The 72,089-nt window shown below is 42.4% G+C and overlaps 1 protein-coding gene and 1 long non-coding RNA gene across 2 annotated transcripts; both read left to right on the top strand.

Moving 5' to 3' along the window:
* The first annotated feature begins 13,627 nt into the window (after positions 1–13,627).
* Positions 13,628–63,436, top strand: coro2bb (coronin, actin binding protein, 2Bb). The gene is given in 13 exon segments (XM_023984895.2): positions 13,628–14,209; positions 35,784–35,984; positions 49,941–50,057; positions 51,408–51,557; positions 52,924–53,088; positions 59,107–59,223; positions 59,369–59,473; positions 59,798–59,894; positions 60,448–60,560; positions 61,283–61,380; positions 61,555–61,599; positions 61,601–61,679; positions 61,899–63,436. Coding segments are annotated over 13 exon segments (1,434 nt in total). The 5' UTR covers positions 13,628–14,194; the 3' UTR covers positions 62,031–63,436.
* Positions 27,691–29,472, top strand: LOC139027553 (uncharacterized). The gene is made up of 2 exons (XR_011479665.1): positions 27,691–27,786; positions 28,470–29,472. It is a non-coding gene; the product is annotated as an uncharacterized lncRNA (long non-coding RNA).
* Positions 63,437–72,089: the final 8,653 nt, after the last annotated feature.

Below are 72,089 nucleotides of genomic sequence, written 5' to 3'. Positions count from 1 at the left end.
AGAAACTTAAAAGGCAAGTATAGACTATATATTGTCTTCCCTAGAAGTTATATAAAACCACATAAGAACTGAATTTATCTACTCAGTCCCCAGTCCTACCTACTTACAGGTTATGGAAAAATATTGCTTTCAGTATTCGTTCAGTAGTTTTCCTCAATACAATGTACAAATTACCTCTGTGATTTTCAAATCTGTACTTGAAAAGAACATCTTTGAATATAAAATTGATACTTACAATGCGGATCCCTTCACCTCCAGTGTCCATTTTCAGACTCACAACTTGACAGTTACCCTATGGATAATGCAGAGACGGAGTCAGTATAAACATTCCACACAGCATGAAGATGTGACCCTTCGCTAAGCCCTGCCCTCCTTGGTTACTGTTGCAACCTTGGACAGCATTTTCAAGGGAAGCCCAAAGCCCACACTTCTATGTTTTTGCACAAAAACACTACATTTTAGTCATTTAGCTCTTATCCAAAGCAACTTACAGGAGCAATTAGGATAAAGTGCATAGCTCAAAGGCATCGACAGACTTTCCACCTAGTTGCCTCAGGGATTCGAACCAACAACCTTTCAGTTACTGGCCCAAAACTTTTAACCAGTAGGCTATGTGCCACACAGTAAAGTCTGCAGAAACACTACAGTGAACCCATACAGAGAAATAGTATATTGCCATATATTGTAACATGTATGTACATGTATTTACATACTGTATGTAAATAACAGATATCTAAATATAGAGTATGTTTAAGCCTTATATGAACATATGGTGAGCTTTGGATTTGAAATAACACTATGAGGTTAAAGTGCGGACTGTCAGCTTTAATTTTAGAGTATTTCCAGTTTTTGTACATAGTCCCCACATGTTAAGGGACCAAAGGTATTGGGACAAATTCACTTATATGTGTATTAAAGTAGTAAAAAGTTAAGTATTTGGTCCCATATTCCTAGCACACAATGACTACATCAAACGTGTGGCTCTACAAATGTGTTGGATGCATTTGCTGTTTCTTTTGGTTCTGTTTCAGATGATTTTGTGCCAAATACAAATGAATGGTGAATAACGTATTGTCATTTTGGAGTCACTTTTACTGTAAATAAGAATAGAATGTTTCTAAACACTTCTACATTATTGTGGATGCTACCATGATTACGTATAATCCTGAATTAATTGTGATAATGATAAGTGAGAAAGTTACAGAGACATAAATATCATACCCTCCAGAAAATGCTATAACCTCCCCTGTTATTGTAATGGTGAGAGGTTAGCATTTTGGGGGGTATGATATTTGTGCGTCTGTAACTTTCTCACAACAGTATTTATACCGTAGTAAACTATAGTATTTTTCCATGTATAACAAATTATTATATGAAATATCCCTGACCCATGATGGAGTAGGTCAAGCCTAACTATGAATGGAATTTCATAAGGATCATCAAGTGATAAATGTTCAACTTCTTATTTTTTGGGGGATGCCAATTGGTCATGCGTAATGCCTTGCCAAAAGCCCGGGGAGGAAGTGAGAGTTAGTATTGGAAGAATGGAGGAATGAGCTCAGTCTGAACACACACAGAGTTATGTCTTCCTTCACAGACACCTGGCTCTGGTGCCAGAGAGAGTGAGATAAAGCAATATCCATGTGGATGAGGCTGAATCCTGACTAACTGCCACTAAATGACTAAACACCTGCATTTCATATGGTAAATCAAACATGTGCATACAAACTTCTGAAAAGCAGTGCCCTTAAAAAGGGACAGTTGACAAGATGGTGAAATACTAGAAATAGGATGCCTTGTCATGGAAAAATGGGGTCCTTTACTCCAAGCATTGGATTTCGTAACACACACACCCACACTGATGCATTTGCCTGTCACTGTTTTTGGACCTACTGTACATCAAGCTGTAACTTAAAAGTCAGAGAAGACACTTACTAGCTTTTGCACCTTGTAGTTTGAGGAAAACATAACAGCCAAGACAAAAAACAACCAAAGCATTGGACAGTAACATCTAACTAATTGGGCTGAGCTCATAATAATACCCACCTCAACATTACAAATATTCCAAGTATAAACTATAAATACATTTAATGACCATCACAGCCGTCCAAATAAGGCATTATCCATTATCCCCTCTGAAAAACAAAGTCCCAGGATAGAGAAAAGCCAGGGTAACCTGAACCAAATGCTCTGAAATAGGACACATTTAGTAATGCTGGCTAGCTCGGTTTCCTGCCCTGCCAAACAGCTGGTGTCCTGGCCTGGGTACGTTTAGCCAGGAAAGCCTGATCACTCCTGAAGCTCCATGATTTAAGAGTGGGGAGATATGCTGGCCTAGTGATGGGCTAGGTTGGTAGGCGAGTCCCTAGCCTTAGAGTGGATTGGAATCTGACTGCAAAAGTGCCACCTCAACCTGTAGAAGAACCCAAAGACTTGGGGAAAGATCTAAGTCCAGAAAAAAATCTGTGTATTGGTTTATAGGCTATTGATGGTCTGATTGTAGCAAGGCTGGATTTGATCACACCCCATTTAACTGCATCGCTAAGGAACCAGATTGCAGCTGTTCTTGGCTAAGGGTGGGTGGAGATTGAACAGAGCAGCAGAGTCAGCAGGTTTCCTCCTCATCTCAACCCATTACACGCCTGAAAGAGCTAATTTTCTCACAACAGAACCTCATATACATAACACTTCCAGAGACGCACAACAAGAGCATTTGAGAGTTTAAGAAACTAACTCCCAGAGCATGGGACATTTCATTTCAACTCAGTCCATTCAGCAAGTAAATTTTTTTCTTCCTCTCATAAATCGAAACATCCTCAGAAATGAATGGGAAATGTTCTATTAATGAGTTGAATTTTAAGAATTTTCATAAAATTGCTGAATTAAAATTAAACTGACTCCAACCCTATGTCCTACTCATTTACATCGACACATAACGCAGATGTATAACGCTAAAAGTAATATAGGAATCCAGACACACCGGATAGTCATTAATCCTGGCATAAGGACTTGGAATCGGTCTGCAGTGTGAGTAACCTAAATACAAAAATCCTTCCATCACAGCTGCTTCTGATAAGAACTTCCTCTAGAAGTGTGCCAGACCTGATGTGTATAAGTAACATTCTCCATTCTGGTGTGGACCAAAGTCTTCCTTTACATTACATAATATAAAGGACTTGGTCTGAACTGAACTGGGCTGGGCTAAGCTCAAGTAGAATGTTATAATGGAGGATGGTGTTCCTGGTTCACACATGCATACGGAAGATCACTATCAAATCAAATCAAACTGTATTTGTCACATGCGCCGAATACAACAAGTGGAGACCTTACTGTGAAATGCTTACTTACAAGCCCTTAACCAACAGTGCAGTTCAAGAAGAGTTAAGAAAATATTTACCAAATAAACTCAAGAAAAAATATATAAAAAGTAACACTATAAAATATCAATAATGAGGCTATATACAGGGGGTACTGGTACCGAGTCAATGTGTGGGGGTACAGGTTAGTCAAGGTCTTTTGCAAATGTAGGTAGGGGTGAAGTGACTATGCATCGATAATAAACAGCGAGTAGCAGCAGTGTACAAAACAAATGGAGGGGGGGTGTCAATGTAAATAATCCGATGGCCATTTGATTAATTATTGAGGATCCCCTGGGGGTCAGGGTTGGCAAGTCCAGGATCCAGTTGCAGAGGGAGGTTTTTAGTCGTCTTTGCTTAGTGATGAGTTTTGTGGACGCTGTGGTGTTGAACGCTGAGCTGTAGTCAATTAACAGCCTTCTCACACAGGTGTTCCTTTTGTCCAGGTGAGAAAGGGCAGTGTGGAGTGCGATTGAGATTACGTAATCTGTGGAACTGTTGGGGCGGTATGCGAATTGGAGTGGGTCTAGGGTGTCTGGGAGGATGCTGTTGATGTGAGCCATGACCAGCCTTTCAAAGCACTTCATGGCTACCAACGTGAGTGCTACGGGTCAGTAATCATTTAGGCAGGTTACCTTCGCTTCCTTGGGCACAGGGACTATGGTGGTCTGCTTGAAACATGTAGGTATTACAGACTCAGTCAGGGAGAGGTTGAAAATGTCAGTGAAGACACTTGCCAGTTGGTCTGCGCATGCTTTGAGTACATGTCTTGGTAATCCATCTGGCCCCGCGGCTTTGTGAATGTTAACCTGTTTACCGAGAGCGTTATCACACAGTCATCCAGAACAGCTGGTGCTCTCGAGGCATTTAGCTCGTCTGGTAGGCTTTGCGTCACTGGGCAGCTCGCTTCTGGGTTTCCCTTTATAGTCCGTAATAGTTTTCAAGCCCTGCCACATCCGACGAGCGTCAGAGACGGTGTAGTAGGATTCAATCTTAACCCTGTATTGACGCTTTGCTTGTTTGATGGTTCGTCTGAGGGCATAGCGGGATTTCTTATAAGCGTCCGGATTAGTGTCCCGCTCCTTGAAAGTGGCAGGTCTAGCCTTTAGCTCGATGCGGATGTTACCTGCAATCTATGGCTTCTGGTTGGGATATGTATGTACGGTCACTGTGAGGACGACGTCATCGATGCTCTTATTGATGAAGACGATGACTGAGGTGGTGCACTCCTCAATGCCATTGGATGAATCCCGGAACATATTCCAGTCTGTGCTAGCAAAACAGTCCTTTAGCATAGCATCCGCTTCATCTGACCACTTCCGTATTGAGCGAGTCACTGGTACTTCCTGCTTTAGTTTTTGCTTGTAAGCAGGAATCAGGAGGATATAATTATGGTCAGATTTGCCAAATGGAGGGCGGGCGAGAACTTTGTATGCATCACTGTGTGTGGAGTAAATGTGGTCTAGAGTTTATTTTCCTCTGGTTGCACATGTGACATGCTGGTAGAAATTAGGTAAAACCGATTTAAATTTGCCTGCATTAAAGTCCCCGGCCACTAGGAGTGCCGCTTCTGGATGAGCATTTTCTTGTTTGCTTATGGCCTTATAGAGTTGGTTGATTATGGTCTTAGTGCCAGCATCGGTCTGTGGTGGTAAATAGACAGCTACGAATAATATAGATGAGAACTTTCTTGGTAGATAGTGTGGTCTACAGCTTATCATAAGGTACTCTACCTCAGGCAAGCGATACCTCGAGACTTCATTAATATTAGTCATTGTGCACCAGCTGTTATTGACAAATAGACACACACCCCCACCCCTCGTCTTACCAGACGTAGCTTCTCTGTTCTGCCGGTGCATGGAAAATCCTGCCAGCTCTATATTATCCGAGGTTTACATGTGTATGTGTGGGAGGGGAACAACTGATAGGAATATAAAATACACTAATCATGTTTAAATCCTCACTATGATAGATCTGAATATTGCTACATTAAGAATGATCATAATTCCGTTTTTATAGCAAGAGCTTAAAATGTATGCCTATTTCTAGTTGTTGTATGGAAAGCCAGTTTGGACCACACCTATTGTGGCTCTATTTCCTGGATCAATTTTCAGTGGGCTCAGTGAATCTCCAGGGCTTCTTCACAATAAGCCTTTGCATGCCACCAAGGAGGCCTAGTGTCTGAGCCTGAGGATGTTGCGTGAGGTATGCAGATATATCAGGCCCAAGGCAGGAGAGACGTTGATATGTAGATGTTGGCTTAACTGATGTTGTGCTCAACAGTCAATCGGCAATGGCACATGCTGGAAATACTTTCCTTTCGAGAGTCAATCCGCGAAAATCAATAGAATATGAGTATTTTAATCTGTATCAATAATATAGATGTGTTCTGAGTTTAATTAATACCTGCAGAACAATGGCTGGTAAAAAATGATCTATGGTTTTGGCTTTTTATAAATGCCGATATATTTATGCCTAGAGGAAAAGGAATAGCTCTTGAAAAAATGTTACTGATATGTTTTTGTGGGAGAAGCCAGAACCAAAGGCAATATCCAGATACATTGGAGTTTTTTTCTTTGATTTCACATTAACAAGAGATGATTCCTAACTGCTAACACATGTGCAAGACTGTGCTGCACTTTATCCCAGAGACTGGGGCTTTTTCCAGGTTAGCAGAGTAAAAGTGACAGTGAGGAGGAAATAAAGAGTGAGAGAGGGAGAAAGAGAGAGAGAGAGAGAGAGAGAGAAAGAGAGAGAGAGAGAGAGAGAGGCCCACATAAAAAATGACTACAGTTTACTATAGAATACTATACTACTTCCTATAGAATTCTCGATCATGTATAGTACTTACTATATCATTTTGTAGTATACGGTAAAATACTACAACACACTGTTGTATCCGTCAATTGTGTACTACTTACTATAGAATTGTGTAGTATACTGTAGAATACTATACTACACACTATATTGATATGCAAATATTTAATTTGCATATGCCCATTTCCCTCCCCATATCCCAATTTGTCTCACCAATGAGTTGAGTGAGAAACCTACCTGCCAAGTATCTATGTAGACCAAGGTTTCACAATCTCGGATCTGGGGCCCCTGCTGGGTGTATGTTATATCTGAAAAAACAATACAGTAAATACTACAGTGTATTACAGTAATGTCAGCAAAACACTACAGTAAATACTACATAAATATAGTAATACTACTGTTGTATTTTTTAATGTGGGGCAAACAGAGAGAGAGAGTGAGGCAGATCGCTCAAGAGACTTCGAAATTAGACGTATAGATGTTGCATCTAGCTATACAATTCAGTACAGTAACATCACACAAACATGCATTTCTCTGGGACACTGGTGGAGAACCTGAAGCTGTACAAGTTGTGGTTGTGTAAACCCCAACACTGAAAAAGAGGTAAGAAATGCTGTATGCATTTTCTGTTATGCTTTGTGATTCAATAATGATTTTGTTGGTAATTGACCAAAATAGTTAGCTTAGCTATGTTTGCCTGTTCAGCATATTGCCTGCCTATATACAGCATTGATTCCTATCTGGTGTGAACTACCAACCAGAACGACTGAATGAATACCCAGCATGGTCAGCAAAGTAAACAATGGGTCATCTGCATGACATATTGGCGGACTATGGGCCATCAAGTCACAGGATGGTACATTAGTATGACATGTTCCACTGGTTACAGCACTACATCCTATGTATGTAAAAGACACTGTTGTGACACTGACTTATTTGGTGGAAATATTTTAGCCCCAATTTAGCTGTAGTCAACAGAGAATTGATGGTGATTCACAACCCTGAAGAGCATTGAAGAATATGAGGTGGTTGAATTCAGATACGGTGCGTACGTTCTCACAATAATGTATTCATTTCCCATCAATATGATGTTATCGAATGAAAATCAACATTTATTTGGCATATGCATAGGATACAGGCTGATGTATACGGGAATATGACATTGCATTGTACCATGTACAATTGAAGTAACAATTTGTTTCATGTTTTCCCAATGTCAACCTTAAAATGTCCAGGATAGCTTGGCCCTGTTGGATGGAGGAAACAGTCAGCCATAGACGATGATGAACATCCTAACCCTTCAGCTGCACTATATGCGTCACCATCAGCAGTGTCCATGTGACGTTGTACCTGCTACACCAGAAACCAACCAAATCAACTCTATTTCTCATTAATTCAATTCACAAGATGAGAATGAAGTCACGCGTCAGCAATTGATAATTTAAGCTCTGTAGCAGGGCTGTAAGGATGCACATTGGTCATACCGGCTCTGATGACCTCCTAGTAGGGAGTGAAAGGTGGGAATCAGGAGCAGCACATAACAGTTTGTGACCTGGAGGTGTGGGACCTGGCAACATGGTTGTCATTCCAAGCTGCTGTGTGTGGCGAGTACTGGCCTCCCGTGATCCACTGCGGCACCATGTAGGCTTTTTTTCCTGGGAGCTGTTGGTTAGCTATATATGTCCTGCCTTGTTTGTGTGTTTTATTTCAGCTACATGTGTTCAGTTGTCATTGTAATTTACTCTTTTTTTGTTGAAAACAGTCACTTATATCTTGTAAAGTTTTTATTAGTGAATTATGTGGATTTTTCACAACAGAGATTTGTGGTCAGTCTTTTCATGCAGCAAGAAGTCCAAGTCTTCCATTGTTCTGTTACTCCAGCAGTGTTGATGCTGATCTCACTGAAATGTATTGAAAACACTTATTAGCACAAGTGTCAATGGCCTTTACAAACCAAGTTTTTATAGTATTGATACTAAACTCAATGTAATTGTATATGCATTTCTCAAGTTTCATCAGGAAAAGGTATAATACTTGTAACAAGCGTGATGTCTGACATTCTGTATGAACAAAAGTTTCCTTCCAAGCCCTTTGCACTGATTTTCCTGGAAAAACTCTTGCTTGGTTGCTTGTGTCGGGAGGAACAATTCTGAGTCTTTGGGGATTGTTGGCACTGTGTGGGAAAACATCAAATGAATTGTTACTTCAATAGTACAATGCAATTTCATATTCCTGTATATACCCCACTGTATCCTGTGCATATGACAAATAAACATGAATTCTGATAGCATAATATGGATGGAATATGTATTGTGTTGCTTTAACCAGTGTAACATGCTAAGGTAACCATCCAATTATTTTATGGTCCATACTCAACCAATACAGTGCATTCTGAAAATATTCAGACCCCTTCCCTTTCTCCACATTTTGTTACGTTGCAGCCTTATTCTAAAATGGATTTAAAAAAACGAATCCTCATCAATCTACACCCAATACCCCATAATGACAAAGCGAAAACAGGTTTTTAGAAATGTCTGCAAATGTATAAAAAAATACAAAAAATAAATCCCTTATTTACATCCCTTTGCTATGAGACTCGAAATTGAGCTCAGGTGCATCCTGTTTCCATTGATCCTCCTTGAGATGTTTCTACAACTTGATTGGAGTCCACCTGTGGTAAATTCAATAGATTGGACATGATTCTGAAAAGCACTCACCCGTCTATGTAAGGTCCCACAGTGGACAGTGCACGTCACAGCAAAAAACAAGCCATTAGGTCAAAGACATTGTCCGTAGAGCTCTGAGACAGGATTGTGTCAAGGCACAGATCTGGGGAAGGGTACCAAAAAATGTCTGCAGCATTGAAGGTCCCCAAGAACACAGTGGCCTCCATCATTCTTAAAGGGAAGAAGTTTGGAACCAACAAGACTCTTCCTAGGGCTGGCCGCCCGGTCAAACTGAGCAATCGGGGGAAAAGGGCCTTGGTCAGGGAGGTGACCATGAACCAGATGGTCTCTCTGACAGAGCTCCAGAGTTCCTGTGTGAAGATGGGAGAACCTTCCAGAGGGACAACCATCTCTTCAGCACTCCACCAATCAGGCCTTTATGGTAGTGGCCAGACGAAAGCCACTCCTCAGTAAAAGGCACATGACAGCCCAATTGGAGTTTGCCAAAAGGCAACTAAAGGACTCTCAGACCATGAGAAACAAGATTCTCTGGTCTGATGAAACCAAGGTTGAACTCTTTGGCCTGAATGCGAAGCGTCACGTCTGGAGGAAACCTGGCACGATCCCTACGGTGAAGCATGGTGGTGGCAGCATCATGCTGTGGGGATGTTTTTCAGCTGCAAGGACTGGGAGACTTGTCAGGATTGAGAGAAAGATGAACGGAGCAAAGTACAGAGAGATCCTTGATGAAAACCTGCTACAGAGCGCTCAGGACCTCAGACTGGGGTGAAGATTCACCTTCCAACAGGACAACGACCCTAAGCAGACAGCCAATGCAACACAGAAGTGGCTCCGGAACAAGTCTCCGAATGTCCTTTAGTGGCCCAGCCAGAGCCCGGACATGAACCAGATCAGACATTTCTGGAGACCTGAAAATAGCTGAGCAGCGACGCTCCCCATCCAACCTGACAGAACTTGAGAGGATCTGCAGTGAAAAATGGGAGAAACTACCCAAATACAGGTGTGCCAAGCTTGTAGTGTAATACCCAAGAAGACTCGAGGCTGTAATTGCTGCCAAAGGTCCTTCAACAAAGTACTAAGTAAATGGTCTGAATACTTATGTTAATATGATATTTCAGTTTTTATTATTAATACATTTGCAAAAATGTCTAAAAATCTGTTTTTGCTTTGTCATTATGGGGTATTGTGTGTAGATTGATGAGGAAAAAACAAGTTAATCAATTTTAGAATAAGGCTGTAATGTAACAAAATATGGAAAAAGTCAAGGGGTCTGAATACTTCCATGTCATGCAGATGAGCCATTGTTTACTTGACTGACCACAATGGATATTAATTCCTTCTTTCTGGTGGGTAGTTCACACTAGATAGGAATCAATGCTGTACTGTATATAGGCAGGCAATGTGCTGAACAGGCAAACATAGCTAACAATTTTATCGATTGCCAACAAAATAATTACTGAATCACAAACCATTACAGAAATTTCATACAGCATTTCTTACCTCTTTCAGTGTTGGGGTTTACACAACCACAACTTGTACAGCTTCAGGTTCCCTCGAAATCCACCAGTATCTCAAATCAAATTGTATTAGTCACATGCGCCGAATACAGCAGTTGTAGACCTTACCGTGAAATGCTTAGTTACAAGCCCTTAACCAATAATGCAGTTTTCAGAAAAATACCAACCAAAAAAAGGAAATGAAAGTAACAAATATTCTTAGAGCAGCAGTAAAATAACAATAGCAAGGCTATATACAGGGGGTACCGGTACAGAGTCAATGTGCGGGGGCACCAGTGTCAAGGTAATTGAGGTACTATGTACATGTAGGTAGAGTTATTAAAGTGAGTATGCATAGATATTAAAAGAGAGAATCAGGAGGGGAGGGGGGGGGGGGGCAATGCAAATAGTCTGGTTAGCCATTTGATTAGATGTTCAGGAGTCTTATGCCTTGGGGGTAGAAGCTGTTTAGAAGCCTCTTGGACATAGACTTGGCGTTCCAGTACCGCTTGCCATGCGGTAGCAGAGAGGACAGTCTATGACTAAGGTGACTGGAGTCTTTGACAATTTTGAAGGCCTTCCTCTGACACCACCCGGGCCGTACGCACTACCCTCTGTAGTGCCTTGCGGTCAGAGGCCGAGCAGTTGCCAAACCAGGCAGTGATGCAACCCATCAGGATGCTCTCGATGGTGCAGCTGTAGATCCTTTTGAGGATCTGAGGACCCATGCCAAATCTTTTCAGTCTCCTGAGGTGGAGTAGGTTTGTGCCCTCTTCACGACTGTCTTGGTGTGCTTGGAACATGTTCATTTGTTGGTGTCCCTGAGAAATACATGTTTGTGTGATCTTACTGTATTGAATTTTATAGCTAGATGCATTTTTTGGGGTGGTCCTGGGCCGAAAATGCTGTTGACTGCCTAGATAGATAGTATTATCATCTACAAACTAAAAGACAGCCATGTCAACAATCTGCATATCTTGCTTTAGATAGCTAACATAAGTTAGTTGAAATTAAGGCATTGGGCATCTTGTGGGGTTTATGCAGTGTAGCGACATGATTCTACTGTCAAATTAATTTGAGTACAAAACAGTAAGTATACAGAATATGTTAGCTAGCTAGTTCGCTAAGTAGCCTTATTAACTAGCTTGAACATTGAACACACTAAGATCAGAAGCTGACGTAGCTAGCAGGCTAAAAACACAAACCAGCACTTCCGTAAAGTTACCAGTCCATGAGAGCAGTGGCAATWTCGCAGTTACTCTTTCACCTTTCAAAATGAATTCCAATATGAATCTTGTTTCTGGATTGGTCATGAGCAGTCTTTTTCTCGCTTCTTTTGCTCTTTTGCGGTCGATTTGATTCCGATCTGAGAACCGAGAATGATGTTTATTGGCTTCGTCTGCTCTGTTCTGTTTTTGGCAGCTGGAACGTTAGGTTGCAAGTGACATTCACTTTCTCTCCAGCTCCMGGGCCGCAGGGTCAGTCGATTAGGCGGGATTAGTGCGAAGACACACTTAGCCTTGAAGGACAGTCAAAGATGGCTCAGTGCTCAACCGCCTTCTTTTCGTTCAAAGTGGAAACATTTCTGCTTTAACTTCGAAATTTGACTATTGGAGAAACGTAACGATGCGAAGCAGGAGGAGTCAACCCAGGGTGTCAAAAACACTTCGAAATTTGTCACACTCCTTCAGCAAGTAAGGAATCATACAGAAAAGGACTTGCACTATTGAATTTTCTTACACCATTGCCCTCAACCTCAACAGCTTCGTTATGCGTTTAAGAAGAGCTACAGACTGTGGTTGATGATGTGCTATACAAAGTAAATACATGAAAGACTGCGCAGTATTGTGACAGCTCACTGATAGGTGTAGATTTTGGTTTGTTGTCATTCGTTCATTTAGAATTTGTTATTCTGGTGTTTAATCAACCGAATGGGGGGCTGATCAGCTGAATACATACTATGTACACAGTGCACAAAACATTAACCCCCCCAATGGACGCTACAAGGTGTCGAAAGACTTCCACAGGGATATACTGGCCCATGTTGACTCCAATGCTTCCCACAGTTGTGTTAAGTTCGTTAGATGTCCTTTGGTAGGTGGACCATTCTTGATACCCACAGGAAACTGTTGAGCGTGAAAAACCCAGCAGAGTTGCAGTTCTTGACACAAACCGGTGCTCCTGGCACCTACTTTACTGCCATACCCCGTTTCAAAGGCACTTAAATATTTTGTCTTGCCCATTTAATCATTGTCTCAATTGTCTCAAGGCTTAAAAATCCTTCTTTAACCTCTCTCCTCCCCTTCATCTACACTGATTGAAGTGGATTTACATAGCAAGTGGCATCAATAAGGGATCATGGCTTTCACCTGGATTCACCTGTCAGTCTACGTTATGAAAAAAGCAGGTGTTCTTAAAGGAACATTTTTAAAAAAAAATGTCAAGTTCATATTCATAATCTTRAGCACCACCCCACCATCAACATATATGTGAATTTGTGCATTTTGATGTTTTGTTGTAAAAAGATAGAGAAAGAGCTCTCAGTTTTTCCAATGACATCATCAACCAATTTGGAGAGAATTAGTAGGCAATGCCTACTCACAATTGGTCAAAATCACACAATGCATACCAATGTTGTCATTGGAAACACTTATCGTCCTCAATTTTCTTTTACTACAAAAAATAGAAATGCACCATTTTCACATATGTTGATGTTGGGGTGGTGCTAGAGATGATGAATATGTTGAAACATTTTGAAGTTCCCCTTTTATGTTTTGTACACTCAGTATGCTATGAATACATCCCTAGTAGGGAAAGACAGGCTGAGGTTGTTCATGGATGGATGTATTGTATGTAACAGGACTTGGATTGTTGTTTGCAAAAGAGAAAGGTCATTGCTGTTGTTCCTAAACCAACCACACGGTGGCAGCATAACATCAGCTAATGCTTGAAGAACACAAGTTCTCTAAATAAATTCAAGTTCACGCAAATAACTTACGAGCAACTCCTACTACAACATACTGAGATATTGTACTTTCTGACAAATGGATTAAAAAAAACGTAATGCATGCCAGGTAGAACTCTTTACAGACTATTTCAAGATGAACAAAGATTATTTAAGGAGTTGAAAAGTGATGCTCAAGGTGAGCGAAAACATTTGTAGTTTGTGTGAGAGAGAGTGGGTTGTTTGTCTGTTGCCAGTAGACATCCATCTCTTGTTTCAGGAACACGAGCACTGGGGGAATTAATGTGCTTTATGCCAGTGGAAACCTGAACGGGAGCCCACCACCACTGGACCTGAACTTCACTTGCAAGTTACTCACAAATAGTTACCATTTCACTGAACAACATTCTCTTCTCTACTCTCCAATCCTCTCCTACTCTCCAGTTCCCTGTCTCTCATCCTCTCCCACGTTGACATCGATCCTCTTTCTCTCTTCTCCCCTGCCCTCTCCTCCATCTCACTGGTATTGCTTCTTTCCCTAAGCCAGTAAATCACTGAGCCTTAGTGAGGCTGTGAGAGAGGAGATTACAATGGAGGGATGAGGGAGGGGAGGAGAGGAGGAGCTCTTCCTGTTGTAGTGACCACGTGCGCCTCCTGCCTCACTGCAGCACTTACAGACCGACAGCAGCATCATCACAACAGCAGCAGCTATTGGCTCCTTCCACATAGTGAGTGAGAGTGCAACTTCACTCCCTCTTTCTCTCCTCTCTCTCTCTCTCTCTCTCTCTCTCTCTCTCTCTCTCTCTCTCTCTCTCTCTCGTTGTGTCTGTCAGATTTAAAGGAGTTCCTGTGCGATAAGAGAACGTTGGTGGAACACCCACACGCCTCCACTGCATGGCTCTCACAAAGGTAAGCAGCAGACTGAGGAGAGAGATGCTGGGCTGGGTCAGGAGGATGCTGCTTTGGGGAGGTGGTGGTGATAAAGTTCAAAATGGGTGGTTCGGGAAGTGATGCTCTTCCGTCACTGCTTCAGCTTTGACAGGTGGAGGGCAACTAGATAAAGTGGCAGGGCTGTCATTGATGCCAGGCTGACAGCTGCCCTTGTGGTTACAAGAGGCTGGGGGCTTTTAGGTGAAGTATCACTTTTTGTATGTTTCAGACAGGTGTCTTCATTTTGGAGTAAAAGCAATTTGCGAATTGCTTTTTTCATATCATGATTGTCATATTAGAGTGAATAGGTTGGTAAGAAAGCATCTCCCTCTTTTGCAGTCGATTTGGCATTATTTAGTTCAGCAGTGGAGTTGTCGAGCTGAGGGGAGCGCATGTGTTTTGTTTTGTGTTCAAATCATGAACAGTATACTGCCAGTTTGAGTTTGCAGCCAGCAGCAGGCTCAATCCCCTTGATGAAATACCAACAGGACAGAGGCTTTCCACTGGGAAATTAGCATTATGCCCATCTGCTGTGTACTATGACAAATAAATACGACAATCATATTCGCATACCACACACGCATACCATAGGCAGCACTAGAGCAGATATGTAGAAAATCATTCACTACTGCTAGAGATACACTAAGCCCCTACGAGCAGCAGCATCCCACAACAACAAAAAACAGTAGAATAGGGAGGGGTGCAGAGAGGAGAGACAGAAATAGACACAGAGAGAGGAGATAGACGGGGTGAGAAAGAGGGAAGAGAGATGGGGGGGAGAGAAAGGAAATTGGAGATGGGGAAGCAGTGTGGCGTGGTGTGGAGTAGGAGGCGGAGAACAGGTGTTAGCCGTACAGCCGTCTGTAATGCTAACCAGTGGCCTGGCCTCACCCACATCACTCAGACACACAGAGAGATCTGTCTCAGTGAAATGGGAGGCCTGGCCTCTGGAGAGAGAGAGAGCAAGAGATGCTGACTGGGTTGCTGTGATAAACACAGTGGAGAACAGACCGTCCTCACTCAGCACACTGTGACCTTGCTGTAGCGTTCTAGCAGACCTTGGGGCTGGGTGGATGTCAGGGATATGGTATCACAGGAAAGGGACACAGGCTGATAATGATACAAAGAGAGCTCACAGTCAAAATCTCAACAATCTTAAAAAGACCATGACAAAAATAATACACACGAGTAAAGCACTAATGTTGCTTTAAATCACAGCCAACTATGTTAACCTAATTATACATTACTAACCCTAATCTCTTGAGGAAATTGGAATACTGCATATGAGCTAACCATAGGCCTAAAATGCTGATAGTGTAATACAAATGCAGTCGAAAGACCAAACTCAGATTGTATCCTTACCTTTGCCCAGTCACATCCATTAGGCTGTGGAGTTTGTGGAGATTGTGTCTGAGCCTCTTAAGGCCTTTGCAGACTGTACGATTTTATGCCACAATTTTAACGTTCCAAATAAATGTCCATGTCATGGGCATACTCTTAGGTTGTGAACGATTGTTGGACGTCTTGGCTTGTTCAGTGTGACAGGGTCTAGGTCTGCCGATGAAGTACCACTACGTGCGGTCGTAGGCTCCGACAAAGTTCAGTTATTTGTTTTCCTTTATCGTGAAGTGCGGCTGGTGTTGCAAGCCGATCCCGGCGACTGACCAATAGGAACATGGCCAGCACTTAGTATGCACACAATAATACGGTTATTGTGAATAGTCAGATTAATATAATAGTTTGATTTGAACGATCTCCCTAATAATCTTGCTTACACAACTTTACAATCGCCAGACAAAACAAACGTTCTACAACAGGGACCATGTTATTTTGGGAAGTTTGGACATAAAAAGTTTGAATGTGAAAACAATTTCTGAGATGGATACTTTCACTCGCGCATAAGCATTGAGAGAGGCTTGCGCTGCTGTTGCTGGCACATGCACAGATCGAACGCACCGCTGCAGCTGACGTAGCCTATATCGGATAACGTGGCCTCGCAAGGCAGTCGCAGAATGTGACGACAGAACTGAAGCAAATCGTATAATCTGGCTAGGTTGATATTAAGATTTGAATTTGGTAACACCGCACAGTGCGACGTGATAATCGCAAAGGACTGAATCCGACGTACAGTCTGCAAAGGCCTTTAGCAGTGAGTAGGAGGGTGAAGTATTGTATAGAGCAGCTGGTGGAGGAAGAGGAAACGTGGCTGGGGGGAAAAAAGCCTATTGTCCCCCTGAAAATATCCACAACAATGGCATGACATCAACCAGGAAATGTACGTAACCTATCTCGAAGTACAAACCGCAGCCATGACATTCAGGAGCTAAACAGTAGAGTTAACCTCAGGTCGTTGCTGCACTGACTGACTGACTAAATGGTCTGTTATATTTGAACTGCAGGTCTGGTGTGTATGTGGTTCACAGTGTGAATGTGACCATTTCAAACCACGAGTGCATAGACGAAGACATGATACATTCCCATTCACTGCCATCTAGTACAGCTATTAATTGTTCTAATGATGCTTAATGATTACTGTCACCTCCCAAACACATACAATCATGATAATAATTTCATGATGAGGCCCATACACAAGCATGACGCACCCACAGTACTTTAGGTCTGGTATTCTATGTGAAACTAAAGGATTTCTAGACCTAGACAAAAGAGACAGGGATTTGAGTCTGAGGTCAGATGGTCCCTATAAGGATAGTTACTTACCCCTCTATCTGCACTGGAGACTACCCTGGTTTGTACGCAATAGAAAACGTTTTAAGATGTGTGTTTCTTATTGGACAGGTCCAGGTAGTCCCTTCTTGTTTCAGGCCATTTTCTTCYATTTGGTGCCTAATAAATAAAACCCTGGTCTGCGGTTCAGATCTGCTCAAACCATCTCAGAGCTGTCAAAACAAATCCAAACCAATGACCAAAAAACAGCAAGACCTTTACAAAGGGTGAAGGTGCGGATCACTGGGAACATGTGCCATCTCACTTTACCCCAGATGCATGCCGATTGAAATGTCAAAGGGTTCACAGGTAGAGGAAGAGCAGGAAGTCATCCATTAATAAAGGAACCAAGAGGGAGAAAGGTAGGATGGAAATGGAGCGTGGGCAGTGAGAGGTCTGTTGTTCTGGGGTTATGGAAATGACTTAAATGTAAATGTAAATGGAAGGAAAGAGACTTTCTTCCTCCTTCTACATGACTCAAAGGAAATAGCTGCTTTTGATGATAAGGGCTCATAAGGTTGACGAGTCCATGCGTCAACTACCACAATAGACCTGTTTGAACTGTATTGACCTACCGTACTAATCTGGTTAAAGGTCTAATGGCGACACTGATTTTCCTCTTTGTTCAATGCTAAGGAGTTGGGTTCTCCCATGGGAAAACAGGGTTCAGATCCCGCATGTGACAATGACGTCCAACGTGGGGTGGTCTCTCATGGGGGAGGAGGTCAAAGGGGGTGAATATAAATCAAATAAACTGTTTTTGGTCACATACACATGTTTAGCAAATGTTATTGCGGATGTAGAGAAATGCTTGTGTTTCTAGCTCCAACAGTGCAGTAATATTTAACAAGTAATATCTAACAATTTCACAACAATACGCACAATACACACAAATCTAAGTAAAGGAATGGAATTAAAGAATATGTAAATATATGGACGAGCATTGTCAGAGTGCCATAGACTAAGATACAGTAGAATAGAATATAATACAATACAGTATATACATATGAGATGAGTAATGCAAAATATGTAAACATTATTAAAGTGGCCAGTGATTTCAAGTCTATGTATGTCAATCAATCAATCAAATGTATTTATAAAGCCCTTTTTACATCAGCTGATGTCACAAAGTGCTGTACAGAAACCCAGCCTAAATTCCCAAACAGCAAGCAATGCAAATGTAGAAGCACGGTATCTAGGAAAAACTCCTTAGAAAGGCCAGAACCTAAGAAGAAACCTAGAGAGGAACCAGGCTCTGAGGGGTGGCCAGTCCTCTTCAGGCTGTGATGGGTGGAGATTATAACAGAACATGGCCAAGATGTTCAAACGTTCATAGATGACCAGCAGGGTCAGATCACAGTGGTTGTAGAGGGTGCAACAGGACAGCACCTCGGGAATAAATGTCACTCAGAGTTAGAGACAGCAGGTGCGGTAGAGAGAGAGTTCAAAACATCAGGTCCGGGACAAGGTAGCACGTCCAGTGAACAGGTCAGGGTTCCATAGCCGCCGACAGAACAGTTGAAACTGGAGCAGCAGCATGACCAGGTGGACTGGGGACAGCAAGGAGTCATCAGGCCAGGTAGTCCTGAGGCATGATCCTAGGGCTCAGGTCCCCCGAGAGAGAAAGAGAGAGAGAGAAAAGAGAGAGAATTAGAGGGAGCATACTTAAATTCACACAGGACACCGGATGAGAAATATTCCAGATAACAGACTGACCCTAGCCCCCTGACACATAAACTATTGCAGCATAAATACTGGAGGCTGAGACAGAAGCGGTCGGGAGACACTATGGCCCCCGGACAGGGCCAAACAGGCAGAATATAACCACCCCCTCTTTGCCAAAGCACAGCCCCCACACCACTAGAGGGATTTCTTCAACCACCAAACTACTACCCTGAGACAAGGCCGAGTATAGCCCCGGACAAGGCCGAGTATAGGCAGCAGTCTCTAATGTGCTAGTGATGGCTATTTAACAGTCTGATGGCCTTGAGAAAGATGCTGTTTTACATTCTCTCGGTCCCAYCTTTGATGCACCTGTACTGACCTCGCCTTCTGGATGATAGTGGGGTGAACAGGCAGTGGCTTGGGTGGTTGTTGTCCTGGCTTTCCTGTGATATCTGGTGCTGTAGGTGTCCTGGAGGGCAGTTTGCCCCCGGTGATGCGTTGGGCAGACTGCACCATCCCCTGGAGAGCCCTGCGGCTGTGGGTGGTGCAGTTGCCATACCAGGCGGTGATACATCCTGACAGGATGCTCTCAATTGTGCATCTGTAAAAGTTTGTATGGGTTTTAGGTGCCTAGCCAAATTTCTTCAGCCTCCTGAGGTTGAAGAGGCGCTGTTGCGCCTTCTTCACCACACTGTCACTGTGGGTGGACCATTTCAGTTTGTCAGTCATTTGTACTCCGAGGAACTTGAAGCTTTCCATCTTCTCCACTGTGGTCTCGTCGATGTGGATAGGGGGGTGCTCCCTCTGCTGTTTCCTGAAGTCCACGATCAGCTCCTTTGTTTTGTTGACGTTAAGTGTGAGGTTGTTTTCCTGACACCACACTCCCAGAGCCCTCACCTCCTCCCTGTCGGCTGTCTCGTCATTGTTGGTAATCAAGCCTACTACTGTTGTGTCATCTGCAAACTTGATGATTGAGTTGGAGGCGAGCGGGGTCATGCAGTCATATGTGAACAGTAAGTACAGGAGGGGCTCAGCACACACCCTTGTGGGGCCCCCGTGTTGAGGATCAGTGAAGTGGAGGTGTTGTTTCCTACCTTCACCACCCGGGGGCGGCCCGTCAGGAAGTCCAGGATAGACCCAGTTGCACAGGACGGGGTTCAGACCCAGGGCCTCGAGCTTAATGATGAGCGTGGAGGGTACTATGGTGTTGAATGCTGAGCTATAGTCAATGAACAGCATTCTTACATACTGTAGGTATTCCCCTTGTCCAGATGGGATAGGGCAGTATGCAGTGTGATGGCGATTGCATCGTCTGTGGATCAGTTGGGGCGGTAAGCAAATTGAAGTGGGTCTAGAGTGTCAGGTAAGGTAGAGGTGATATGATCCTTGACTAGTCTCTTAAAGCATTTCATGATGACAGAAGTGAGTGCTACGGGGCGATAGTCATTTATTTCAGTACCTTTGCTTTCTTGGGTACAGGAGCAATGGTGGCCATCTTGAAGCATGTGGGGACAGCAGACTGGGATCGGGAGATATTGAATATGTCCGTAAACACTCTAGCCAGCTGGTGGATTCCAATTGGTTAGCACAGGTACTTCCTGTTTGAGTTTCTGCCTATAGGAAGGAAGGAGCAAAATGGATTTGCGGGAGGGCCTTGTAGGCATCCCGGAAGTTGGAGTAGCAGTGGTCGAGTGTTTTAGTAGCACAAGTACTACAGTAAATGTGTTGATAGAACTTAGGTAGCATTTTCATCAAATTTGCTTTGTTAAAATCCCCAGCTACAACATATGCGGCCTCAGGATATATGGTTTCCAGTTTGCATAAAGTCCAGTGAAGTTCTTTGAGGGCTGTCGTGGTATCGGCTTGAGGGGGAATATACACGGCTGTGACTATAACCGAAGGGAATTCTCTCGGGAGGTAATACGGTCGGCATTTGATTGTGAGGTATTCTAGGTTGTGTGATCAAAAGGAATTGAGTTCCTGTATGTTATCACAATTACACCATGAGTAGTTAATCATGAAACATACACCCCCACCCTTCTTTTTCCCGGAGAGATATTTATTCCTGTCTGCGCAATGACCCAACTGGCTGTACAGACTCAGACAGTATATCCAGAGAGAGCCATGTTTCTGTGAAACAGAGTATGTTACAATCCCTGATGTTTCTCTGGATGGAAATCCTCACAATCTTCGATAATAAAGTAAACTTTATTATCCAGAGACTGAACATTAGCGAGTAATATACTTGGAAGCTGTGGGTGGTGTGCGTGCCTCCTGAATCGGAATAGAAGTCCACTCCGAGTACCTCTTCTTCGCCGCCGATTAATTGTATCAGCCTCTGGAACGGACAAAGGATCCGATTCTGGAAAGTCGCATTCCTGGTCGTAATGCTGGTAAGTAACTGCCGCTCTGATATCGAAAAGTTCTTTCCGGCTGCATATAATAACACCAAAAAATGTCTGGCCTAATAATGTAAGAAATAAAACCAAAAAACGAAATACTGCAAAGTTGCCTAGGGGCTAGAAGCACAGCTGCCCTCTCTATCGGCGCCATGAGACAACACTACATATACAGTATATCCCTTACTAGCTCAAGATAGCAATCTGCCTTTGTCACAGGCAAGATCTGAACCCTGGTGTCCCACGTGAGTCGGGCTTACGGTCTCACTGGGAACATGTGGCATGACTGCAACTTCAAAATTAGTGTTACCCTCAGCTTAAGTGTGAATTTCCTCTTCTCCTAATGGTAAAACGTTGGCTTCTCCTGTGGACCAGGGTTCAGATCTTAGCCTGCCTGTGACAAAAGCAGAATGCTATCTTAATCTAGTAAGGGGTATATGTAGTGCTGTCTCTATTAGCCTGATATTCTATATTATAGTTTAAATACAATATCTAAAACATGCTGTGGCTTAAGTAGTTGATAGACTTGGTATGCAGCAGGCACTGAGTGTGCTGAAAAATACAACAGTTTGATACTGTTTAATCCATCCGTGATTACCACAGAGCTAATGCTGGCATGTCTGTTTTAGCTGATGTTCAAACAAATGGGTCTTTCACCGCATAGACCAACTATATTTTTTTCCCTCCACTGATAAGCAGTGTTAGCCAAAATATATATCTACACACATTATTCATCTGCCTGGCATTCAGATAGCATCCTGCTTAGGTCTCCCCGACCAATTTATTTATCAATTGGGGTCCCAACTTACTGTTGAGAGTTAGTATAGTAGAATACACAAAGTGCAATAAAGAAATGTGGTTTTGCATCATCAGTTTTTCTCTTGTTATGTCAGTCATTGACAGTCACTCAATTAGCCTATGTCAGCTAAAAAAGAAATATTGGTAAATTAGTCTAGCCAGCTATCTAAAATTTAGTAGATTAGTGACATGATTAGTAGTAATCATGGCCAAATTATCGACTAGGCACGGAGGGAACATGCACAGGGCCTCCAGGGGCCCCCATTCGTTTTGTTAGTCACTCTCACTCAAATATCCTATTAACATGGCATAAATCATGTCAAAATGTGTAGAATTACAGCAAATTAGCTTTTAAACTGCAAATGTTGCTCTCCATCCCATAGCAAAATCTGTAGGATTGCAGGAAATTAACTTTTCAACTTTTTTCTCTCTCTCCGCCGTCAAGAGGGGGACCAGTAAAATGTTTTGCCTGTGGGGGGCAACCAAATCTCGCTTAGGGCCAGCCCTGCATCCTGTCACTGTCTCCAGTGACAATCAGTCAGATTGTCTCCCTCACATAGTAATCCGTCATGGCTCTACAAACACAATGCGTCGCTTTCTCTGCTTGTCACGTTCCTGACCTGTTTTCTGTTAGTTTTGTATGTGTTAGTTGGTCAGGACGTGAGTTTGGGTGGGCAGTCTATGTTTTCTGTTTCTATGTTGGTGAATGGGTACCTAATATGGTTCTCAATTAGAGGCAGGTGGTTTTCATCTCCTCTGATTGAGAATCATATTAAGGTAGGTAGTTTCACAGTGTTTGTTTGTGGGTGGTTGTCTCCTGTGTCTGTGTCTATATTTGCACTATACAGGACTGTTTCGTTCGTTCGTCGTTTTGTTTGTAGTAAGTACTTGTCCGTTCGTTCGTCGTGTTTCATGTAAGTTCGTGGTCCAAGTCTGTCTACATTCGGTTTGTTATTTTGTTTAGTTGTCAAGTATAGTTCGTTTTGTATTGTTCAATAAATTCATTATGTCTTATTCCAACGCTGCATTTTGGTTCAATCCATGCTCCTCCTCTTCGGATGAAGAGGAGGAGGAACCCGTTACAGAACCACCCACCAATCCAGAACCAAGCAGCGGAAATTCGAGCAGCGGCCAAGAGATCAGGACTCATGACTTGGGAGAAGTATTAGAGGGAAAAGGACACTGGGCGCACATTGGGGAATATCGCCGCGCTCGTGAGGAGATGGAGGCAGCGAGAGCCCAACAGCGGTGGTATGAGGAGGCAGCAAGGAGACGTGGCTGGAAGCCAGAAGAAGACCCCAAAATTTCTTGGGGGGGGAGGCTAAGAGGTAGTGGGCCAAGGGCAGGTAGGAGACCTGCGCCCACTTCCCAGGCTTACCGTGGAGGACGGGAGTACGGGCAGACACCGTGTTACGCAGTAGAGCGCACGGTGTCTCCTGTACGTGTGCATAGCCGGTGCGGGTTATTCCACCTCCCGCACTGGTAGGGCTAGATTGGGCATTGAGCCAGGTGTCATGAGGCCGGCTCAACGCGTCTGGTCTCCAGTGCGTCTCCTCGGGCCGGCTTACATGGCACCAGCCTTACGCATGGTGTCCCCGGTTCGCCTACACAGCCCGGTGCCGGTTATTCCACCTCCCCGCACTGTCGGGCGACGGGGAGTATTCAACCAGGTAAGGTTGGGCAGGCTCGGTGCTCAAGGAGCCAGTACGCCTGCACGTCCGGTATTTCCGGCGCTACCTCCCCGCCCCAGCCCAGTACCACCAGTGCCTACACCCGCACCAGGCTTCCAGTGCGTCTTCAGATCCTGTTCCTCCTCCACGTACTCTTCCTATGGTGCGTGTCTCCAGCCCAGTGCCTCCAGTTCCGGCACCACGCACTAAAGCCACCTGTGCGTCTCCAGAGTCCTGTACACACTGTTCCTTCTCCCCGCACTCGCCCTGAGGTGCGTGCCCTTAGCCCGGTACCACCAGTGCGGTACCACGCACCAGGCCTATAGTGCGCTTGAGAGGTCAGTGTGCCCTGTCCCTGCTCCCCGCACTAGCCTGAAAGTGCGTGTCCTTAGCCCGGTGCCTCCAGTTCCGGCACCACGCACCAGGTCTACAGTGCGCCTTATCCGGCCAGAGCCATCCGTCTCCCCAGCGCCATCTGAGCCATCCGTCTCCCCAGCGCCATCTGAGCCATCCGTCTGCCCAGCGCCGTCTGAGCCATCCGTCTGTCCCGAGCCATTAGAGCGCCCGTCTGTTCCGAGCCTCAGAGCCGTTCGTCAGTCAGGAGCCGCTAGAGCCGTTCTTCATCAGATCTCCAGAGCCGCCACCAGACAGGATCTGCCAGAGCCGCCAACCAGACAGGATCTGCCAGAGCCGCCAACCAGACAGGATCTGCCAGAGCCGCAAACCAGACAGGATCTGCAGAGCCGCAACGCAGACAGGAATCTGCCAGAGCCGCCAGCCAGACAGGATCTGCCAGAGCCGCCAGCCAGACAGGATCTGCCAGAGCCGCCAGTGAGCCATGAGCCATGCGTCAGAGCCGTTAGTGAGCCATGAGCAGCCAGAACGTCAGCGAGCCATGAGCAGCCAGAGCCGTCAGCGAGCCATGAGCGTCTAGAGCCGTCAGCCTGCCAGAGCGTCCAGACCGTCAGCCTGCCATGAGCGTCCAGAGCCGTCAGCCTGCCATGAGCGTCCAGAGCGTCAGCCTGCCATGAGCGTCCAGAGCCGTCAGCCTGCCATGAGCGTCCAGAGCCGTCAGCCTGCCGATGAGCGTCCGGAGCCGTCATTCATCCAGAACTGCCTCTCAGTCCAGAGCGTTCTCTCTGTCCGAGCTGCCCTTCAGTCCGGAGTTGCCCCTCTATCCTGAGCTACCTCTCTATCCTGAGCTACCTCTCTATCCTGAGCTATCCCTCTGTCCTGAGCTACCTCTCTGTCCTGAGCTACCTTGTCCCGGAGCTGTCCTTATCTTGGTGTGCCCCTTAAATTAGGTGGGGGAAATAAGAGGGTGGTCATTCTAAGGGGGAGACGTAAGCTGGGATTGACTATGGTGGGGTGGGGACCTCGCCGAGCCTGAGCCACCACCATGGTCAGATGCCCACCCAGACCCTCCCCTAGACTTTTGGTGGTGCGTTCGGAGTACGCACCTTGAGGGGGGGTTATGTCACGTTCCTGACTGTTTTCTGTTAGTTTTGTATTGTGTAGTTGGTCAGGACGTGAGTTTGGGTGGGCAGTCTATGTTTTCTGTTTCTATGTTGGTGAATGGGTACCTAATATGGTTCTTATTAGAGGCAGGTGGTTTTCATCTCCCTCTGATTGAGAAAGTCATATTAAGGTAGGTAGTTTCACAGTGTTTGTTTGTGGGTCGTTGTCTCCTGTGTCTGTGTCTATGTTTGCACCATACGGGACTGTTTCGTTCGTTCGTCGTTTTGTTTGTAGTAAGTACTTGTTCGTTCGTTCTTCGTGTTTCATGTAAGTTCGTGGTCCAAGTCTGTCTACATTCGGTTTGTTATTTTGTTTAGTTGTCAAGTATAGTTCGTTTTGTCTTGTTCAATAAATTCATTATGTCTTATTCCAACGCTGCATTTTGGTTCAATCCATGCTCCTCCTCTTCGGATGAAGAGGAGGAGGAACGCCGTTACACTGCTCCCTCGCCTCAAACTTACAACCATTTGTATCCAACACCTTTTTACAGCCTAAGTCTGTGAGTGAAACGTGATGTGTTCCTGTGCATAAATAAGAATGGACAATCTCATAACGATCAGATAATCTCTTGGCTATAAATATATAAGCTCCTTATCGGTGCTGCTACTGCACTGTACAGTAGCAGGTCCCAGCATGATCATTTACAGCTGCTGACGTGAATTCACTTTCTGCACCTTTCAGCACTTCAGCTGGAGAGCAGTGTCACAGGAGACAGTATTGCCCTGCAAGTTGGATTTTTGACCGCTTCGCTCGGCAGAAACGTCATGGTGCTTCAGCATTACAGTTTGACACCATTAGCCATCCAACTACTGTATATGTACGCCTAGTTTAAAACATATACAATTTGTTGTATGAACGCCCAACGTGAAGCTGTCTTGACCCCAGTAGCGATTTTAGCATGTAAATCTTGGTGGGGCAACCAAAAAAATTGTGGGATGCATGCCAGCAAAGCCACTACACAACACAACACTAAACAATACATTCATTGCACAAACTGTTAGGGCCTACATAAAGCTGTCCCAATAGCAGAGTCCCAACAGCAGTCCCATCACCTTAACACTGCTACACCTGGCTATCAGCGGAGCCTTGTCTGGCAGCGAAACAGTTCATTCAGCCTCATTTTCTGCTGATATGGCTGGCTTGCTTGCTTAAACAAATGTGGTTTCCACTGAAAATTGAAATGTACAAACTATGACATAAGGGGACGACAAGCGGATAAGAGGCTATCCGTAATTTCAATTAAGACATAATGAGCGAAATAGGACGGACGTAGTCAATATAACTATTTGTTCAGCACTTTTGAAATGTACAGTGACAGAATTCAGAACATGGGCCATTCTTACACTGTTCTCCCTGTACACCAAGTCAGAACCGTAGGATTAATAAAGGGGGCATATAAGCAGACAATGAAAGCTCTTACAATGTTAGATAATTACATTTCTCAAAAACAGCTTGTAGGCTACATGTGCACCACCAAATCAGAACAGTAGGTGAAATTAAGAGGTGAAAATAGACCAAATTATTAGGGTGAGGCACATGGGCTACTAACAGCTTATTACACAGCATACCCTTAGTATTACTTTCTTAGCTACAGTATACATATCTCCCTAGTATGTTACATAATTTATGCAGCAGCATACAATACATTTTTGGACTCACCTTGTTGTGCTGTGCTCACTTGAACAGGAAGATAGCGCAGCTGTCCTTCATGGGCAAATTTTGTCATCAAATTTTGTCATCAAAMRCACGGATTTATGGCTCTTTCAAGACAACTGGGAACAACTGGTTGAATCATGATGACGTCAGTGATCTTCAGGTCGTAGCTCTAGAAAGAGGCCCGAGTTTCCGATTTACAGTTCCGAGTTGGATGAAAGTTCAAAACCTGTTTTCTCAGTCGTAAATCGTTTTTTCCCGAGTTCCCAGTTGTATTGATCTCACAGGTAGCCACTGATTCCTTCCAAACCATTAATTGTTGATTTTGCAATTTCCAACTTGTTGTGTAATGTTTATGTCCAATGGCCGATGAGCACCGATACGTTTTATCTATACTTTCTCTTCATTATTTCTCTTCAGATGACAAGGATTAAAAAGGATTTGCCAGTAGATTGTCGACTTGATTCATGATGATGACTGCTAGCTAAGAATTTGAAAGTATGACGTTGACATGATCAGTCCAATCAAAGCTACTGTAGATATAATGTGATTTGATGTCATTTTATCTATGGCCAATGACCTTGAGCCTTCTTGGATGGGCACTTCTAATGTAACTCTATCCTTTTCATACGTGAGTTCCAAATATCTCTAACGGTCGCCCCCCAGCGTGAATGTTTTTATGCACGTGATGTTAGAATGTTCTCTCCATTCCAAAATGTGATTGTTGCGCAACAGGACATTTAATCCACGCTGCCCTCAAACCAAGGCACGCTGCCTGTTTTTATTTATAGGCTGTTTTCAACTTGTCAATTTCAAATTATTTTCTAACAAGTTTTTATTTTCTAAGAACAGTTTGAATTGAGGTGTGTTCCGCCTCCTCATTAATTCACATAAAAGTAATCCTTTTACTTTTGTGGACAACTTATAGTTTTGGAATTTCTGACCCGGACAAAATTCCCCAAGCACTTCCAAATTGTTTGTGCAGTTCAAGTCTGCAGACATTTGCGCATGTCCCATCAGAACAGCATCTGCACACACGTGTTCACATTTTTCGTCTGGTGCCCGCATCGCAGTCATTGTTGTTTTCATTACTGACAATAACTTTGGAAATGTGTGCGGTTCTATCAAAGTAAGTGTCTTTTTACGTTATGTCGTTTCTACTGTAGCTCAATATATTTGTGTATATTCCTTATAACCACGGACACGCGAGGTAATGTTACTCATTTCATAACCTTTATGGTGTTATATTCAATCATGCTTATGTAGCTAGCTACATTCTTCTATTAGCTCTGTAAATCAATGCTAATTGCATCAGAGAAGTATTAGCTTGTGTTGTCTTTTGAAGCTGCCCTGGCTTTATGACTCCCAAGTGGCGCGGCGGTCTAAGGCCCTGTATTTCAGTGCTGGAGGCGTCACAACAGACACCCTGGTTTGAATACAGGCTGTATCACAACCGGTCGTGATTGGGAGTCACAATTGGCCTAGTTTTGTCCGAGTTTGGCCAGTGTAGGCTGTCATTGTAAATAAGAATTTGTTCTTAAATCACTTGCCTAGTTAAATAAATGAAAAATATTTGACCATGGTTTGTTTTCAGTTGGATTATTTAGCATAGCTCTGTTCTGCCCTGCCCCCTTGTGGAGCTCAACAGTTACTGTGTCTTACTGTTATAACTCTAATTTGTGATTTTGTCAGTGAAATATATTATTTTTATAGCAGTGTTTATTATGTTTCTTCTTTGTAAAATAGTTTGATTGCTATATGGTGATATTGTATTCTAACTACTAATAATTCCTCTTTATTCTGTACTTTCAGAAACCACAAACACTATTTGCCAAAATCATAACTGGAGCTGGACATCTTTGGAGCTGAAGACTGAGGCCAGCTTTTGAATGCTAGTGTACACTCCTTAACAGTTTTACTGGATGAAAACACAGCAAGAAAACACATTTCAACCACTTGTCAGGCTTGGAAGAACATTTCTTAATTTGTATAGCGAGTCATTTAGGTTGGCAGTGGCATTGTTGACTAAATGCAGGCATCGCAGCAGAAAAATGAAGCGGTCTTGGGAGAAGAGGGTGGCAAAGAAGGGAGTTGCAAACATAGGATCTGTGCTCCACTATTCTCTTAGGGAGTTCTTCTTGACTATTCCCGTGAGAAGGACTGTCACCAGGAAGGTATACATTTCACTAATTGTGGTTGTCACCCATTTAGCAAGTTTTCCCATCACTCCTGGCTCTCTCTTCTCCTGTAGCTCCATAGCATAGCAACTSYTCTCCTCTACTATGTCTCCCACCAGCTCCTCTGTCAGAAACAACTTTGAGCACTCTGCCTCAGATGGAAATGGCAAGGGGTGTTGCACTCCAGACTGGGACTCGTCAAAACAAACAGCAGGGCCAGGAGGGGTGAAATAGCTGGTGGCCTTCCAGCTACTACAGAACTCCTATACTTCATCCACTGTCGGTCTGCCTCCATCACCACCAGCATCTTCAAAGGGACCTGGGACTTCGTCAGTGGACAAGGGGTCCTCAGATTCAGGGTTCTTAATGGCTACAAGGTTGGGGGGCAGCTCCTCACTGTCACTGTCAGAATCTGATTCCTGACTTTCATACTCAGACTCATTGTCAGACTTTCAAAAAATCTCCAGAATTTCCGCATTTGTGAGTTGTCTCCTTTTGAAAGACATTGCTAATGCTACGGCTTAGCTCACTAGCTACATACATAAACAACAACACTGAATGGCTCAGAGTGGGAGTGAGAGGTTACGTGATTGACTGCCGGCACGCACCACTTCTATCAATAAATCACTATCAGAAAATGTTTTGTGTGGTAATGATTTATATATTTACTGTTTTATTCACACGTTTTCAAGTACTGGTGACAAATCATGCATTTCGATTCTTGCATAGATTGTAATGGACACATATTATGTGTGTAAAATACTTTTTTGAAGGTTGAACTGATTATGATGAGCTAAGCTAATTCCAGCTATGTGTGGAGCCATGTTCATTGACATACAATGCATTCTGGGTTTCACGTAATCGTCTGTCAGACCAAACTCACCTAATTTTGTTATAACATCTTTGGTCCGACAGACGATTACGTGAAACTCAGAATGCATTGTATGTCAACAAACATGGCTCCATCGGCAGATTACTTTCGACTTCTAGAAAGTGTTTTACTAAATTATTTTGATCAATGGTGTGCTCACCCGTGATGTGATTAATTATGAATAGTAATTGCTATTAGCTAACTCATATTGTAGTTTCTGTCAGCCGAGAGTTACAAAAACATGACCGCTTGTGTTAAAACCTTTCTGGACTACCCATCCCGGATCCGGTATCATTCTCATCAGAAACGCTGACTAGCATAGCCTAGCCTAGCGCCACAGGGATATAATATAATATCATTTCATGAAATCACAAGTCCAATACAGCAAATGAAATATAAACATCTTGTGAATCCAGCCAACATGTCCGATTCTTTTAATGTTTTACAGCGAAAACACAACATATATTTATGTTAGCTCACCACAATAGCCCAAAACACAACGCCATTTTTTCACCGCAAAGATAGCTTTCACAAAACCCACAAATAGAGATAAAATGTATCACTAACCTTTGAACAACTTCATCAGATGACAGTCTTATGACATCATTATATACAATACATTTATGTTTTGTTCGAAAATGTGCATATTTATAGCTACAAATCGTGGTTTTACATTGGCGACATGTTCAGAAATGGCTCCCAAACCGCCAGAATAATTACAGAGAGCAACGTGAAATACAGAAATACTCATCATAAAACTTTTATGAAAGATACATGTTGTACACATAATTAAAGATAAACATCTTGTGAATCCAGCCAACATGTCCGATTTTTTAAATGTTTTACAGCGAAAACACAACATATATTTATGTTAGCTCACCACAATAGCCCAAAACACAACGCCATTTTTTCACCGCAAAGATAGCTTTCACAAAACCCACAAATAGAGATAAAATTAATCACTAACCTTTGAACAACTTCATCAGATGACAGTCTTATGACATCATGTTATACAATACATTTATGTTTTGTTCGAAAATGTGCATATTCATAGCTACAAATCGTGGTTTTACATTGGCGCCATGTTCAGAAATGGCTCCAAAATATACAGAGAAATTTTAGAGAGCCACGTAATCTAACAGAAAAACTCATCATAAACTTTGATGAAAAATACATGTTGTACATATAATTAAAGATACACTGGTTCTTAATGCAACCGCTGTGTTAGATTTTTTTAAATAACTTTAGTAAAAGCACAGCATGCAATAATCTGAGACAGCGCTCAGCCATTCTCCGCCATGTTTGAGTCAACAGAGTCAACAAAAATACGAAATAACATCATAAATATTCCCTTACCTTTGATGAACTTTCATCAGAATGCAGTGCCAGGAATCCTAGTTCCACAATAAATCGTTGTTTTGTTTTAGAATGTCCATTTCTTCTGTCGAATTAGCAACTTTGGCTAGCATGTGTAGCTCACGTGTCCATGAAGATTTGACGCAATGAACGAAAACTTCTAAATGTGATAATAAAAGTCGAATAAACTGGTCAAACTCAGTTGAGAATCAATCTTCAGGATGTTTTTCTCATATATATCCAATAACGTCCCAGACGGAGCATTTCTTCGTGTCTATCTAACGATTTGCAGACAAAGATATGACATACCCAAGTGCGTGGCCAAATACTGCCAATATGGCTGACCTGTCACTCCAAAGGCTCTCATTCGGTCCCACATAAGGCTAGACACTTCATTCCACGTTCTACTGCCTGTTGACATCTAGTGGAAGGCGTATGAAGTGCATACATATCCATAAATATTAGGCAATTGAATAGGCGATGCCTTTCACAGCGACCCATTTCAGAATTTTCACTTCCTGTTTGGAAGTTTGCCTGCCAAATAAGTTCTGTTTTATTCACAGATATAATTCAAACAGTTTTAGACACTTCAGAGTGTTTTCTATCCAATAGTAATAATAATATGCATATCATATGATCTAGGACAGAGTACGAGGCCGTTTAATTTTCGCACCATTTTATCCAAAAGTGAAAATGGCGCCCCCTATTTCCAAGATGAAGTCACTTATTCCTCAGTTAGCGCTAGGACAAATGTAGCCTACATTTTTCCGGTTTGGATGATTGTGTTAGGCTGTAGCTACTTCTGTGAATGGCTGAACATTGCATCCAAGAATAAATTGCTCACATTCTGGACATAACTTTGTAAGGACTGTGTTTGTGCAAAATGTTTCTGAAAAAACAGTGTGGCCAGCTCAAATGCTGATTGTTGCGTCATTCGAAACTGGATGTTCTAAAAAAGCGTTCTAATCACACCGTTTTGATCYTACGCTACAGGGACCACTGTAGAATGATCACACCCGTGTGTTGGTATGTGTGAAAAGGCTATGGCAGCACCCAAGGGGCTAGAATTTTCTAAGTATACCCTTAGACTTGGCGGTGACGTAGCATCCCCAAGAGTGACAGAACACTGAGCCAATCGCTGCGCAACGCTCCGTATTTTCTCCCGGCTTGCCCCACCACCACAGAAAACACTGAGCTAGGCTAAAACACCTGCATTTTGGAGCTCCCTTACTCAAGAAAACAAAAAAGAGACCACATTTGTATGCGGCTTTATTAACTCAATGATATATATATATATTTTTTTACATTGTTTGCAAACTGATATGTGACGTCTTAAATGCTGATATGTGACATGTCTTCCTGCCAAAATAACATGCAAAACAGGCAAGCCCAACATTTTTTTATTTTTTTAGCTTAAAATCTGGGGCTCAAAATCCCTAAATGACGGGCCGCCACTGCTTGGCTCCAATTTCTAACTAGGTGAGGTAGGCTACTCTAATGTTCTACTTACTACCACAGAGACCTACTTAGTTTACTATACTAAAGGCAGATTTCAATCAGCCAAACATTACGTGAAATGAACCACGGTTTGAATGTGATTTCCTCTTAGGAAATCCTCCGTGAAGTATCAATGGCCATTAGAAATATCTGTGTAAACATCTACCTCAATGAGAACAAGATTTCACTTAGAACAATACTATGTGAAGCTGTGACTCTGTCTATTTACTCTCTACCGACATGAGCTGAAACTTAAAGTAAGCTACAGGGTGAACACAGCAGATTTAGGGCTCTATTTTAGGCTGGTGCTAAGGAGACGCAAGTATCAAACCCACGTTAGTTTGCAATTTTGTCATGTATAAACTGGTCCTGCAATTTAGCGTGCCTGTCTAACATCAGCTCACTTGCGCTAAGGTAGGGGAAGAGGCAATTTGTGAGATGTGTACTTAAAAACAAGCGCAAAAGTGACAATTTCATGCAGCGGTAATGAAACGTTTTTAGAACCCGCAAAAAGCCGGTCTTAACCATAGCACAGTTGATAATGGCATAGATTTTGAGAGCGGAAGCGCTGCCTATCCAGTCATGACGGACAAAGCCCATGGAAGGAAAGATGTGCCTGTTGTATTGGTGAATCGCATATTTAGAAACTTTTTTTAAATTATTATTTCATAGCAATTTTATCTGCTATTTCTGGAGAAGTGGAAATATGATCTGTAAGATGGTTCCATGGTGTTTATAAAACATTACATTTGCGTGCAGTATATCGGTAAGTGGACATTCCCCCTTTTCTGTTTTACAGTAGTGTATATTGGATCTTTATCCAGGTCCTGTGAAACGTTTGGATGGTCTGTAAAACCCTCCATAGTCTAAGTTACCTTGTCTGTATGATACGCCCACATGGAGCAATCATGGTGCCTGCAACTGTATTTAGACATAGCCTATTTAAAACAAGTTGCTGTTCCGTTTTTATAAGAATTTCATTAGAATTATACAGTGTCTTTTCAGGCCTTATCAATAGCCTAGTGAGTTTTATCTTTCTTATTGACTACGTTCGGCATGTCCATGTCCAGACTGCAATTTACAGTAGGCCTAGTCCCTATCTCAGTGCGAATGCTATAGTAGAGGTCTTCACGGGTCTACCCAAACCTGAATACCTGAGATCCGACCCGGGACCTGAGCGAGACCGGGTCCAAAATTCAAGCTTTTCCCTCTGGTCCGAGTCGGGTCCTGATTGATTGTCATCGGGTCTTGGGTCCATGTAACTACAGCTGATCTATCCGAGTGGACCCAAATGGACCTGACCACGGCTCTGCATATAGACTCAATGGTTACTAAAATGAGAAAAGGTCTGTTCATGATAAGGCATTGCTCTGCTTTCTTTAATATCTCAGTCAACCAGACAGGTCCTACAGTTGTGTCTCACCGGACTACTGTCCAGTTGTGTTATCAGGTGAAGGCCAGCATCCCGGAGTCGTCTCTTCACTGTTGATGTTGAAACTGTGTTTTTGCGGGTACTATTTAATGAAGCTGCCAGTTGAGGACTTGTGAGGCATCGGGTCTGATTGTTCTCGGGTCCGTTTGAGTCCAACTTATTGGACCGGAGAAGACCTTTATGCTATAGCCTATGTTTAAGGATGTATTTCCATAATGAAGCAATGCAACTTGAGCAATGTGGATTGCAAACCTGTTCAACATATTTAGCGAATATGGGGCAGGCTATTTAACGAACTAGGCTATAACGGACTAACATTCAAATTGGAGTTGATGAAAACGCAATACATAAAAGACCGTAAACACACAACTTGAAACAACGACATATTTATCCATGGAGCGCGTTCTGATTGGCCAGTGAGCGGCCAAGCCTTGACACACACACCCACAACTTGTTTATTCATWAAAAAAAACGTTTTTTCTTGCCACCGGTGGTAGCCAGGTGAGAAGAGGAATAGTTGGCTCAGCACAGAGGTGCATAGTCTACACTGGAAGCTATTTCTGGAGTAGACACGTAGAAAGAAAAATCTTTATCATCAGGAAGGGAAAATTGTGTTTTCTTAGGATTTAAAAAAGGCAGGATCTACTCCTAACAGGTCGTCCATGATCATGCATGGTGGTTGTATAGCCAACAGTGTGTTTCACAAGAAAGCCATTGAAATGATTACTGATCCATCTGCCATCACATTTTGCTCTTTTTTCCGTTGCATTTTTTTCACATTCTTTCTTTAGTTGTAATGGAGTTGTACAACAAAAATCACCTTCCTAAAAGTAGGAAAAATAATGATGCACTCACTAGCTACGGCTTATCCTTGGAATCCTCTCAGTGGAAAAAAACTGCTACATATGAAAATAGGTCAAAGTCCTCATGCCATGACTATTTGATTTGTGTTACAACATCATGTGGGCAGCAAGGCCGTGCACTGACAGCTGTTCTTCTGCCTGTGCCATTTCTCAGCTAAGGACATGATGGCAAATGAGAAATGTTGGCTTTAAGAACTCAAACCCCTCTGGCGTTGTCAGTAAGTAAGGAGGAACACAGTCAAACAACATATGGGCTTATATCAACATGAACTCCAAGCAGCTTACCAACCTTACAGCTTACCAACCTACCAAGCCCACCAGAAATTACCAGCCCCTAATTCACACACCATACTGTCTATGGATCACATACTCAGGGTTGAATATCAGACAGACAGTGGAAATACGCTCAACTGTATTGAGGGCTAATTGATATTGATAGGGCAAGCGTTGCTTCCCAGTGTGTAGCTGCCAGCCCTAAATAAGCTGCAACCTCTATTCTTTTACCAGACGATCCTGTCGCTCTGAAGGCTTTTCACCAATCTCATCTGTCTGCTCATTACACCTTGGCTATCATTCCCTTAAGTAACCCACCATGCCATGCCACAAAGATCCACAGCACTCTCAGGTCACCTCATAATAAATTCCAACTACACTGACAGCCTGGGAGAACAGCCAAGGACTACTGCCTGCATCCATTCACATTGAAAATATCATCACTAAGCGTTGCAGGGGTCATTTGCACACTTGAGATCTCCAACAAAAGACAACCAAGACAATTGGTCCTGAATAACATTGTGAAGTGTAAAACACCTCTAGGAAGTGTCCTGAAAAGGACATAGAATATGAAAATAAAGAAAGAGAATGTGTCTCCTCTTTGCAGACAGGCTGTTTACTGTTTCACTGATATTCTTCACTGTGCTTTGTCCCCAGATATCATGGCGTCCGACATACAGAAGCTCAAAGTTTCGGAATGTGTACGGCAAGGCAGGCAACCGAGAGCAGTGCTTTGATGGCATCCCCATCACCAGAAACGTCCATGACAACCACTTCTGTGCTGTCAATGCCAAGTTCCTGGCCATTGTCACTGAGACTGCAGGTGGAGGGTCCTTTCTCGTCATCCCTGTCAACAAGGTAGGCTGCACACCATAATGACATTGAAGGCTCTATTTTAACAAACCTAATGAAATGGTAAATCTAAGCGCTGTAGCTCAGTAGCTCTATAGGTTCGGGGGGTGTCAGAAATATTTGTGCTATTTTCACAACCAGAATGATAGGCGCAGTAGCTGGCGGTGGTGCGAAAGGGCTGGGTTTTGATGAATAAACAAGTTGAAGGTGTGTCGAGGCTTGACCCCTCACTTGCCAATCAGAACGTGCTCCATGGTTGACACTGATTACCAAAGCTAAAGCCCCAGTCGGTATTAGATAGAACATCGCGGCCCTGCCCGCCTGTAGGGAAAATAACCTGTGGTTACCTAGGTTACTCCATTGGCCCACAGCAAAAACTTCATATTTTTCAAACACAGTTTTCTTGTTGTCAAGAAACTTATTTTAATCAATTACAAAACTACATTTAAGAAAAGTACAATTTATATAAAGATTACTTTTCATCCTTGCCTGCTCCCTAGCGTTCTCACTACTTAGAAAAACGTAATATTGTAGGGCTTTCCCTCATGCCCCTTTTCATGATGGTGCTAGCAGCAACTTGAGTGAGTGCTAGCTAGCTACCTACTGGAACATTAAGCTAGCCAAGACCAACAACACAAACAAACGGACTATACAGCTACAAGTACTGAGTGGAGTTACAAACAGATTATACAAAAAAAGTTAAATGTCTTATCTGTGATTAAATGTTTTCCACAAACTTAGCTATGTGTAGCCTACTTGGACACTGGTTCCCCACATTTCCCACTCTACCACACCGAATAGCCTGAAGCCACAGGGCTTTTCTCGTAGCCCCTACGTGGGAGAATTGCGAACCATAGGTTGGGATTTTTGACCTGGTTAAATGTACATTGAGCAACACAGCAGCTTTTTGGCATGTTTTGTTATTTCTGTATGGGGGAAAAAATCACAAAAAATCACTTGTGGGTGTGGTCACGGGGTACAATACCATTCAAAAGTTTAGGGTCACTTAGAAATGTTCTTGTTTTCCATGAAAACATACATGAAATGAGTTGCAAAATGGATAGGAAATATAGTCAAGACGTTGGCAAGGTTAGAAATAATGATTTTTAATTGAAATAATAATTGTTTCCTTCAAACTTTGCTTTCGTCAAAGAATCCTCCATTTGCAACAATTACAGCCTTGCAGACCTTTGGCATTCTAGTTGTCATTTTGTTGAGGTAATCTGAAGAGATTTCACCCCGTGCTTCCTGAAGCACCTCCACAAGTTGGATTGGTTTGATGGGCACTTCATTCGTACCATACGGTCAAGCTGCTCCCACAACTAGCTCAATAGGGTTGAAATCCGGTGACTGTGCTGGCCACTCCATTATAGACAGAATACCAGCTGACTGCTTGTTCCCTAAATAGTTATTGTATAGTTTGGAGCTGTACTTTGGGTCATTGTCCTGTTGTAGGAGGAAATTGTCTCCAATTAAGCACCGTCTAGAGGGTATGGCATGGCGTTACAAAATGATAGCCTTCTTCAAGATCCCTTTTACCCTGTACAAATCTCCCACTTTACCACCACCAAAGTACCCCCAGACCATCACATTGGCTCCACCAATTTTTTCTGCGTCTCACGAATGTTCTTCTTTATGATCCGAACACCTCAAACTTAGATCCCTCTGTACATACAGTGGGGAGAACAAGTATTTGATACACTGACAATTTTGCAGGTTTTCCTACTTACAAAGCATGTAGAGGTCTGTAATTTTTATCATAGGTACACTTCAACTGTGAGAGACGGAATCTAAAACAAAAATCCAGATAAAATATCACATTGTATGATTTTTCAAGTAATTAATTTTGCATATTTATATGCATACCATAAGTTTTGATACATCAGAAAGCAGAACTGAATATTTGGTACGAAACCTTAGTTTCAATTACAGAAGATCATACGTTTCCTGTAGTTCTTGACCAGTTTGCAACACTGCGCAGGGATTTGGCCCACTCCTCCATACACGCTTCTCCAGATCCTTCAGGTTTCGGGGCTGTCGCTGGGAAATACGGACTTTCGGCTCCTCCCAAAGATTTCTATTGGGTTCAGGTCTGAGACTGCTAGGCACTCCAGGACCTTGAGATGTTCTTACGGAGCCACTCCTTAGTTGCCCTGGCTGTGTGTTTCGGGTCTTGTCATGCTGGAAGCCAGCCACGACCCATCTTCAATGCTCCTTACTGAGGAAGAAGATTGTTGGTCAAGATCTCGCGATACATGGCCCATCCATCCTCCCTCAATACGGTGCAGTCGCCTGTCCCCTTTGCAGAAAGCATCCCAAAGAATGATGTTTTCCACCTCCATGCTTCACGGTTGGGTGGTGTTCTTGGGTTGTACTCATCCTTCTATTCCTCAAACACGGCGAGTGGAGTTTAGAGCAAAAAGCTCTATTTTTGTCTCATCAGACCACATGACCTTCTCCCATTCTCTCTTGGTCATCAGATGGTCATTGGCAAACTTCAGACGGCCTGGACATGCGCTGGCTGTGAGCATAGGGGACCTTGCGTGCGCTGCAGGATTTTATCCATGACGGCGTAGTGTGTTACTAATGGTTTTCTTGAGACTGTCGTACCGAATCTCTTCAGGTCATTGACCAGTCCTGCCGTGTAGTTCTGGGCTGATCCCTCACATTCCTCATGATCATTGATGCCCCACGAGGTGAGATCTTGCATGGCCCAGACCGAGGGTGATTGACCGTTCATCTTACTTCTTCATTTCTATAATTGTGCCACAGTTGTTGCCTTCTCACCAAGCTGCTTGGCTATTGTCCTGTAGCCCATCCCAGCCTTGTACAGGTCTACAATTTATTCCTGATGTCCTTACACAGCTCTCTGGTCTTGGCCATTGGGTAGAGGTTGGAGTCTGTTTTGATTGAGTGTGTGGACAGGTGTCTTTTATAAGGTACGAGTTCAAACGTGCAGTTAATACAGGTATGAGTGGAACAGGAGGGCTTAAAGAAAAAACTAACAGGTCTGTGAGACGGAATTCTTACTGGTTGGTAGGTGATCAAATACTTATGTCAGCTAATAAATGCAAATTAATTACTTAAAATCCTACAATGTGATTTTCTGGATTTTTGTTTTAGATCCGTCTCTCACAGTTAAGTGTACCTATGATAAAATGACAGACCTCTACATGCTTTGTAAGTAGGAAACCTGCAAAATTGTCAGTGTATCAAATACTTGTTCTCCCCACTGTAACACTTTTTTCCAATCTTCTCTGTCGTCTCTGTGTTTTTTTTGCCCCATCTTAAATTTTTATTTTTATTGGCCAGTCTGGAAATATGGCTTTTTCTTTGCAAACTGTCCTAGAAGGCCGGCATCCAGAGTCGCTCTTTCACTGTTGACGTTGAGACTAGTGTTTGGCGGTGTACTATTTAATGAAGCTGCCAGTTGAGGACTTGTGAGTGGTCTGTTTCTCAAACTAGACCTCATATGTACTTGTCCTCTGGCTCAGTTGTGCCTCAGGGGCCTCCCACTCCTCTTTCTTTTCTGGTTAGGGCCAGTTTGCGCTGTTCTGTGGAAGGGACGTTGTACAAGATCTTCAGTTTTCTTGGCAATTTCTTTGCATGGTATGCGTTTCATCTTCAAATTCAGAATAGACTGATCGACAAGCTTCAAAGAAGAAATTGTCGTTTTGTTTCTGGCCATTTTTGAGCCTGGCAATCGACCGTCACAAATGCTGATGCTCCAGATATCAACTAGCTCTAAGAGAGGCCAGTTTTATTGCTTCTTTTAATCAAGGACAACAGTTTTCAGCTGTTCTAACTTAATGCAAAAAGGTTTTGTAATGATCAATTAGCCTTTTAAAATGATAAACTTGGATGAGCTAATACAACGTGCCATTGGAAAACAGGAGTGATGGTTGCTGATAATGGGCCTCTGTACTCCAATGTAGATATTCCCGGGGAAAAAATTGGCCTTTCCAGCTACAATGTCATTTTACAACGTCTACACAGGCATTCAATTTTCTATTTTAGTTGAAAAGGAAATTACAGAATGTCACGATCGTGTGGAGAGAGACGGACCAAAACGCAGCTGTTGGAAAATACCATCTTCTTTTATTTTTTTCTACGAAGATGAACATGAAACGAAACACTATTACAAACTATACAAAAACAACAAACGAACCGTAAGCTATATACGTAGTGCACACACACACACACACACAACCCACACACACAACACACACACAACCACACACACACACACAACACACACACACACACACACACACACACACACAGCACACACCACACACACACACACACACACACACACGCACACACACCACACGCACACACACACACACACACACACCACACGCCGCTGACAAACGTCAACATACGACACATGCCCCACCAACTGCTACAATGGGCCGTATGGTTGCCTTAAATATGGCTCCCAATCAGAGACAACAATAACCAGCTGTCTCTAATTGAGACCCAATTCAGGCAACCATAGACTTTCCTAGATACCTACACTCAACCATAGACACAGCTAGACTACTATACTAAACATAAACCCAACTACTCTAATACACCCCCTAAACCTTACAACCACCCTAGACACTACAAAAAATACATACATTCCCCATGTCACACCCTGACCTAACTAAAATAATTAAGAAAACAAAGAATACTAAGGCCAGGGCGTGACACAGAAATTGTGCCTAAGGTATTTTATACAACAATTCACATTATAATTTCTTAAATATTGTTTTTTTAACTATTTTTACATTTTCTTAATTATATGTATTCATCATTGTCATGTCTAAATGTCCATATATGCATTGATGATACTCAGAAACATGTATTTACCATTTATTTTAAGAATTATCTTAATAACAAGCATATAAGGTTCACATATGGGAAAAATTATCAATAAAAATTGTAATTTAATACACCTTTTCCTCGAAAATATGTACTGTGATGGGTAATGACTCAGCATTGTGGTAATGACAGAGTGTGGTGTAAATAACATTTCATATAAAACAACTGATGAAAAGTACGATTAAACATTTTAATGTCACAGTTGAAGATATAGAACACACCATTCAAAACCTAAAAAACCAAAGATACATGCCTCAATAACTTAAGCATATTTTAGAACAATTTTGGGATTCAATGCATTATTCTGATATACATGTACAGGGTTGGAAACACTGGCTGACATTAGGGCTCCCGAGTGGRGCAGCGGTCTATGGCACTGCATCTCAGTGCAAGAGACGACACTACAGTTCCTGGTTTGAATCCAGGCTGAATCACATCTGGCTGTGATTGGGAGTCCCATTGAGCGGTGCACAATTGGCCAAGCGTCGTCTGGGTTTGACTGGCGTGGGCTGTCATTGTAAATAACAATAGTACGCAAGTATAAACACCATGGGACCACGCAGTCGTCATACCGCTCAGGAAGGAGACATGTTCGGTCTCCTAGAGATGAACGTACTTTGGTGCGAAAAGTGCAAATCGATCCCAGAACAACAGTAAAGGACCTTGTGAAGATGCTGGAGGAAACAGGCACAAAAGTATCTATATCCACAGTAAAACGAGTCCTATAACGACATAACCTGAAAGGCCGCTCAGCAAGGAAGAAGCCACTGCTCCAAAACCACCATAACATGGGGACAATGATCGTACTTTTTGGAGAAATGTCCTCTGGTCTGATGAAACAAAAATAGAACTGTTTGGCCATAATGACCATCGATCTGTTTGGAGAAAAAAGGGGGACGCTTGCAAGCCGAAGAACACCATCCCAACCGTGAAGCACGGGGGTGGCAGCATCATGTTGTGGGGGTGTTTTGCTGCAGGAGGGACTGGTGCACTTCACAAAATACCCGAAACGTTTGACCCAAGTTAAACAATTTAAAAGGCAATGCTACCAAATAGTAATTGAGTGTATGCAAACTTCTGACCCACTGGGAATGTGATGAAAGAAATAAAAGCTGAAATAAATCATTCTCTCTCTACTATTATTCTGACATTTCACATTCTTATAATAAAGTGATGATCCTAACTGACCTAAGACAGGGAATTTTTACTAGGATTAAATGTCAGGAATTGTGAAAAACTGAGTTTAAATGTATATTTGTGGAAATGTGAAATTAATGTAGGAGAATATAACACATTAGATCTCGTAAAAGGTAATACAATGAAAAATTGTGAAAGAGAAAGGCCATAATGGATGATTCCAGCCCAGGCGCAATGTAGATTTTGGACACTAGTGTATGTAAACATTGTATATGCAGTGTATGTGCACATTTTTAGACTGATCCAATGAACCACTGCATATCTGTTCAAAATGTTGTATCATGACTGCCCAAATGTGCCTAATTGGTTTATTAATACATTTTCAAGTTCATAATTGTACACTGTCCTCAAACAATAGCATGGTATTATTTCACTGTAATAGCTACTGTAAAGTGGACAGTACAGTTAGATGAACAAGAATTTAAGCTTTCCGCCCATATCAGATATGTCTATATCCTGGGAAATGTTATTGTTACTTACAACCTCATGCGAATCACATTAGCCTACGTTAACTCAACCGTCCTGCGGGTGGGGACACCGATCCCGTAGAGGTTAACGAGAGAGCAAATTTCCTTGCATCATATTGTCACTGGATGAGGCTCAGGGACAATCCCAAGCACATTCTCTTGTTGGTACAATACAATGTCCTCTCTCATTGGCCAAAARAATCGGTTGGCTCCCACGCAACTCATCGTATTCACTAGAGCGCAGCTCTCTGCATCAACATCTTGTGTAATACCAGTGTAAGGGTCTTCATCATCTGTCACAACACACCACTTTCCAATCAGTCCCTCATGTATGTCTGCAATGGGCTGTGTTGCGCTAGGAGATGGCTGTGTTGCACTAGGAGATGGCTGTGGTGCGCTAGGAGATGGCTTTGGTGCGCTAGGAGATGGCTGTGGTGCGCTAGGAGGTGGCTGTGTTGCGCTAGGAGATGGCTGTGTTGCGCTAGGAGATGGCTGTGTTGCGCTAGGAGATGGCTGTGTTGCGCTAGGAGATGGCTGTGGTGCTGTGCAGGTGGAAGTGGAAGGTTGTGCTTTGTTGAATTATCACGGTTTGTGCATGGGCCGAAACAATCACATAGATGTGGAGTCATTTGAAGGGCAGTTAGGTCATCATTCTGTAGGTGTAAGACTTCAGGTGTCTGTGGTGGTGTGTTCCTTGACAGGTATGACTCCATAACCACAATTTTCTGGATAGTTGATCTTCTGTTTCTTTGGTTAATTTTCTTTAGCCTCCTTTTTTTTCTCTCACTGGGAAAGTTGTGAGATGGATTTCAGTTCACCACTTTACTTTCTCTTGAGTAATCTTTATTTTTGTTTCTTATGATACTGCTGGTATCTTAAAGGATCTTGTTTGATTCTGTTTATATACACTACATGACCAAAAGTATGTGGACACCTCCTCGTCGAACATCTCATTCCAAAATCATGGGCATTAATATGGAGTTGGTCCCCCCTTTGCTGTTTTAAAAGCCTCCACTCTTCTGGGAAGGCTTTCCACTAGATGTTGAAACATTGCTGTGGGGACTTGCCTCCATTCAGCCACGAGCATTAGTGAGGTCGGGCGCTGATGTTGGGCGACTAGGCCTGGCTCGCAGTCGGCGTTGCAATTCATCCCAAAGGTGTTTGTTTGATGGGGTTGACYTCAAGGCTCTGTCAAGTTCTTCCACACCAATCTCGACAAACCATTTCTGTATGGACATCACTTTGTGCACGGGGGCATTGTCATACTGGAACAGGAAAGGGCCTTCCCCAAACTGTTGCCACAAAGTTGGATGCACAGAATCATCTAGAATATCATTGTATGCTGTAGCGTTGAGGTTTCCCTTCACCGGAACTAAGGGGCCTAGCCCGAACCATGAAAAACAGCTCCAGACCATTATTCCTCCTCCATTAATCTTTACAGTTGGCACTATGCGTTCGGGCAGGTAGCGTTCTCATGGCATCTGCCAAACCCAGATTCGTATGTCGGACTGCAAGATGGTGAAGCGTAATTCATCACTCCAGAGAACACGTTTCCATTTCTTCAGAGTCCAATGGCAGGCTAGCTTCACTACTCCAGCAGATACTTGGCATTGCCCATGGTGATCTTATGCTTGTGTGTGGCTGCTCGGCCATAGAAACCCATTTCATGATGCTCACGACGAACAGTTATTGTGCTGATGTTGCTTCCAGAGGCAGTTTGGAACTCGGTAGTGAATGTTGCAACTGAAGACAGACTATTTTTACCAGCTTCAGCACTCGGTGGTCCCGTTCTGTGCGCTTGTGTGGCCTACCACTTTGCGGTTGAGCAGTTGTTGCTCCTAGACGTTTCCACTGCATAATAACAGCACTTACAGTTGACCGGGGCAGCTCTAGCAGGGCATACATTTGACGAACTGACTTGCTGGAATGACGGTGCCAGTTGAAAGTCACTAAGCTCTTCAGTACGGGCCATTCTACTGCCAATGTTTGTCTATGGAGATTGCATGGCTGTGTGCTCGATTTTATACACCTTTCAGCAACGGGTGTTACTGAAATCGCCGAATCCACAAATTTGAAGGGTGTCCACATACTTTTGCATATATAGTGTATGTCCTTGTCCTGTCCTTGGTTGATTTAGGGGGCATCTTATAGAAAAATAAAACACTTATAATTAAAGTCAGTAACCAAAGTAAGTCACATAAATATACATCAAAATCACTCAATCATCCTAACATAATACAAAATGTAATGGTCTTATTTAGCAAATAAGTGTTCAATTTCAACTTAACCAACTTGTAATTTGTGTGTTTTTTCTGGTCTTAAGGTAAGTGAAAATGTATGAACTAATAAATGTTGTCATTACCACCACATTCTGTCCTTACCATCACAGTTAATTTTGTGGTGGTACTGACGTGTGATGGGAAAGACATTTCTACAGTATTTGGTCATAAATAGATGGGATTCTAGCATGCTAACTCCAGTTGAACTGCTAGCATAGAGTGTATCCTAAATACACATAATTATAACATAATTTWAAAAATCTAACATAATTTGATGAAATTATAGCCTATTTGGTAATGACATTAAAAATATTATCTTCTCAAGTCATATTTACCTTTATTTTTCTATAATTTTTAGGAAGGCTCTAAAAATTGTCAAAGACTCRAACCACCCTAGTCATAGACTGWTCTCTCTGCTACCGCACGGCAAGCGGTACTGGAGCACCAAGTCTAGGTCCAAGATGCTTCTACCCCAAGCCATAAGACTCCTGAACAGCTAATCAAATGGCAACCCGGACTATTTGTAAAGCATCTTGACTTTTGTAAGTGAGGTCAAAAGTCTGGGTGTGAGACAGGACAAAAACAGTGCAAAACAGTGAAATCCAGACATGAAATTCTTTCGAAAATAAAATTTTAAAAAACAAATTGAAAGCTGAAAAAAAAGTTTAAGGGTATTTTAGTCTCTACTTAACGGATGTGCGGGTAAAACATCCAAGTAAACATTTCATCTCAAAAACCTAACCCTGAGACACAAAAAGTATCATATTTGCAAAATCATCCAGCTAGATTATTACCATTCACATGTCTAGTTGATAATTATGAACTAAAACGTTTACTTTACACTAATGTTTTAGAACATTCTTAATTGTTACTATTTTCTACATTGTAGAATAATAGTGAAGACATCAAAACTATGAAATAACACATATGGAATCATGTAGTAACCAAAAAAGTTTTAAACAAATCAAAATATAGTTGATATTTGAGATTCTTCAAATATCCACTCTTAGCCTTGATGACAGCTTTGCGCACCCTTGGCATTCTCTCAACCAGCTTCACCTGGAATGCTTTTCCAATAGTCTTGAAGGAGTTCTCACATATGCTGAGCACTTGTTGGCTGCTTTTCCTTCACTCTGCGGTCCGACTCATCCCAAACCATTTGGTTGAGGTTGGGGGATTGTGGAGGCCAGGTCATCTGATGCAGCACTCCATCACTCTCCTTATTGGTCAAATATCCCTTACACAACCTGGTGGTGCGTTGGGTCATGGCCTGTTGAAAGGTGGATATTAAACGAATTGAAATTTGGATAACAACATTGAAATATGGATAATAAGCTGATTGAAAATTGGATAATAAGAGATTGAAATTTTGCTATAAATTACTGAGTGAATTAGAGCTGTCAGAGGACTAGCTCAAGTTATGTTGTATCTGTAACGTTATCTAGGGTTCTGTCCACCACCACCCATTTGATCTACAGGTAGATGATAACATGTCTCAGAAATCTCATTCGAGTAACATGTCTCAGATGATAACATGTCTCGATTAGTAATGAGGATAACACGATAACATGTCTCATTAGAGGATAACATGATTAAACATCTCATTAGTAGCGAGGATAACATGTCTCTGAGGGTAACATGACTTTAGATTACATAAGGATAGCATGACTCATAGGTGGAGTTTGATGGTATAATGTCATCATGTATGTGGCGATGAATGTATGAATGTCCTTTCATCTCATGTATGTGGAGATGAAAGGAGAAAGTACTATTCCTGAATAGTCTGTTAAATAGAACACTAGAGTGAATATTCAAACCCCTGTATAAATAGAACACTGGTGTAGGGGAGGAATTTGTGATGTAACACAAAAATGTATAATGGGTTACTAGAGATAAAGTAACAAAATATTGAGTATAATGGGTTTCTAGAGATCTGATGAAGTAACAATAGAAAACATTATAATAATATACACCTGGTCCATTTATTGATCATTTGATAAAGATAAGGTAAAAGCATTGTACGGGACTTGACTTACCCCTAACCAATAAAGCTATAAACGCTGATGAGATTTCCTCCACCCTGGTAATACATTTTGAAGTAAACCCCATACCCTGTTAAATAGAACCAATGATTTTCTGTTAATTAAACTTAAGGCTACAATGTATTGTACTCCCGATAGTTGATATCCCAAATGATGACGTTCTATTCGTGAGTAGGCAAAATGGAAAATGCATCTGTTTCCCTGTATAAGCTGTCTCAGGTGCCAGACTTATTATGGACCGAGCGCCCCATCTACAGGGGACTGACAGACYGTGCCAACCCAGTTAATACATATTGATCCCTCCAAAACATTACATATTAATCTTAAAATAATAGACTTTTAATAAATATTGAAGCAGAAATTGAATATCCAACAGAGATAGGTAATAAAAATATAGAAATTTTTTGAAAGTATACTAAAATGAAAACAATGCCTTCTAATATGGAGAAAGTTATCATGTTTGTCTTGTAATAAACCTTGCAATAGGGGGAAAGCAGAACGTCGTTTACCCTACAATTTTTACCACACACACACCAGCACCCACACACAACCCACCTGTTAATAAATATTTGTTAGTCYTTAATACTCTTTGATTTATTGTGTGGGGTCTTTTTACTTTTGTTTTAGTGGGGTTTTCACGGGTTAGAAAGGATACAACTTAAAGGGTACAAAAATGAAATTTTCTGAACTATCTGTTGTCAGAGTTTTGGTTGCCCACATGTAAATTATTTTGATAAGAAATGTACTGAAAAACCCAATGTAAACCTAATACACACAATGTTTGTGTCATGTTCTGACCTTTATTTTCCCTTGTTTTGTCTTTATTTAGTATGGTCAGGGTGTGAGTCGGGGTGGGCAGTCTATGTTATTTGTTTTTATGTTTAGGTTTGTTCATTTAGCCTGATATGGTTCTCAATCAGAGGCAGGTGTTTTGCATTGTCTCTGATTGGGAGCCATATTTAGGTTGCCTGTTTTCACTGTTGGTTTGTGGGTGTTTGTCTTCCGTGTCAGTGTTTGTCGCCACACGGTACTGTTTCGGTTCGTTCACATTTGTTATTTTGTTATTTGTGTAGTGTTCAGTTTCTATTATTAAAACATGGACACTTACCACTCTGCGTATTGGTCCTCCGATCCTTCTCGCCTCTCCTCGTCAGATGAGGAGGAAGAGATAGACAGCCGTTACAGTTTGAAATATCTTTAACGTCTGAGGTACAAGAAACAAACCCTCACTTAATAGGGCTGACTGACCTGAGGCCTGATCACCCTCACTAGAAAGACTAGAGACATTGGGGGAGATTTAAATGGGCTATGTAAACACTAATAATGACATTATAATTAATCAATAGTCCTATGTGTGTTCGAACCACGAGAAGGACATTATTTTAAGATTTACTTTCAGTGTACCTGTGTAAGAATTTCCATGACAGCAAGTTAGAACATGTTAATGAAGCATTCTTCACATCTGCAGCCATTAAATGATCAACAACCTTGCTAAAGCCTAGGATGAAAAGACCTTCAGCTACCCAAATGTCTTGGCTAGCTAATGGACTAGATCACTTTTTAAAGCTCACTTGATTGTTCTTAGCTACCTGTCCTGCAAATTTACCTCGGCTCAGCTTCCTGTGGCTTCACAATTTCCTAATTTCTGACAAGAACAATATTCCCTTGGATAGTTATTTCATAGGCCAAAACCCCCGAAAATTATTTTATATAAGATAAGATTGAGACCGATGAAAAGGACCTGCGAAATATGACTGCTTCCTCCATCTCATCTATTGCTCACAGTGTGCACGTGGTCCTTTTTGACTCCAAATTAACGTGCTCAGTTATTTCTACCACTGACACATAAATTCTTTGCCATTGAATGTTTTAATAGTTGGCTTTGCTATGTCTGTTGTCACTGGTGTGTGGTGTGCATAAACTTTTTCAATTCTCATGTTAGTGATGCCAGTTTGTTAGGACTGAAAACAAGGCTTCAAAAAAATTGTCACTAGCCTACATATAATTTTTTTTTTTATGAGATGTGTAAGTGGTAAAAAGCGATATTTATTAGAGGAAATAATGTGCTCAGAAACCAATATGTTAAGCATGAAGGAGCGGGGAAGGGGGGTTTTTGATTGGAGAAACAATGATTAATTGTTGGCCATGATGAGGATAGCCTACAGCTTTAAAATCCTGCTCTTAATAGCCAATTAGTAGAAGTGATAGTGAATAAGGGTTCCTCAACTTAAGCCACAGGCTCCTCTGCTACTGTCTAGGTCATATGGCTTGTATAGGCCCACTTATTATAGGATTAACCCATATCAGTCACTTCTACATCTTCCACTTGTAAACAGCCAAGCTATAGGGTGTGACTGCTACAGAGTTAGCTTGAATCCTATTTTTCAGTCATGTGACCCTCCTGTCTCACAATGTTCTCTTTCTATCCTAACTGTTGTATCAGACACTTTTAGACAAAGACTGACAATGTCACTGATACAATGGGTTCTATTAAGCAATGATAGCACTGTGGCCTGTGAGGCATGTTTGAATTACAAATTAGGCTACTTTCCTTTGTACTTCCAACTGGATTTCCTTCTAACCCCATTTTGGAAATCATCTACTTAACTTGTGTGGTTTCTGTCAAAATAGCCCTATTGCTCACTTTCCATATTTACATCAAAAGGCATCTACTCAAAATCAAAAGGCATCTATTTTGTTATAATTGACCCAGCTTTTGACCCTAAGATCCAGTACCTCAGAGATGCTGAGGGAAGCAGGATGATGTGAAAGGCTTTCATGCAGTGCAACGTATGGCACAGTACAGTGGCACCACTCAGTGGGCATTAGGGGTAACCACTGGTTGTCAATATTGGTGTCAACCCTGTTGATGCATTTCATGTTATGTGTTGGTGGTAGACAGTTATGTGTAATTTTTCTTTGTAGACAATATTCGGTTGAATACAAATACCCTGAGGTATCTTACTCGTTGAGTTCAACAAGGCTTTGAGTATGGGATTGAATTTTGATCAGCATGTTTAGATTATATAAAGGGATGATAAGCTTTTATGCTATTTACAGAATCTGTTTTGTGTTGTCTCTGTTTCTCTCCTCCATGTGCTCCTCCAGGCTGGGCGAATCGACCCTCACCAACCCAAAGTGTGCGGCCACCAGGGAGGCGTGCTGGACATCAAATGGAACCCCTTCATCGACAACATCATAGCCTCCTGCTCAGAGGACTGCTCTGTGAGTAACAACAATCATTGGTGTGTGTGTGTGCGCATGTGTGTGTATGTCTGTCTGTGTGTATTTGGGAGCACGCAAGCATGTCTCTGTGTGCGTGTGTGCACACATGTCTGTGTGTGTGCTTCCCGGTGTGTGCATGCGGGTATCCCTGTGCATAGGGAAAAGTCTTTATACCCCTTGACTTATTCCACATTTTGTTTTATTTAAAATTTATGAAATAKWTTTTTTGTACACATAATACCCCATAATGACAAAGTGAAAACTTGGCAAATTTATTGAAAATTATATACAGAAATATTGTCTTTAACATAACTATTCACAACCCTGAGTCAATACATGTTAGAATCAGCTTTGGCAGTGATTACAGCTGTGGGTAAGAACTTTCCACACCTGGATTGTACAATATTTTCACTTTTTTGTTGTTGTTGTAATTCTTCAAGCAATTTTGTGTACATGTTTTTCTGTACAGGCTTCCTTCTTTTCACTCTGTCATTTAGGTCAGTATTGTGGAGTAACTACAATGTTGTTGATCCATCCTCAGTTTTCTCCTATCACAGGCATTCAATTCTGTAAATGTTTTGAAGTCACCATCGGTCTCATGTTGAAATCCCTGAGCGGTTTCCTTCCTCTCCGCCAACTGAGTTTGGAAGGACGCCTGTATCTTTGTAATGATTGGGTATTTTGATACACCATCCAAAGTGTAATTAACAACTTCACCATGCTCAAATGGGTATGTAATGTCTTTTTTTCTTGAAAGGCATTGGCAAACTCCCTTGTGGTTGAATCTGTGTTTGAAATTCACTGCTCGACAGAGGGACCTTACAGATAATTGTATGTGTAGGGTACAGATATGAGGTAGTCATTCAAAAATCATGTGAAACACTATTATTGCACACAGTCCATGCAACTTATGTGACTTGTTAAGCACATTTTTACTCCTTAACTCATTAGGCTTGCCATAACGAAGAGGTTGAATACTTATTTACTCCAGACATTTAAGCTTTTTATTTTTAATTACTATAACTAGTAAAAATGTCTAAAAACATAATTCCACTTTGACGTTATGGTATATGTAGGCAAGTGACACAAAATCTGAATTTAAACCATTTTAAATTCAGGCTGTAATACAATAAAATGTGGAATAAGTCAAGGGGTGGAAATACTTTCTGATAGCACTGTACTATATATATTATATACAGTACAGTTAAATTAGGTCTTTAGAAAGAGGAGAGGTCTTATTTAACTGTTGTTTAAAGCTAAACTTCCTTTTTGACTGAGTAACCTCTGGTGGCAGAGCATTCCACGATGACATGCCGATGTCTATGACCGTTATCTATATGTGGCCTATAGGTGCGGATATGGGAGATTCCAGAGGGAGGGTTGAGGCGGAACATGTCCGAGGCGGTGCTGGAGTTGTATGGACACAGCCGACGAGTGGGTCTCATAGAGTGGCACCCCACCTGCAGTGGCATCCTCTTCAGCGCTGGCTACGACTTTAAGGTATCAGTAAATCATTGCTGTAGTGTTCTTTACCATCCTTTCCTCTCTTTATTGAATTCTCTCACTCCCCTCACTCGCTTTACCCATCTTTCTCTCTCACTTTGTTCACTCTTTAATCTCTCTCTAAACACTACATGACCAAAAATATGTGGACACCTGCTTGTCAAACATATCATTCCAAAATCATGGACATTAATATGGAGTTCGTCCCCCCTTTGCTGCTATAACAGCCTCTGCTCTTCTGGGAAGGCCTTCCACTAGATGTCGGAACATTGCTGTGGTGGCTTGCTTTCATTCATCCACAAGAGCATTAGTGATGTCGGGCACTGTTGGGCGATTAGGCCTGGCTCGCAGTCGGCGTTCCAAAAGGTGTTCGATGGGATTAAGGTCAAAGGTGTTTGATGGGATTAAGGTCACGGCTCTGTGCAGGCTAGTCAAGTTCTTCCAAACCGATCTCGACAAACCATTTCTTTATGGACCTCGCTTTGTGCACGGGGGCATTGCCATGCTGAAACAGGAAAGGGCCTGCCCCAAACTGTTGCAACAAAGTTGAAAGCACAGAATGTCATTGTATGCTATAGCGTTAAGATTTCCCTTCACTGGAGCAAAGGGGCCTAGCTCGAACTATGAAAAACAGCCCCAGAAAATTATTCCTCCTCCACCAAAATTTACAGTTAGCACTATGCATTAGCGTTCTCCTGGCATCCGCCAAGCGTGATTCATCACTCCAGAGTCCAATGGCGGCGTGCTTTACTCCACCAGCCGACGCCTGGCATTGCGCATGGTGATCTTAGACTTGTGCATGGCTGCTCGGCGATGGAAACCCATTTCATGAAGCTCACGACAAACAGTTCTTGTGCTGACGTTGCTTCCAGAAGCAGTTTGGAACTCGGTAGTGAATGTTGCAACCGAGGACAGAAGATTTTTATGCGCTTCAGCACCTGGTGGTCTGTGAGCTTATGTGGCCTACCACTTTGCAGTTGAGACGTTGTTGTTCCTAGACGTTTCCACAATAACAGCTCTTACAGTTGACGGGGGCAGCTCTAGCAGGGCAGAAATTTGACAAACTGACTTGTTGTAAAGGTGGCATCGTAAAGTCGCTGAGCTCTTCAGTAAGGCCATTTTACTGCCAATGCTTGTCTATGTTGATTATAATGGCTGTGTGCTCAATTTTCTRCACCTGTCAGGAACGGTTGTGGCTGAAATAGATCAATTCACTCATTTGAAGGGGTGTCCACATACTTTTGTATATATAGTGTATATATATATATTCCTATAAATTCACTCCCCCTTCTATCACCTCATCTCCTCAGACTTTTGTCTCTCTTACATTAACTTTCACTCTTTATGTCCCTCCATTTGTCAGATCCTGATCTGGAACCTGGAGGTGGGAGGCCCGGTGAAGTTGATCGACTGTCACTCAGACGTGGTGCTCTGCATGTCCTTCAACACCGACGGCAGCCTGCTGGCCACCAGCTGCAAGGACAAACACCTGCGTGTGATCGAGCCTCGCTCGGGCAAGGTCCTGCAGGTGGGTCACTCACCCATGTAGACAGAGAGACACCAGCTATATTACAGTTTTTTTACAATCGCGAGGACCCATTTCTCAATWCTTAGGAAACTTTTTTCAAAACTCTTCACACAGATCTCCTAACCAAATTTCAGCTTGGCGCAGCAGTTCATTTCACATCATAAAATGCAATAAAACTACTAAAACACGTCATACACGTCTCAAATCAACTCATTCTTCCATAACACTAGTAAAGGTTGTCACCAAACAAGCACACTTTGTCACTCATAAAGCAATGACCTAAAAAACACTAACAACAGGTAGCAGTTTTCTTTTGTAAAATGTCTTTACAACACAAGAATGACCTCCCTACTGTTTAGAATTCACTGCAGTATATGTTACAGGAATGAATCAGACATGATGCAATATGCTTCAATATGTTTTATGTCATTTTTTGGCATTGAGTGATTCCAAAATACAAGAATTTCTATATACACCGATACAGATATAGTAGCAAGTCTAGTCAACCCTGTCTTCTGCATTTGGCCACAGGTTCCCATCCACATCACATCTTATGTCATCTTGGGAAATATACATAGGAAATAATCTTTTGGCATTAATGGTCCATCCCTGGCAATCTTCTGCAGATATGTCCAAGCATCCAGCATTCATTGTGTCCAGGAGGGACATTTGATCATGTGGATGGTGGTCCATGAGGAAAATAATTCCTCTATGGGGTTGAGGAATGGAGAGTAAGGTGGGAGGAAGAGTGACACCATCCTGGGATGGGCTGCAAACCACTGACTGCACGGGAGTGGTGAAATGCCACATTGTCCCATACAATTACAAACATTGGCCGATTTCGCCTCACTGCAACACTTTCTTCACCTGGCACAACCCTTCCATAGAGGTCATCCAGGAATTAAATAAGATGCTCGGTGTTGTATGGCCCAATTAGCGATTTGTGTAACAGCAATCCATCAGAGTATATTGCTGTACACATTGTGATGTTGGCACCCCTCTGGCCCGGGACATCCACTGTGGCTCTTTTCCCAATCACATTCCTTCCTCGCCACTGTGTTTTGGCCAAGTTGAAACCAGCCTCATCCACAAAGATGAATATGTGGGTTGTTGGCCTGGCTTCAATCTCCATGACTCTCTAAAATAATTCCACAAGGCAACATAAGAGTTAGGCTATACCATATTGGTTCCTGAGTTGCTTGACTCGTTCAGAGTTCCTCTCAAAGGAGACAGTGTACAACTGCTTCATCCTGACTTGATGTTGTTTCAGGACTCTAGAAATAGTTGTTATGCTTACATTGTGAATATTTCCAAATGTAATGTTGTCTGCCAACACTCTGTKCAGAATCTGAGTTTTATGCCATTGTTTCTGATGACCATATCAACGATTGTAGTTTCCTGTACAGCAGTGAAAATCCTACCTCTCCCGCCAGTGGGAGGTAACCATTGGGTCCTAAGCAGGAATACAAAAACAATTACGCACAAGTGGGTTTGGAGGCTTTGCTCAATTTACTTCTGTAATGTGCAGTTCAGTCAGATGTCCTTGCAGAATGCACATCTTACCTGTTGTTTTGCTGGAAATGTCTCAGAATAGATGCCACTGTTGAGCGTTGCAGATTTGGCTGCACTCTCAGACCAGCCTCTCTCATTGATAGGACATGATTTATTACATGATCAATTATAGTGGCCCTAATCTCATCTGAGACTACAGCTCTTGATCTTACTCTCAGTCTTCTTCCACCACGCATACGTACTCCTCTCAACTTAAGTTGAACAGTTTTGAAAAGAGGATGCAAACGTGCAAATTGGCCTGTAGGTACATATAGTTTTGGTGGTGGTTGTGTCTGAGGGAGAAAATAATTCATGAAATTTGATAGATGTAGTCATTGAATGCATTTTGTGCCAAAGCAATGGAAAATGATCCACAGTTTAGCCCACATAGACTGCTGTTGTGCTCACTGTGTGAAGAGTTTTGAAAAAGTGACCTACAGTAAGTATTGAGAAATGGGTCCTAGCGATTACAGTTTTTTTACAAAGGCCATGTTTCACTTTAAAACAATTAAAAACATGAATCAATAGTGGTATATGTATCAATTGGATATGTCAATTATTTTTTCGGTACGCCATTGTAAATTGAAGATCTAATAGCTTATATACTGCTGGGCTACACACGCACTACAAAAACATGAAATAGAATATTGACCAGGCTTTACATGAATGCTGAGCCACATTGATTATCTGTTTACACCACTGCGAGCAGCGAGACCCACATTTCCAGCTAAATTACATAACATTAGCTACATATTACATGACACACTAATGGTCAAAAGTTTTAGAATATCTACTCATTCAAGGGTTTTTCTTTATTTTTACTATTTTCTACATTGTAGAATAATAGTGAAGACATCAAAACTATGAAATAACACATGTAGTAAACAAAACAGTGTTACATTTTTTTTAATAATAATACTATTTGTGATTCTTCAAATAGCCACCCTTTGCCTTGATGACAGCTTTGCACACTCTTGGCATTCGCTCAACCAGCTTCACCTCGAATGCTTTTCCAACAGTCTTGAAGGAGTTCCCACATATGCTGAGCACTTGTTGTCAGCTTTTCCTTCAATCTGTGGTCCGACTCATCCCAAAACTACTCAATTTGGTTGGAGGTTGGGGGACTGTGGAGGCCAGGTCATCTGATGCAGCACTCCATCACTCTCCTTCTTAGTCAAATAGCCCTTACACAGCCTGGTAGTGTGTTGGGTCATTGTCCTGTTGAAAAACAAATGATAGTCCACTAAGCCCAAACCAGATGGGATGGCTTATCACAGCAGAATGCTGTGGTAGTGTAGGTCACCAGGCTGCTCGTTATGGCGCACACCTGTCACCATCGTTATGCGCACCTGCGCATCGTCAGACTCACCTGGACTCCATCACTTCCCTGATTACCTTCCCTATATATGTCACTCCCTTTGGTTCCTTCCCCAGGCGTCATTGTTTCTGTTTCAGTTTCATGTCTGTGTGCTGTTAGTGTTTCTTGTTTTGGATTATGTTTATTTTATTAAAACACTCACTCCCTGAACTTGCTTCCTGACTCTCAGCGCATAGCACTACACTTAACCATGCTGGTTAAGTGTGCCTTGAATTATAAATAAATCACAGTGCCACCAGCAAAGCAACCCCACACCATAACATCTCCTCCTCCATGCTTTACAGTGGGAAATACACATGCAGAGATCATCCGTTCACCCGCATCGTGTCTCACAAAGACACGGCGGTTGGAACCAAAAATCTCAAATTTGGACTCCAGACAAAAGGACACATTTCCACTGCTCTAATGTCCATTGKTCATGTTTCTTGGCACAAGCAAGTCTCTTCTTATTATTGGTGTCCTTTAGTAGGGGTTTCTTTGCAGCAATTTGACCATGAAGGCCTGATTCACACAGTCTCCTCTTGTCACGCCCTGACCATAGTTTGTTTTGTATGTTTCTATGTTTTGTTTGGTCAGGGTGTGATATGAGTGGGCATTCTATGTTGTATGTCTAGTTTGTCTATTTCTATGTGTTTGGCCTGATATGGTTCTCAATCAGAGGCATGTGTTTCTTGTTGTCTCTGATTGGGAACCATATTTAGGTAGCCTGTTTTGTATTGTGGGTTGTGGGTGATTGTTCCTGTTACTGTGTTTCTGTGTTCACGTTACGGGACTGTTTCGTCGTCGGTTTTTGTTTTTTCAAGTATTCTATTAAAATGAATACTCACCACGCTGCATCTTGGTCTTCCTCTCTTTCGACTAACGACGAGCAGTACAGAATCACCCACCACCAAAGGACCAAGCAGCGTGGTAACGGGCAGCAGCAGCAGCAGCAGCAGCAGCGACCGAAAGCTCGAGAGGAATGGACATGGGAGGACATTCTAGACGGCAAGGGATGTTATACATGGGAGGAGATTCTGGCTGGAAGGGATCGCCTTCCATGGGAACAGGTGGAGGCAGCCAGGAGAGCGGAGGCAGCAGGTAAAGGGAACCGGCGTTACAAAGGAACACGGCTGGCAAGGAAGCCCGAGAGGCAGCCCCAAAAATGTCTTGGGGGGGGCACACGGAGAGTGTGGTTAAGTCAGGTAGGAGACCTGAGCCAACTCCCCGTGCTTACCGTGGAGAGAGAGGGTCCGGGCAGGCACCGTGTTATGCGCATGGTGTCTCCAGTACGTGTGCATAGCCCGGTGCGGTACATAGCAGCGCCTCGTATCGGCCGGGCTAGAGTGGGCATCGAGCCAGGTGCCATGAAGCCGGCTCTACGCATCTGGTCTCCAGTGCGTCTCCTCGGGCCGGGGTACATGGCAACAGCCCTACGCATGGTGTCCCCGGTTCGCCAGCACAGCCCAGTGCGGCCTATTCCACCTCACCGCACTGGCATGGCTACGGTGAGCATTCAGCCAGGTAGGGTTGGGCAGGCTTGGTGCTCGAGACCTGTAGTGCGCCTCCACGGTCCGGTCTATCCTGTGCCTTCTCCACGCACCAGCCCTCCAGTTCCGGCACCACGCACCAGGCCTACAGTGCGCCTCCAGGGTCCAGTATGCCCTGTTCCTGCTCCCCGCACTCGCCCAGTGGTGCGTGTCCCCAGCCCCGTACCACCAGTTCCGGCACCACACACCAGGCCTACAGTGCACCTCGGCAGGCCTGAGCCGCCCTCCTGTCCAGCGCCGCCTGAGTCTCCCTCCTGTCCAGCGCCGCCTGAGTCTCCCTCCTGTCCAGCGCCTGATATGGTTCTCAATCAGAGGCAGGTGTTTCTCGTTGTCTCTGATTGGGAACCATATTTAGGTAGCCTGTTTTGTATTGTGGGTTGTGGGTGATTGTTACTGTGTTCACGTTACGACACTGTTTCGTCGTCTTTTGTTTGTTGGTTTTTGTTTTTGTTTTTTCAAGTATTCTATTAAAATGAATACTCACCACGCTGCATCTTGGTCCTCCTCTCTTTCGCCTAACGACGAGCATTACACCTCAGTGTTGAGATGTGTCTGTTACTTGAACTCTGTGAAGCATTTATTTGGGCTGCAATTTCTGAGGCTGTTAACTCTGAACTTATCCTCTGCAGCAGAGGTAACTCTGGGTCATCCATTCCTGTTGCATTCCTTTATGAGTCAGTTTCATCATCGCGCTTGATGGTTTTTGCAACTGCACATGAAGAAACTTTTAAAGTTCTTGACATTTTCCGTATTGACTGACCTACATGTCTTAAAGTAATGATGGACTGTCATTTCTCTTTGCTCATTTGAGCTGTTCTTGCCATAATATGGACTTGGTCTTTTACCAAATAGGGCTATCTTCTGTATATTCTGGTGACCCCCCCACCTTGTCACAACACAACTGATTGGCTCAAACACATTAAGGAAGGAAATTCCACAAATTAACTTTTAAGGCACACCTGTTAATTGAAATGCATTCCAGGTGACTACCTTGTGAAGCTGGTTGAGAGAATGCCAAGAGTGTGCAAAGCTGTCATCAAGGCAAAGGGTGGCTACTTTGAAGAATCTCACATGTAAAATATATATTTGATTTGTTTAACACTTTTTTGGTTACTACATGATTCCATATGTGTTATTTCATATTTTTGATGTCTTCACTATTATTCTACCATGTAGAAAATAGCAAAAAATAAAGAAAAACTCTTGAATGAGTAGGTGTTCTAAAACTTTGGACCGGTAGTGTATATATGTTTATTTGTATTTATTTTCTCATTTGTTTTGTGATGTCATCTACAAGGGGTGTATGTTCTATTTTTATTAGCCCCTTTAACTTGCAACATGGCCTTTAAAGCCAGAGTGACCTGTTCACACACCTGGGTTGTCTCCATATACAGCACCATTTGTGGGGTACCTAGACACAAATATACACACACACTCCACACACAAATGCTTTGGCATTAGGATTACTTCTATAGACGTAGCTACTGTACTGTGTAACGCTGTGTTGTAACACAACCAGTTTGAATAATTTTCCAGAGCTATTGCCATATATGTGAACAGGAAGCTGACTGTAAGAGCCACAGGGTGAACAGAGTGGTGTTTCTGGGCAACATGAAGCGCCTGGTGACCACCGGAGTCTCTCGATGGAACACTAGACAAGTGGCACTGTGGGATCAGGTGAGCTCATTGGTGATATATCAGTGTCTATGTTAAAGTGCTTTGGTGTGAGTGAGTGAGAGTGAGAGTGAGAGAGAGAGAGAGAGAGAGAGAGAGAGAGTGAGTATGTGTGTAGAGCAGTGTCTCACTAAGGTTCTCTCTCCAGGAGGACCTGTCCATGCCCATCATAGAGGAGGAGATTGATGGGCTGTCTGGGCTGCTCTTCCCTTTCTATGATGCTGACACACACATGCTCTACCTGGCAGGCAAGGTAAGACACGTCATACCAAGGCCACTTGACCTTAGCTTTCAACTATCACATGAGGTGATGTGTACGAATTACATTTTTACGTTTTAATGAATTTCTTGAATTTAAATGGGATTTAATTTCACTTTTGGAACTGACTGACTTGAAATGGAACCCCTATGCGAGATGTGCGCTTCCTCATTTGCTTATAAATTGCGAAAGTGCATTTTGTGTGGTGTGTGTGTGAAATATATGAATGCGCTTGTGCAAAGAGAGTGTGTTACCATGGGAACCGCAACGTTACTGCTATCTGCTGTGTGAACTCAGGTATCTGTGTATGGTTCACAGGGAGACGGTAACATCAGATACTATGAGGTCGGCACAGAGAAGCCCTACCTGCAGTACCTAATGGAGTTCAGGTCCCCGGCTCCACAGAAAGGCCTGGGTAAGTCAGTCACATCAATCGATGAATACTAAGTCGTCTCACAAATCGCAATGCCATCCTTCCAGGTCTCGTTCATCAGTGAGGAAGCCTGAAAATTGAGGTTAATCAATGAGTGAAAATCATACTTTTCTAACTCTTGGAACAACATTTCAGATACATGACAGGGTACAAGGTTGCGTTTTTTTTCTATTAGTCCTGAATCATAAAACTTGAGATCTGCGCTCAGAACTCAAAATTCCAATTGACATCAATGCATGATTTTAGAGGATGTGATCTCAAATTCAGCCCTCAGTGAACCCACAGCACAATCAGGAATCCTAAGAAGAGGGACATTCGCAGCACTCAGAACATTGCAGATAGAACAGACTCGCCTCTCATCTCCAACTGAAATAGAGAATTGTGACTGTTCCAGACATTCCGTTTCTATCCATGCTCAGTCTGAACATTGCTCCTGACAGTAGAAGCCCCTGGATTGGCATGGTATGTAAGGTGTCCATTTTAACTTCAAGACTCACCTCAACCCCCTTTCCCCTCTCTTTGTCCACCCTCACAGGAGTTATGCCAAAACATGGGCTGGATGTGGCGGCCTGCGAGGTGTTCCGCTTCTACAAGCTGGTGACGCTGAAGGGGCTGATCGAGCCCATCTCCATGATAGTCCCACGAAGGGTGAATGGAGTGCAGTGTTGGGGAAGCTACTCTGAAGCTACCAATCACTTCACAATGGAAGAACTTTAGCTACTCTAGCCTTAGGAAAAATATAGTTTACTTAACTGAAGGTTACTTTTAAGTAGTAGTTCACTACATCCAAACTACTTGGTGATGAATGATCATATTTCAATCTGAAATGCCATAGATTACAAATTGCAAGAACAGATCACTCTGGYATCATGTGTAATTTAGCCTACTAAAAATTGAAACATTTTCAAGTGATAATTAGGCAGGAAATTCTTGCGTACCTTTTCTGGTCTAGCAGTTAGCTACACCGCTACATGTAATTAACTACTGAACCTGCTGTGTAGTGTGTGTGTGTGAGAGAGAATCCGAAGAGTCCACAAATAGTAATATTACAGAAACTGTGTTATGGCACCAACACTGAAGCGTCAGCATAGTAAATCAAGTGATATCAAATGTTGTCCGTCCTGTACAAAGGGATTGTCTGAGTAGCTGAGATACTGTATGATATTGGCCACTAATGCTACGTTAGTGTGGGAATATTACCCAGGACAGAAGCTAGCTGAAATGTAATCCTCTCACCATATGGTTATGCTTGGCTTGTCTCACTTATCATACCACCTAGGTGCTTCTAGACTAGCACAAGGCAATGCAGCAGCATTAATTTTCTGCTTTGGGTGCTATAGGAATGATTCATTTTGTCTTGTGTTTTGCAGTCCGAGACATACCAGGAGGACATCTACCCTATGACAGCAGGCACAGAACCAGCCCTCACTGCAGATGAGTGGCTGAGTGGAATGGACAGAGGTGAGTAGTGCAATACTGCAAAATGGCATACACATGGAACTAATGTTTTTATGAATACTGATACAAACATACAATTATGCAAACCTGGTGAGCATCATCCAATTGTGTGTGTGTGTGTGTTGTGTGTGTGTGTGTGTGTGTGTGTGTGTGTGTGTGTGTGTGTGTGTGTGTGCAGAGCCAGTGTGATGTCCCTAAAGGCTGGATACAAGCGGCCCTGCCAGAAGGCCTCAAGGCCCCTGTGAGGGAGAGGAAGACCATGTGATGAATGGCCTGCTGGAGAGTATTCCACCCAAGACAGAGAACGAGGTGAAACAGTTGATGTGTTGTTGTGTATACGACAGCGGTATGTCCCTACTCACTCTCAGAAGCATTACCACGTCTTGAACAACACTAGAAGAGATAGCACACTGCACAACCACAGGCACTGCCTTGCCAATGCATCTGCACTATGCCTTTACCCTGACCTTCAGTGTGTGTGTGTGTGTGTGTGTGTGTGTGTGTGTGTGTGTCATTCCTCTCTCCCAGCTCATGCGGATGTTCTTCAGGCAGCAAGATGAGCTAAAGAGGTTGAGAGAGGAGCTGGTGCAGAAAGACGTTAGACTCCAACAGCTGGAGCTGGAGCTCAACAACCTGCGGAACAACGCCAACAAACTGTGACCTTCGACCTGGCTGACCCCTGACCTCCCCACTCTGACCTCTTGCACACTCAGGGAGAGAGACCATTGGTGGCCGACTCCCTTCCCTTCTTCCCGAAGTGTGCACCCGGGTGGAAACTCCCTAGTCCATGCGGGTCCAGTGAGTGAGCTAGTGCTCACTTCTGGGAGAAGGGTAAGGAATCGGAAGGCAACCTCTGTCACACTGTGTCCCTCACCCTGAAAGCGGGTCACCAAGCCCTGAACACTGCCAAAAATATACCCAGCACCACCCGACCTGGCTGCACCTCTTCATCCCTTCTCCACGTTCCAAAGACCTTCACCTCCTTCAGCAACAGAACCTTAGAATGTCCCCATTCAGCCAAAGCACCAAGACCAACTGTGGTAGATAGCTCTGCTTAGAATTTACTCAAGCTGACAGAATCAGTTATGTGGGGAGTGAAACCATTGTGTCCCTTTAACTTCAAGCAGGCTCTGTCCTCAAGACATGAAATGTCATGTCTTGAGACTTGAAGGCCCTTGAATATGAGGACTTGTGAGGACTGTAGTTGCATAGCAGGGGTATTGCAGGTGTATCGCTGGGTTGAGCATGTGTAGTCTGTAGTCTCTGCAGTGGTCCTATCTGAGGATGGGGAAAGAGAGGAGGCAATAGAGTGGTAACCAAGCCTATTCAAACAGATGGCTTGTCTAGTACTATTCATCCCATACATTATTCATCCTATTATTGATGACGAATCTGCGGTAGATCCTCTTCATATTTTCACTTTATAGTTACATATGGCCATTAAATGAATATTCGGACAACCAAAAAATACAGGAGCGCCATGTTAAATAAAGGCAAAAACAGACTTTAAAGCCATATTGGGGGACAAATCTTCGCTGACTTGGTAGCAGGTTGACCACAACATGAACATGACTGCTGCATTCCCAAGGTTGAAGGGACCACTGAGGGATGTGTATATGCACCTCGACCACTGAGGGACCATGTCCTCACCAGATGTCTGTATGAAGTCGGTAGAGATGCTCGTAATTCATGTTAGCCACACGTAGCTACTGTATGAACATTCTGTTGTCATGTGTGACTACAGATCAGAGGTAACTAGCAACTGCAAACACTTATTATTTGACTGTATAATACAGTATGCCTGTAACCGCAACGATACTGGTATATTTATATTGTAGTACATGATGATAGAATGATAGGAGAGAGTATTTATTGCAAGTTTAAAAAAATAATGTCATGCGTGGAGAGAAAAATGACAGGGTAAGTGTATTAAGGATATAGCCATAGGCAGCAGTGGGGATTAGTAAGGTACCCAAGGTAAATGTATGACTGCTAGAGGATGTTATTTCTTAATGACTGTAACATAATGTCTTCCTGAAGTTGCCCCTCTCCCTAAATAAATTCATTGACACCATAAAAATAGTGTTCAGTAAGTGACATGTGGTTGAATCTGTGTACAGCTTAGTGGTATGCATCAGCACAGTTCTGATAAGCAAAAATGCTGTAGAGAAACAAAAATTATATAAACAGTCTGTTCCAGAGAAGCACTGGAGTTCTATATTCTGCAGTATCCACATCTTCTTTTGTTACAACACAAAGGTGCTCCATGAAAACAAGGTCAAAGGAACCACGCCTTTACATGAAGTCTCCACTAGGTGGAGCCCTTTCCCCAACTGCAGTACTCTTCATGCTACATGATAGGGTGTATTATCTCTCTAATTCAATTACCAGTAGTTTAAAAAAGGGGTGGTGATATATAAATACCCAATAGCAGCTGTTCCACCTCATCCACTTGGCTCAAGGGTTTTTGTCTCTACTTCTGAAGTGGTTATTCTGACAGCATCAATGGAACCTATTCCATTAATGGACATACTGTAGTCTGCATGTATTCCTGACAAGGACATTTTTATAGATATCTTTGAACAATCGGTTATATACACTATGTAAACAAAGGTATGTGGACACCCCTTTTAAATTAGTGGATTCGGCTATTTCATTTCCTGTTGCTGACAGGTGTATAAAATTGAGCACACAGCCATGCAATCTCCATAGATTACATGGCTGTGTGGCCTTACTGGAGAGCTCAGTGACTTTCAAGTGGCACGGTCAAAGGATGCCACCTTTCCAACAAGTAAGTTCGTCAAATTTCTGCCCTGCTAGAGCTGCCCTGGTCAGCTGTAAGTGCTCTTATTGTGAAGTAGAAACATCTTGTGAAGTGGAAACATCTAGGAGCAACAACAGCTCAGCCACGAAGTGAGAGGCCACACAAACTCACATAACAAGAGCTGAAGCGCATCGTGCGTAACAATCGTCTGTCGGGTTACAACACTCACAACCGAGTTCAAAACTGCCTCTGGAAGCAACATCAGCACAAGAATTGTTCATTGGAAGCTTCATGAAATGTGTTTCCATTGCCGAGCAGCCGCACACAAGTCTAACATCACCATGCGCAATGCCAAGCATCGGTTGGAGTGGTGTAAAGCTCGCCATTGGACTCTGGAGCAGTGGAAAACATGTTCTCTGGAGTAATGAATCACGTGTCACCATCTGGCAGTCCGACAGACCAATCTGGGTTGGAGGATGCCAGGAGGGATGTTACTTGCCCGAATGCATAGTGTCAACTGTAAAGTTTGATGGAGGAGGTATAATGGTCTGGGACTGTTTTTCATGGTTCGGTTTCAGCCCCTTAGTTCCAGTGAAGGGAAATCTTAACCTACAGCCAGTGGCAACCCGTCGTTCAGCGCAGGTGGGGCAGAGCTCGACTTGTTTTGTTAAATATACACACAGTACCAGTCAAAAGTATGGACACACCTACTCATTCAAGGGTATTTCTTTTTTCTTCTACATTGTAGAATAATAGTGAAGACATCAAAACTATGAAATAACACATATGGAATCATGTAGTAACCAAAAAAGTGTTCTAAATATATTTTAGATTCTTCAAAGTAGCCACCCTTTGCCTTGATGACAGCTTTGCACACTCTTGGCATTCTCTCAACCAGCTTCATGAGGTAGTCACCTGGAATGCATTTCAATTATCAGGTGTGACTTGTTAAGTTAATTTGTGGAATTTCTTTCCTTAACCCGTTTGAGCCAATCGAACAGCTCAAATAAGCAAAGAAAAATGACCGTTTATCATTACTTTAAGACATGAAGGTCAGTCAATCTGGAATATTACAAACTTTAAAAGTTATTCAAGTGCAGTTGCAACAACCATCAAGCACTATGATGAAACTGGCTCTCAAGAGGACCGCCACAGGAAAGGATGACCCAGAGTTACCTCTGCTGCAGAGAATAAGTTAGAGTTAATTGCACATCAGATTGCAGCCCAGGCTGGGTGAATTAGGCATTCATGGTCGAATTGCTGCAAGGAAACCACTACTAAAAGACACCAAAAATAAGAAGATAATTTATTGGGACAACAAACACGAGCAATGGACATTAGACAGGTGGAAATCTGTCCTTTGGTCTGATGAGTCCAAATTTGAGATTTTTGGTTCCAACGGCTTTGTCTTTGTGAGTCGCAGAGTAGGTGAACGGATGATCTCCGCATGTGTGGTTCCAACCGTGAAGCATGGGGGAGGAGGTGTGATGGTGTGGGGGTGCTTTGCTGGTGACACTGTCTGTGATTTATTTTGAATTCAAGGCACACTGTACCAGCATGGCTACCACAGAATTCTGAAGTGATATGCCATCCAGTCTGGATTGTGCTTAGTGGGACTATAATTTGTTTTTCAATGGGACAATCACCCAAAACACACCTCCAGGCTGTGTAAGGGCTATTTGACCACAAAGGAGAGTGATGGAGTGCTGCATCAGATGATCTGGCCTCCACAATCAACTGACCTCAACCCAATTGAGATGGTTTGGGATGAGTTGGACTGCAGAGTGAAGGAGAAGCAGCCAACAAGTACTCAGCATATGTGGGAACTCCTTCAAGACTATTGCGAAAGCATTCCTCATGAAGCTGGTTGAGTGAATGCCAAGAGTGTGCAAAGCTGTCATCAAGGTTTAACACTTGATTTAACACTTTTTTGGTTACTACATGATTCTATATGTGTTATTTAATAGTTGTGATGTCTTCACTATTATTCTACAATGTATAAAATTGTAAAAATAAAGAAAAACCCTTGAATGAGTAGGTGTGTCCAAACTTTTGACTGGTATTGCATATGATGTAAAATTATATGAAATGTGTTTTTAAAAAGTCAAAAAAATATAATCTGACCCAGCTAACAAATGTTCCTCATATGTGGAAAACCTAAAACTCCTCTGCTCAGTTGTAGCCTATGCCACATCACAATTAAATATTATTATGGCGTTTTTATAAAGGAGCTTTTTCGTCAACAGTACATTTGAATATTTTCCAAAATATTTCATATTTTGATCATCAATTTTTTATTTAAGTGATATCAAAAATAAAAATGTTATCAACTCATGTTAGACCTCTCTGCATGTTATAGTTGAAATGGTATGTTTCGGAATAAAAGCTGTAGGAGGAGTAGCTCTGGGAATAATGATGAAGAAAAATTGTTTGACTTGCTTCAGCTCTTTAACAGTTTTTTTGTGGKAGTGGATAAGAGAGCTTGAACATGTGAAATTTGGTTTGGTGTCGCTAGCTTGAACGGTTCAAAAGTTACTGTTGGGTGGGTTATTTTATGCTAATTTGTGTAGTTATAGTCAATAAAAGTAAAGAATTTGAAGTTGGGATAGCCTGAACATGTGAAAGTTTATTTGGTGTAGCGTGAGTGGTTCAAGAATGACTGTTGGAGAATTATTTTAAGCGAATGTTTGCAAATTTGAAGTTAAATTGTTTACAGTGAATAAAATGMAACGTTGGGAGTGATGTCACAATGGGACCTTTAGAATGTTGAGGAAATCCCATGAAAGTAGACGAGGACAAAAAACTATATARAGTGGCTTGCGAAAGTATTTTGTTGCCTTACAACCTGGAATTAAAATATATTTTGGGGGGGTCTGTATCAGTTGATTTACACTACATGCCTACCACTTTGAAGATGCAAAATATATTTTTTTCTATTTTGAAACAAACAAGAAATTTAAAAAAACAGAACTTGAGCGTGCATAACTATTCACCCCCTCACCAAAGTCAATACTTTATAGAGCCACCTTTTGCAGCAATTACAGCTGCAAGTCTCTTGGGGTATATCTCTATAAGCTTGGCATATCTAGCCACCGGAACTTTTGTCCATTCTTCAGCTCCTTGAAGTTGGATGGGTTCCGCTGGTGTACAGCAATCTTTAAATCATACTACAGATTCTCAATTGGATTGAGGTCTGGGCTTTGACTAGGCCATTCCAAGATATTTAAATGTTTCCCCGTAAACCGCTCGAGTGTTGCTTTAACAGTATGCTTAGGGTCATTGTCCTGCTGGAATGTGAACCTCAGTCCCAGTCTCAAGTCTCTGGAAGACTGAAACAGGTTTCTCTCAAGAATTTCCCTGTATTTAGCGCCATCCATCATTTCTTCATTTCTGACCAGTTTCCCAGTCCCTGCCGATGAAAAACATCCCCACAGCATGCTGTGCCACCACCATGCTTCACTGTGGGGATGGTGTTCTCGGGGTGAGAAGAGTTGGGTTTGTGCCAGACATAGCATTTTCCTTGATGGCCAAAAAGCAACATTTTAGTCTCGACTGACCAGAGTATCTTCTTCCATATGTTTGTTGAGTCTCCCACATTTATTTTGGCAAATACCAAAAGTGTTTGCTTATTTTTTTCTTTTAAACTTCTTACGGCTGAAATCCCATTAACGGGATCGATTTGACAACAGCCAGTGAAAGTGCAGGGCGCKAAATTCAAACAGAAATCTCACAATTAAAATTCCTCAAACATACTAGTATTATACACCATTTTAAGTGTCCGATTTCCAAAAAGGCTTTACGACGAAAGCATACCATGCGATTATGTTAGGTCAGTGCCTAGTCACAAAAACAGCCATTTTTCCAGCCAAAGAGAGGAGTCACAAAAACCAGAAATAGAGTTCAAATTAATCACTAACCTTTGATGATCTTCATCAGATGGCACTCATAGGTCTTCATGTTACACAATACATGTATGTTTTGTTCGATAAAGTTCATATATATATCCAAAAATCTCAGTTTACATTGGCGCGTTTTCAGTCATGTTTTGCTTCCAAAACATCCGGTGATTTTGCAGAGAGCCACATCAATTTACAAAAATACTCATCATAAATGTTGATGAAAATACAAGTGTTATGCATGGAGTTAAAGATACACTTCTCCTTAATGCAACCACTGTGTCAGATTTCAAAAAAGCTTTACAGCTAAAGCACACCATGGAATAATCTGCGTACAGCGCTCAGCCACCAAAACAAGCCAGACAGATACCCGCCATGTTGTGGAGTCAACAGAAGTCAGAAATAGCATTATAAATATTCACTTACCTTTGATGATCTTCATCGGAATGCACTCCGAGGAATGCCAGTTCCACAATAAATGTTTGTTTTGTTCGATAAAGTCCATCATTTATGTCCAAATACCTCCTTTTTGTTCGCACATTTAGTTCACAAATCCAAATTCACAAGGCGCAGGCACGTAGTCCAGACGAAAAGTCAAAACAGTTCCATTACAGTTCGTAGAAACACGTCAAACGATGTATAGAATCAATCTTTAGGATGTTTTTATCATAAATCTTCAATAATGTTTCAACCGGACAATTCCTTTGTCTTTAGAAATGAAAGGGAACGCAGCTCGCTCTCACGGCCGCACGTGTGACTTAGCTCATGGCATTCTGCCAGACCCCTTAGTCAAACAGCTCTTATTCCCCCTTCACAGTAGAAGCCTGAAACAAGGTTCTAAAGACTGTTGACATCTAGTGGAAGCATTAGGAATCCAACCAGGAAGTGGAACCAAATTTACACTATCTTGGATAGGCATATACTTGAAAATCTACAAACCTCAGATTTCCCACTTCCAGGTTTTTGCCTGCCATATGAGTTCTGTTATACTCACAGACATCATTCAAACAGTTTTAGAAACTTCAGAGTGATTTCTATCCAGATCTACTAATAATATGCATATCTTAGCTTCTGGGCCTGAGTAGCAGGCAGTTTACTCTGGGCACGCTTTTCATCCGAACATGAAAATAGCGCCRCCAGCCATAAGAAGTTAAGCAAAGGCTTTTTTCTAGCAACTCTTCCGTAAAGCCCAGCTCTGTGGAGTGTACGGCTTAAAGTGGTCCTATGGACAGATACTCCAATCTCCTCTGTGGAGCTTTGCAGCTCCTTCAGGTTTATCTTTGGTCTCTTTGTTGCCTCTCCGATTAATGCCCTCCTTGCCTGGTCCATGAGTTTTGGTGGATGGCCCTCTCTTGGCAGGTTTGTTGTGGTGCCATATTCTTTCCATTTTTTTAATAATGGATTTAATGGTGCTCCGTGGGATGTTCAAAGTTTCAGATATTTTTTTATAACCCAACCTTATCTGTATTTCTCCACAACGTTGTCCCTGACCTGTTTGGAGAGCTCCTTGTTCTTCATGGTGCTGCTTGCTTGGTGATGCCCTTTGCTTAGAGGTGTTGCAGATTCTGGGGCCTTTCAGAACAGGTGTATATATACTGAGATCATGTGACAGATCATGTGACACTTAGATTGCACACAGGTGGACTTTATTTAACTAATTATGTGACTTCTGAAGGTAACTGGTTGCACCAGATCTTATTAACGGGCTTCATAGCAAAGGGGGTGAATACAGATGCACACACCACTTTTCAGTTMTTTTTTTTTTCATTTCTAGAAACATGTAATTTTTTTCATTTCACTTCACCAATTTGGACTAGTTTGTGTATGTCCATTACATGAAATTAAAATAAAAATATATTTTAAATTACAGGTTGTAATGCCACAAAATAGGAAAAACGCCAAGGGGGATGAATACTTTTACAAGGCACTGTACAGTATACAGCATTCTAGGTACATAAGTGGACATTATAAAGCTCCATATCTTTTCAAATAAAACAATGGCCAGTTTGGATCTCAGTTGTATGCACGTTTTTGTGGGCATTAGTTTTGTGGTTGTACTCAGTAGTTGTGGTCAGTAATTGTGTGGTTGTGGTCAGTAGTTGTGGTTCAGTAGTAGTGGTCAGTAGTTGCCTTGGCTGCCTCACCTGCTTCATCATTTTGCCTACGCTGCCACATATGCTCCTCTGTGTCTGTGAGTATCCATAGTAATGGATCTGTTTGAGACGAGCTGTTTTTTTAACCTTTATTTAACTAGGCAAGTCAGTTAAGAACAAATTCTTATTTACAATGATGGCCTACCCCGGCCAAACCCAGATGACGCTGGGCCAATTGTGCGCCGCCCTATGGGATTCCCAATCACGGCCGGATGTGATGCAGCCTGGATTCAAACCAGGGACTGCAGTGACGCCTCTTGCACTGAGATGCAGTGCCTTTTGTCTGACTTGTTGAGGGAGTGGTCAAAACGGCAGTTGTTTGGAAAAAGTTGGGTAAAAATGTGTTAACTCACTTACTAAAACAGCTGTATCGTTACATCCGTAGAATATATTTATGTTTCGCGAACAAATTGAATAGTAGAGAAGTAGACAAATAAATCATACCCTCTAAGTTGTTGGGGAAGTGGTAAAAATGTCAGGTGTTTATATAAAAAGTRACTGAAAATGTTGAAGCGGTTACTAAGACAGCTGTAACTTTTTATCGGAATTCTTCAAACCTCAGATTTGAATAGCAGAGAAGTAGACAAAGATTTCATACGCTTCAACTTTGTGTCTTAGTTGTGGCAAAGTGGTCAAGGTAGCTGATTTGTGTCAAAAGTTCTATTGTTGCATTTACAGTGAATTGAATGTTGGAAGTGATGACGTCACTATGGGGCCTTTCAGAATCTTGAGGAAATGTCATAAAGATGAATGAACAGATATCAAAAAGCTGTATTCAAGCACACTATTCCAGACCGATCTTCATGTTTTAAAGTTTGAATTACTTTTCTAGTTTAAACGGTGTAGGAGGACTAGCATTAAGAAGTATGACAAATATTTAGAATGGGACCTTTTCTTCGCAAGTCCCATTAATAACTAAATCAGAAATAATTCCTACAATAGCTAAAGTGTGGCTAGTAATAAAGCCACACTAATTGAAGTATGACCAATAACAGTAGTATGTTTCTTCACAATCACACAGTGTGTAAGACCTGTATGCATGTTGATACCGAGATATGAGGGTGACCCACTGCTATTACACAACGTTATATCTAAGCATTGATGCCTGTACTGAAAGCTGCTCAGCGGGGGGTGGGCTGTCAGACACAGCTGCTGGGTATCAGGGCTCACTGCTGCCTGTTCTGTCCCCTCCACCATCACTACAATAAGCCAGGCTGCCAACCAGGGAGTTCGGGTTTGGATGAGTGAAGAAAAATCTCAATGCTTGAGAAAGGTGCATCTTGAAAGCATTGACCAGCTCAGAAAATTGGACATAGAATTGACGCAGACGCCTATCTGTGTTGTAGGTAAGCACAACTTCTTATGCAAAGATTGCATGATTATGACTGGTGAAGGTATAAGACAGGTAATACTATGCTTTCCCGTAAATACAGGCTTACACGATTTTAAGCAGTGTTTTTAGAACTATGTTGATTTAGTCTAACACTCCAGTGATTAACATCTGATTTAGTTCAGAATGTTGTTATTTTATTTTTTTAAATGACACCTTATTGCCAAAGGAACTGGAGAGATAACAGACCTTGCCTATAAAAACATTTGCGTTACAGTGAACAAATACTGTATACAAAGTCCCTCCTATTCCATCAGGTTCCTTCCTTATGATTTCAATAACTTTTAGACCACACCACTGTTGATTTCCACCAAACTTTCTATACATATTTGCCTTTGTTAGAAATGGTCAGAAAGTTACTTTTTGGATCTGAATGCCAAAACATTTAGGAGATAGATGTGCTCAAAGTTGGCCCGTTTTGCATACCCCCACCTTACCATGAGACATCCATGTCTTCATCACTGGAAAATATAAACGGTTGAGTTTTACATCATTTAAAAGCATACAAAGAGTGTT

This window comes from Salvelinus sp. IW2-2015, linkage group LG4q.1:29 (genome assembly GCF_002910315.2).
Source record: "Salvelinus sp. IW2-2015 linkage group LG4q.1:29, ASM291031v2, whole genome shotgun sequence".
Classification (NCBI taxonomy): domain Eukaryota; kingdom Metazoa; phylum Chordata; class Actinopteri; order Salmoniformes; family Salmonidae; genus Salvelinus; species Salvelinus sp. IW2-2015.
Note: the sequence above shows the minus strand (reverse complement) of the source record. Positions and strands in the feature narration are given on the sequence as shown.